The sequence below is a fragment of the Perognathus longimembris genome, chromosome 18 (assembly GCF_023159225.1).
Source record: "Perognathus longimembris pacificus isolate PPM17 chromosome 18, ASM2315922v1, whole genome shotgun sequence".
Lineage (NCBI taxonomy): Eukaryota > Metazoa > Chordata > Mammalia > Rodentia > Heteromyidae > Perognathus > Perognathus longimembris.
Window position 1 is genome coordinate 25,523,579 of NC_063178.1, and position 72,089 is coordinate 25,595,667.

The window sequence follows — 72,089 nt, forward strand, 5'->3', positions numbered from 1 at the left end:
TTTTTCACAAGATATTCTCTATAACACCTCCAACTTCCTGCTCATAAGAATTGACTAGTTGTGTTGTGCCAACTCGCGAAACCACCACCAAGAAGACCAACGAGACTCAGACATTCCCAAATGCAATAGCAAGGCAAGACTTTATTCAAGTGGGGCTGTGGCCCAGGCCTTGTCCACTGACACAGTGGAGGTTAGGAGCCAGCCTCAAGCTGCGATTACACAGAGCTTATAAAGGCAAAAACAAAGTTACAGCAATCAGGTGTTTAAGCAAGCAAGATTACGAGGACAAATCTGATTGGCTCAGGGCTCGAGGCATTCTAGGGGTGGTTAGAGTTAAGCATTCCCAGTCATTAGAGTTCTCCACCCGCTGGGCCCTAATAAGCTTGTCCTGGGTCTGCTCACAGGGCCTGCTTATCTCAGGTTTATGTGGTAAAGTGGGGTTCGCGTGGTAAAGTGGGGCCTGACTTCAAAGTCTGGCTCTTCATTCCCCTCCCCCTTCCTTCCCCCCTTCTGATAGGTAACTTGAGAACCAATCGTGGTTCTCCTTGCTTAGTTTGATTCTGACTGAGAATCGGTAGGGATAGATTGGTATTGTGCCCACAATACCATAAAAACTCATAACAAATGCAACAGATAAACATAGTTTTACACCGAAGCCCCAATTCTGACCCTATTTATATTATAGCCAATTTGATTACATACCAACTTTACCATTTGTTACATGCTCACTTTAGGGATTGTCTTTCTCACTTTTAACATGCCAAAACCTTTTAATCTAAAGGAAACATTTTTGTTTTCTCTCGAGTCTTTCTTTATATAGTTTTATAATCTGTGTCTTATAAAATTTAACATATCCCCACTCACACCCTCTTTTACTTCCTCACACTATCAGTGACTTACTGGAACATTCTGTGACAATTTACTTTTTAAATCCCTTTCTTATCCAGAGGAAACCCTTTATCCCTTTCTCCTAGGCTTTCTATACTAACCTTCCTCTTTACATTTCCTGGGGCTTCTTTGCTGCTAGAGTTTTAAACTGTCTACATTTTCCGGTTTATCTCAACTACATCAAGGCAATTTACTGTGACTCCACGCACAGGCTGCTCCTAAGAAGCCAGACCAGGGTCAACTATCATAAGCCAACTATTCTATATCTATATTTTATATTCTATATCTATATTCTATATCATGAGCCAACTATTCTAGAGTGGAATTCTCCAGTTTCCAGTTCCTCCAAGTGCCTAAGGTTGGCCAGTGGCATCTGCAAGATCCACCCCCAGGAGGGCTCCATGAAGATGCCCCCAGCTAGTTTAAATCTCTGTCCAGTTACCTTGGTACCTGGCACTCCTGGTGGCAGTTACCTCCCTCTCTTCTGAGGTCACACCCTAATCCATCTGGACACAATTAATACTCTTGGACACACCTCCCACCCCAGGTATTGCCTGGAAGTGACTCTCCAGCCTGTCATACATGCTTTGAATTTAGCAGCAGGCCAGTCTGCTTGAAAATTTCTTAGAGCTAGTTAGCAGATCCAAAGCACTTTCCAGCAGAAACCAGCTGCGTATGATAAGAGTCTGATCTGAAGATGTAGATTCTTCCAGATGACTGTTAGACTCTCTCCTTGATCCTCACTCAAATGCAATGGGCAGGGGCCATGGTGTCAGGCAGCAGTGGCTCCCAATGGTTCCAGTAGAATGTCACACCTTCTGGGTTACCTGCAACTTTCTCCATAGACTGGTTAGAGAAGCTTAACCTAAGTTAACCTAAAGCCTTACTTTAGTCAAATTTCCTAGTATTTTCCTGATTCCTTCTTAAGCACACTAGCTTTTGCAGGCTGGCACATTACTGAAAGTCAAGACAGCTTTAGGCAATCAATGGCCCTTGGGTCATTTTGCCGGGGCAATAAGTTTAAATCAGATATTTCCAATAAGGGTAGGATTTTTTTTTTCTTTAATCAACATAGGTGGCTTGGCCTGTAACCATTTCTCACAGGTGCAGTCTATACTGTTACCTCTGTTTTCCATGCCTCTAGTTTATCCTGCCTCATCTTCCCAAAAACAACTCTGGTCCCTTGGTCCTAAAAGGGGAGGCGAAGATCAACCATCCTTCTATAACTTCTTCAGGCTGACACAGGGGCGCTGACCTTACCTAGCCAGGAACCTATAACCTTAGCCGACTTTACCAAGGGGCTGCAGGATCAGATGTCCATTAGGAGCTTTACTCCAAACTGGAAATTACATTCAACATTTTAACTTTCAACTATACAGACTTCTTTTTGGGCTACTTCAGTGTAGCCTTTTAACATTCTAGTTTGTAAAAGCTTTTTCCTGACTGGCTGGGGAACTGATCTCTGATGACTTAACAGTTCTCAGTAAGAACACAATCTCAGGTCTCTTTCCTGAATAGATGTATCAGCTTAAAATTCTCACTGCCAGTCACGGCTTTGAGTAGATGCGGGGGGTTGGGATTTTAAACTCTCCTCTCATTTGACAAACTTACCCTTACTACCCACTATCACAGATGACTGGCAAGTTCCTGTGTTGTGCCAAGTTGCAAGACCACCCCCAAGAAGACCACCGAGATTCAGACACTCCGAAATGCAAAAGCAAGGCAAGGCTTTATTTAACGAGCTGCCAACTCGGGCCTCGTCCTACCCACCAACACAGCGGAGGTTAGGAGGAAGCCCCGAGCTGCGACCACACAGGGCCCATAAAGGCAAAGAACAAGGTTACAACAATCAGCTGTGCAAGCAAGATTAGAACACAGGTACAAATCTGATTGGCCCAGGGTTCGATTCCAAAATGGGGTTCATGTGGTGGGGCCTGACTTCAAAGTCTGGCACCTCATTTCCCCCCTTTTCCTTTTGGTACCTTGGGAGCCAATCATGGCTCCATTCTGTCCATTTCAATGGCTTGCATGTCCAGGGGATGATATAGAGGTAAGGCATGGGCCAGTAGGGCCAAAAGTAGTATCCGAAAATAACTCTGGTCCCTCGGTTTTAAAGGGGGGCTGATGGGTGAAGATCATCTATCTTCTGTAATTTCTTCAGGCTGACTCAGGGGCGTTGACCTTACCTAGCCAGGAACCTATAACCCTAGTCTACTTTACCAAGGGACTGCAGGATTCACCTCACTTTGGAGTGAGCTGCCAAAATAACATTAACACTAGCCAGGGTAGTAAGGAAAGAAGGCAAAAAGAAAATTATAACAATATTCAGTCTAACTTTCTTTTCTTGAGGCGAAGGCGAAGCGGCTGAGTTGGGTGCTTGGAGACCTCCCATGTTCCACCACGGTAGTTGTCATCCAGGGCAAAGGAGACAGCTGGCCTGGCATGGAAGCAATGAACCCAAGTGGCTATGCCGTCTAGGGTCCCTTCCACCATGGTTCTAAGGATTTCAGTCCCCTGGTCTGAATAAATGGGGGGTAGGGACAGAAGCAGAATCATATAATGCCTTAAGTTGGGGTCACATTCTTGTACACGAGCTGCAAATAATCAAGTTTACACAAAAATTCAGCATCATCCAAATCAGCAAGCAATTCAGTCTGAAGGCTAGGGATAATGGGCGGGGGGCACCCGTACATTATTTCAAAAGGAGTAAAGCCAAGCTGATAGGGAGAATTTCTTACTCTAAGCAGAGCAAAAGGAAGGAGTGACACCCAGTCTGCGCCAGTCTCTAAGGCCAATTTAGTTAAGGTCTCTTTTAGAGTCTGATTCATTCTCTCTACCTGTCCTGAACTCTGGGGTCTATAAGCACAATGCAATTTCCAATCCGTCCCCAGTGCAGCGGCTATTCCCTGACTTACTTTTGAGACGAAAGCCTGTCCGTTGTCTGACCCAATGGTGCATGGGAAGCCATACCTGGGTGGGATTTCTTTCAGGATCTTCTTAGCCACTACATTCGCAGTCTCATGCTTTGTTGGATAGGCTTCAACCCATCCTGAAAAGGTGTCTACAAAAACTAGCAAGTATTTGTAATTTCTGTGAAATCTACTTCCCAATACATGCCTGGCCTATTCCCACAGAGGCGAGCTCCTTTAGTAATCTGTTGACTGGGGGGCATTGGCAAGCTGACAGGTCTTGCAATTTTTACAAAAACCTTTAACAAATTATTTTAGCATTCTCCAACCTCATTTTCCAGGGCTTGATAGTTTTAGTAAAACATTTTTATTCTTAGTAAAACATTTTAGCGCACCAAACAATTTTCTGCTTAAGAAGGCTGGGTGGGGGTCCCCCTAGAGTTCTTTTTTGCGGACATTCTCACTGATTGACTGATTGTGGGCTGTCACCTGTACATCTTTCCAGTGAGCTAAAGTCAAGCCCAGGGGAGTGGAAGGAACGTCCCCCCCCATCCGTTTGTCTGTCAGGCACAGTGCAAGAAAGAAACACACAAAAATAATCACAGGCACAAAGACCAGACAACACTTACAGACAGACTTAGGGAGCCGCGGCTTACAGGTTTGATTGTGTCTCTCCTGCCCCTGTGAGGAGGCAGACCACACAATCTCACTGTGCCTCTCCTGCCCCTGTGAGGGGGCAGATCACACAGTCTCAATGTGTCTCTCCTGCCCCTGTGAGGGGGCAGACCACACAGTCTTGAGGCTCTCTCTCTCCCGTTCCTGTGTAGGAGCGGACCAGACAACCCCAAATATAGAGTGGACTAGACGGACATTAGAAGGGCCTCTCGGTCCAGTCCCTCAGGTTCAGGGTGGTAGTGGGAAGCCTGAGCCCCCTGTGGAGGGCTTGAGGTGTCCCCCAAGTCCCCCCAGGACTGCCCACACTAGCATGTCCACTCCGGCTCGTCCTCCACTACCTACAGGTTCAGATTCAAGCGGCTGGCCTAAACAGAAAACAAAACTACAGACACAGACACACAGAATGAACTGCCCTATTTTCTTACCTTCAGAGTCTGGGGTCTCGGGGGTCTCTGGGGCCATCCCGGACGAGCCCCCAAATGTTGTGCCAAGTTGCAAGACCACCCCCAAGAAGACCACCGAGATTCAGACACTCCGAAATGCAAAAGCAAGGCAAGGCTTTATTTAACGAGCTGCCAACTCGGGCCTCGTCCTACCCACCAACACAGCGGAGGTTAGGAGGAAGCCCCGAGCTGCGACCACACAGGGCCCATAAAGGCAAAGAACAAGGTTACAACAATCAGCTGTGCAAGCAAGATTAGAACACAGGTACAAATCTGATTGGCCCAGGGTTCGATTCCAAAATGGGGTTCACGTGGTGGGGCCTGACTTCAAAGTCTGGCACCTCACCTGCTCAGTAGACAGACATGGGCATTGGAAAGGCATGCTTACGAACTATTCTTCTAGGACTTCCCGGCTTTGATTAACTTTTGAAAGGCCAAACAGGAGTGACTCTAGGATCTGACACCATCTCTGCCATCCAAGCAGTGGCTTACTGCCTCTGGATGCTCCATCATTTTTGTCTCAGGAGGAGTGACTTTTCACTGGACTTGGACTCAGGGCCTGAGCGCTGTCCCTCAGCTCTCCAGCTCAAGACTAGCACCCTACCACTTTGAGCTCCACACAACTCCGTTCCCAGCACTCTGCTGGTTGATTAGAGACAAGTCTCTCGCAGGGACCTTTCTCTGCCCGGACTGGCTTCAAACCGCAGATTTCAGATCAGTGAGTCTTACAAGAAGCCACTTTATTCCAATTAAAGCAACAAGGTGGTCCACACAGAAATAGTTTTAAGCATGCTCTTACCTGGAACTTATTAAGGGTCAGTATTAGATCTTGACAAACTTGTAGGAATTACCTGTGCTTCTCTATGGGCCTGCTGGAAACTGTTACAAAAAAAAAAAAAAAAAACTATAAAGAAGCTGGAATGGCAATTAAACATTTTGGTAGCCATAATTCTCCTTTTCTCACTTTGCAATAATTATTTAGGACAATTTTACTTCCAAATTTCTTATCTAGAAATGTATTCCTGATTTCCAAAGCCTTTTTAACACTAACACAACACTTTAGCTTTTATCTACATTGGAAAAACTGAAGCTCACAAGCATTCTGAAACCAGGTGCCGTCCTTTGCCTATGGCTGCTTGTTTCAAAAGAGCCTCTTTTTTTTTTCCTTCATTCCCAGTTATTGCATGGCATGAAGACCTTTGAACTCAAATGACAATTTTTCCTTAATGCAAGAATTACAATTAGAACTACTTATCCATTCATCTTTCCAATATATTAGTGAGAAACATTGGCCCATTTTGCCATTTCTTCCTACATACATAGTTAATGAGAGTTTACTTCTATCCCCATTAGTTTAATATATATATCCTTTTTAAGTCCAAATTCCTTACACTTAGCTCTGATTAAGCATTTTTTTAAACTATAGTTCCTCTTTAAAACAATGCAATCATCCTTTAAAGCATTTGGTAACGCCCAAACTTGATGACCATTTGAATTTAAACTTAAACTTAGTTTTGCATCATACTGCAGTCTTGAACATTTTCACACTCTGGTTTTGAGCTATCTCCTTAACCTCCCTCTAGTGAGCTAGGATCAAGTCTAGAGGGCTAGATGGAAGTTCCCATGATGGAACGTTACCCATAGCTCTGATCAGATGTTCAGTCCAAAAGGTTACAGAAAACAAAACAACTATAACAATATAAAAGGAGGAAAACACAGGCAAGAACAAGAACAAGAAAAAGAAAAACTGGAGATTTCCCAAATTGGCCCGCACAACCTCCTGCAAGGGTGCAGAAGGAGTGGACTCCAGTTGATAGCGGGGCTCCAGAGGTCCCCCTTCAAGAACAAGAACAAGAACAAGAAAAACTGGAGATTTCCCAAATTGGCCCACACAACCTCCTGCAAGGGTGCAGAAGGAGTGGACTCAAGTTGAAAGCAGGGCTCCAGAGGTCCCCCTTCAAGGGTGGGGAGTCTGGGGCATCCCCCAGTCTCCCCAGGATTGCCGAGTAAGCGTGTCTGCTTCGACAACCCCTTCAAGAAATAAGCAAAAGCAAACCAGACAAACAGATGCATTAACGTGGTAAAGTGGTGTTCGCGTGGTAAAGTGGGGCCTGCCTTCAAAGTCTGGCTCTTCATTTCCCCCCTTCAGTTGAAGAATAGTGTGTTTATCTAAAAAGAAATGAATAAGAGGGAAGTAAGCCAGGCACAGGCCTATAATACTAGCTACTCAGGAGGCTGAGTTCTGGTTATCACAGTTCAAAGCCAACTCAGGCCAAGCCTGAGACTTATATCTCCAATTAAACACAGGAAAGCCAGAAGTGAACTGTGGCTCAAATGACAGAAAGCAGACTTATAACTCCAATTAAACACCAAAAAGCCAGAAGTGGAGCTGTGGCTCAAATGACAGAAAGCAGCCTGAGTGAGAAAGCTAAAGGACAGTGTCCAGGCTCTGAGTTCAAGTCCCAGTACCTGTACAAATTTAAAATAACAAAAAGTAAGGCAAGTAAGCCAGTCATGGGTGAGTATGCTTGTAACGCTAGCTACTCAGAGGACTGCAATTAAGACACACACACACACACACACACACACACACACACACACACACACACACACAAAGAGTCAATGAAGTAGATAGAATACTATGTCAAAGGAAAAAATCCTATAGCTCTAATCCAAGATAATCAAAACTTGGATTCAAATTTCTCAATCCCCTCCCCTACAAAACACCTATTCTTTTATTTGGGGTTTTTTGTTTGCTTAGTTTTTGGGTTGTTTTTGCAGTTCTGAGAATTGATTTCTTGACTCCTTGCCTGCTAACCACCTACTTTACCACTGAGCTACATCCTTGCCTCATTAAAAAATAAAAAGCTTCTATTCTAAATATAATTTTGAATATATACATATATGCATATATACATATATGTATAATTGAGGCAACTTTGCATAGGTACTGACCAAATGAAAATATAAGAAAATGTCAAAATGGAGAATAGTCAAATTCAGTGTCTTCAAAGGGACTTAAAATTTTCAAACTGAAGAAAGAAAAAAACCAACTGATATAAAGTATCCTAGTGCAAAAATATTAAGAAAATATCTGTACAAATAAGGACAAGGTCTATTAATAAGTAAGTATATACCATTCTAAAAAGCAATGCCTGTCTAAAAAGCATTACTAAAAACAATCATAAATCACAGCAAACATAAAACTGAAATCTATAAGCTGTTTAATGTAAAACTCAGGAAATGTCACCCCAAAATAATACTTTGAGTTGAAGATACTTGGGAAGAGAAGATGTCAGCACAGGCATTTTCTAAACTCCCAGTATCTATCTAGAAATGGATTCTGCAGAAGGGACTCAATGTCATGAATTCCTCCACCTGGGACTCTTAACTACAGAGAGATAACCCAGATTGGATCATGTAGAGAGTAAACTAGAGGTTGTTACTATATTCAGACAACCATCTATTCCAAGGGCTCCCCTACAAATGCACAGATACTAGTATTGTGATTCTAAAGGTAATAACTGTAGAAACAACTATTTTCTGAATAAGAACATTTACTACACTCCATGCTTAAGATATATAAATTGCAGCCAGGTGCCAGTGACTCATTGCAGTAATCCTAGCTACTCAAGAAATGGAGAAGCCAGGCGCTGGTTGGCTCACATCTGTAATCGTAGCTACTCAGAAGACTGAGATCTGAGGATTGCAGTTCAAAGCTAGCCCAGGAAGGAAAGTCCATGAGACTCTTATCTCCAATTAATCAGCAGAAAACAGGAAGTGGCACTGTGCCTCAAGTGGTAGAGCACTAGTGTTGAGCTGAAGACCTCAGGGACAGTGTCTACACCAAGAGTTCAAAGCCACATGACCAACAAAAAAGGAAAAAGAAGAAGAAGCTGGGCCCTGGAGGTTTGAGGCCAGAAAAGTCAGAAAGATTTCACCTCCAAAATAATTAGCAAAAATCTAGAGTTGAGGCATAGTTCAAGTGGTAGAGTACCCTCCAAGCAAACAGGCAGAGTGAGCATGAGGCCCTCCATTCAAACCCTAGTACAGGAAAAAAATCCCAGACACTGTTGTTTATAATTCAATTCTTACACATCCTCTGAAGTAGATAAAATAACTATTTCCATGACACAAATAATAAAGAAGGAGTAAAAGGGTTAAAGAGGTTAACTAGGATCATACTTATGATCTGTACATTAGCCACAATTAGAACCACAGGCAAATTGATTCCAAAGAACTCCTCCATGAGCAAAAGAATTTATGAACAAGACAGTCTAATTAAGAAATACCTATTACCACATAGCCTATGGGCTCACATAGTACTTACTGCAGTACTTGCTTGTCTGTAAATAGTGTTTTTAAATAAATCTTTACATTAGATATCCAAAAAGTATTATTCTAAATTATTCAACATATCAGAGTACCTTCTCACCTAGTAGGTTCATCAACTTTTAGTGATTGAGATAAAAATACCTGAGAAAGTCAAGTAAAAGAGGAAAGCTAGCCAGGCACTAGTAGGTCATGCTTGTAATGCTAGCTATTCAGAATGCTATTCAGAATGCTAGCTATTCAGACAAATAAGAATAGAGGCTCAAAGCCAGCCCAAGCAGGAAAGCCAATGACTTTTTTTTTTGGCCAGTCCTGTGGCTTGGACTCAGGGCCTGAGCACTGTCCCTGGCTTCTTTTTGCTCAAGGCTAGCACTCTGCCACTTGAGCCACAGCGCCACTTCTGGCCGTTTTCTGTATATGTGGTGCTGGGGAATTGAACCCAGGGCCTCATGTATACGAGGCAGGCACTCTTGCCACTACACCATATTCCCAGCCCCATGACTCTTATCTACAATGACTACCAAAAAGCCAGAAATGGAACTGTGGTTCAAGTGGTAGAGCACTGGTCCTGAGCTAGACAGCTAAGACACAGTGTGGTCCTGAGTTCAAGTTCTGTTAGGGCTGACCTGAAAACTGGAATAACTAAATATGTTTTAGTGTTAAAATTATAACAGCTTCTAAACCCTGGTGATGACTCCATGCTAGAGGGCTGCACCCCCATCCGTGAGACTAGTTTCTTGTAGTCTGACATTTAAAAATGTAGGGAGCACTTGTTCCCCTCTGTACCTGGGTGGCAACCATGGTAACAAACAGTAAAAGTGATCATAGTCAATGACTATAGAAATAACCATAACAGTAGTAGAAATGCCATAGTAACTGTCAGGTTGGTTTACTTATGATTGAGTACTGGATTGTTTTAGCCCGCTCAGGCTTGCTTAGTGGTAATAGGGAAACATGGTCACCATTGTTAAAATAAAGTTGGTACTAGGTCAGCCTGACCGCAATATGCTGCTTCTGTAAACGGCTTGCTTAACCCATTTGTGACTTGCTCTACCCCCTGCACTAACCCCCTGTGTCAGTGCTATGTGACCACCTGTTGTCAATTCCTGATATCGAGGCCAGTTCCCAATATCAAAGCCAAAATAGATTGTGGGAGAATTAATTTCTTTTTTTTCTTTTTTTGGCCAGTCCTGGGCCTTGGACTCAGGGCCTGAGCACTGTCCCTGGCTTCTTCTTGCTCAAGGCTAGCACTCTGCCACCTGAGCCACAGCGCCACTTGGGGCCATTTTCCGTATATGTGGTGCTGGGGAATCGAACCCAGGGCCTCATGTATATGAGGCAAGCACTCTTGCCACTAGGCCATATCCCCAGCCCGAGAATTAATTTCTTTGACCAAGTGGAAGACTTAGCTTCTGCACAGTTACTTGGATGCCTTATTAGCATACTAATAGGCCCTTGGGAACATATTCCCAGTAAGGAGTTTCTTTGTGTCTGGGGGCCAAAGGATGCCACACCTTGTCCAGAGAATCTCCCCTTTCCCCATACAAAGTCTCCTAGAGGAGACTAGTTTGACCAGCTGCCTTCACGTGGTAGATTCTCAATATGAATAGGACAGCCTCTCCTTAGTAATTAGCAAAGTTTCCTCCCTAGTAATACGGGCAGTCTTTTCATAGTAAACAGGGAAGTATCTTCTAGATGAATGGAATCCTGGTCAAAGTCCTGAGCAAATAATAGCTAGGAAATAGCTCAGCCTTAGATATGTAAACTCTCTTTGAAGCAGCAAACTTTTTTTTTTTTTTTTTGGCCAATCCTGGGGCGTGGACTCAGGGCCTGAGCACTGTCCCTGGCTTCTTTTTGCTCAAGGCTAGCACTCTGCCACTTGAGCCACAGCGCCACTTCTGGCCATTTTCTGTATATGTGGTGCTGGGGAATTGAACCCAGGGCCTCATGTATACGAGGCAAGCACTCTTGCCACTAGGCCATATCCCCAGCCCCGAAGCAGCAAACTTTTGTAGTGGATAAACTTCTGTATTAGCCTCTTTCCTCACAGTAATGGCATTCCTCAATTTTTATAATCATTATGGATCACATGCTATGTTAACCCTTTACCCTTGAAATTGTAAGTTGATTTCTAACCCTACTTAAACCCTGGCCCTCTTGAAATAAAATATGCATTGGTTCACTCGCCTTGCATCCCCCGTGTCCTGATTAGCACTGCAGTTACCCAGGCCCAACAATAGATAACTGAAAGGGTAGATAGCCAATAGAAATAGGACAAGACTTGCTTGCTAAATGCATCCAATCAAGTATCTGCCAAGTTGGAAATACCCTGCCCCTATTGTAATCACAATAAAAACCCTGCCTATCTGAGGGTGGGGACCCTCAATCCAGATCCGCTGTGTGGGTGACTGTTGGGGGTTCTCCTGCGTTTGCATCAGTATCGGATTCTTGGTGGTCTTTGGGGACTGGAAATCTAGGCATAACAGTTCTAGAATAGGCATTAGGAAAAAAAAAGAGGAAGGCTTATTTTGGCCTACAGTTTCAGAGGTTTCAGTCCTTGGCTGGTTGGCTCCATTGTTTTGGGGCTCTGGTCAGAAGTGAGGTGCCAGACTTTGAAGTCAGGCCCCACCACGTGAACCCCATTTTAGAATCGAACCCTGAGCCAATCAGATTTGTACCTGTGTGCTAATCTTGCTTGCACAGCTGATTGTTGTAACCTTGTTCTTTGCCTTTATAAGCCCTGTGTAATCACAGCTCGGGGCTCCCTCCTAACCTCCGCTGTGTCGGTGGGTAGGACGAGGCCCGAGTTGGCAACTCGTTCAATAAACCCTTGCCTTGCTTTTGCATTTCGGAGTGTCTGAATCTCGGTGGTCTTCTTGGGGGTGGTCTTGCAACTTGGCACAACATTTGGGGTTTCGTCCGGGATAGCCCCAGAAACCCTGAGATCCCAGACTCCGAAGGTAAGAAAACAGCGCTGTTCATTTGTCTTGTCCTGTAATTTGTCTGTCTGTTTTGCTTTTGCTTATACTTGTAGGGCGCAAGTCAGTTTGGTTTTTGGCCAGAACTGACCAGGAGGGCCTCCTAAACGAGACTCAACCCGCCCACCTTGTACTTGGGTCTGCTCCTTCTGCTTATCTGGCAGGAGGTTGTGGGCCAACTTGGGTCCACTCCTCCCGTACCCTGGCAGGAGGTTGTGGGCCAACTTGGGAGATCTCCAACTCATAACTCGGGTCCACTCCTTCTGCACCCTTGCAGGAGGTTGTGGGCCAACTCGGGTCCACTCCTTCTGCACCCTTGCAGGAGGTTGTGGGCCAACTCGGGTCCACTCCTTCTTACAGGAGGTTGTGGGCCAACTCGGGTCCATTCCTTCTGCACCCTTGTAGGAGGTTGTGGCCCAGCTTGGGAGATCTCCAACTCGTAGCTTTTCTTAGGCCTGTGTGTTTTCCTCCTTTTGTATTAATTGTTTGTTTCTTGTAGCCTTTTGGACTGAACATCTGATCAGAGCTATAGATAACGTTCTGAGGACCTCCATCTAGCCCCCTAGACTTGATCCTAGCTCACTGGAGGGAGGTTAAGGAGATCATTTTTGTGTGTTTTTTTCTTGCACTGTGCCTGACTGACAAACGGATGATGGGGAACGTTCCTTCCACTCCCCTGGACTTGACTTTAGCTCACTGGAAAGATGTACAGGTGACAGCCCACAATCAGTCAATCAGTGAGAATGTCCGCAAAAAAAGAACTCTAGGGGACCCCCACCCAGCCTTCTTAAGCAGAAAATTGTTTGGTGCACTAAAATGTTTTACTAAGACTAAAAATGTTTTACTAAAACTATCAAGCCCTGGAAAATGAGGCTGGAGAATGCTAAAATCATTTGTTAAAGGTTTTTGTCTTAAAATGTACGGCCGATGCTTATTCAGCGTGCTTTAAGATCTTTTGAAAATGTATGTGTGTGCATGTGTGAGTGTGAACATGTTCAAGACTGCAGTATGATGCAAAACTAAGTTTAAATTCAAAGGTCTTCATGCCATGCAGTAACGGACTGAAGAAAAAAAAAAAAAAAAAAAAGGCTCTTTTGAAACAAGCAGCCCGTAAGCAAAGGGCGGCACCTGGTTTCAGATTGCCTGTGAGCTTCAGTTTTTCCGATGCAGATAAAAGCTAAAGTGTTGTGTTAGTGTTAAAAAGGCTTTGGAAATCAAGAATACACTTCTAGATAAGAAATTTGGAAGTAAAATTGTCCTAAATAATTATTGCAAAGTGAGAAAAGGAGAATTATGGCTACCAAAATGTTTAATTGCCATTCCAGCTTCTTTGTAGGTTTTTTTTGTAACAGTTTCCAGCAGGCCCACAGAGAAGCACAGGTGATTCCTACAAGTTTGTCAAGATCTAATACTGACCCTTAATAAGTTCCAGGTAAGAGAGCATGCTTAAAAACTACTTCTGTGTGAACCACCTTGTTGCTTATAATTGGAGTAAAGTGGCCCCTTATAAGACTCATTGATCTGAATCTGCGGCTCGAAGCCAGCCCGGGCAAAGAAAGGTCCCTGTGAGAGACTTGTCTCTAATCAGCCAGCAGAGTGCTGGGAACGGAGTGGTGTGGAGCTCAAAAGTGGTAGGGTGCTAGTCTTGAGCTGGAGAGCTGAGGGACAGCACTCAGGCCCTGAGTCCAAGTCGAAAGTCACTCCTCCTGGGACAAAAGTGATGGAGCATCCAGAGGCAGTAAGCCACTGCTTGGATGGCAGAGATGGTGTCAGATCCTAGAGTCACTACTGTTGGCCTTTCAAAAGTTAAAGCCGGGAAGTCCTAAAAGAATAGTTCATAAGCATGCCTTTCCAATGCCCATGTCTGTCTACTGGGCAGGAATTTGCCAGTCATCTGTGATAGTGGTTAGTAAGGGTAAGTTTGTCAAATGAGAGGATAGATTAAAATCTCACCCCCCGCATTTACTCAAAGCCCTGACTGGCAGTGAGAATTTTAAGTTGATACATCTGTTTAGGAAAGAAAGCTGTAGACCTGAGATTGTGTTGTGTCCTTATTGAGATCTGTTAAAGGCCTGTCAGCTTGCCAATGCTCCCAATCAACAGATTAACCATGGTGGAGGGGACCCTGGACGGCATCGCCACTTGGGTTCATTGCTTCCACGCCAGGCCAGCTGACCCCTTTGCCCTGGATGACAACTACTATGATGGAACATGGGAGGTCTCCAAGCACCCAGCTGGGCCGCTTCGCCTTCGCCTCAAGAAAAGAAAGTTAGACTGAATATTGTTATAATTTTCTTTTTGCCTTCTTTCCTTACTACCCTGGCTAGTGTTGATGTCATTTTGGCAGCTCACTCCAAAGTGAGGTGACCCCCTTATTTTAGGTAGTTTTGAGCTTGCTCAGGAATACGGGTATAGCCACCCGACCCTTAGAGCACAGTTGAGAAGTTTATGTATTATTTTGTTGCTTACATTTGGATACTAAACACTATAGAGCTAATGGTAAGTCTGTATAGCTGAAAGTTAATTTTCAGTTTGCAGCAATCCTGCAGTCCCTTGGAAAAGTAGACTAAGGTTATAGGTTCCTGGCTAGGTAAGGTCAACGCCCCTGAGTCAGCCTGAAGAAATTACAGAAGATGGATGATCTTCACCCATCAGCCCCCCTTTAAAATCAAGGGACCAGAGTTGTTTTTGGGAAGATGAGGCAGGATAAACTAGAGACATGCAGAACAGAGGTACAGAGAATATTCTTGTAAGAAATGGTGACAGGCCCTTTGGTTACTACATTGGGTCCTACTGGCCCATGCCTTACCTCTATATCATCCCCTAGACATGCAAGCCATTGAAATGGACAGAATGGAGCCATGATTGGCTCCCAAGGTACCAAAAAGAAAAAGGGGGAAATGAGGTGCCAGACTTTGAAGTCAGGCCCCACCACGTGAACCCCATTTTAGAATCGAACCCTGAGCCAATCAGATTTGTACCTGTGTGCTAATCTTGCTTGCACAGCTGATTGTTGTAACCTTGTTCTTTGCCTTTATAAGCCCTGTGTAATCACAGCTCGGGGCTCCCTCCTAACCTCCGCTGTGTCGGTGGGTAGGACGAGGCCCGAGTTGGCAACTCGTTCAATAAACCCTTGCCTTGCTTTTGCATTTCGGAGTGTCTGAATCTCGGTGGTCTTCTTGGGGGTGGTCTTGCAACTTGGCACAACAAGAAGCACATGGTGGAGCTGTTGTACAGCTGACTCATCGTGATTAGGGAAACATGGTAGGAAATGTTGGGGGGAAATAGCGCTGACTCCATCTTGATTATTAGGTCAACCTGACCCCAAAATTCTGCATCTGTAAATGGTTTGCTTAACTTGTTATTTGCGCCACCCCCTGCATCAACCCCCTACATCTGTGCCACGCTTGCTTCACTTGTTGTTTGCTGTACCCAAGTCCCTACATCTGTGCTACACTTTTACCTTTATAAACCCCAATCTGATGACTGCTTGGGGTCATGGTGGCAGCTCCTGAGTCTACCCTGTGTCCCTGGCTGGTCAGCCTGCTTTTCACTGGCGTAGTTTCAGATCCCGAGTCTGTGCTGTGTCTTTGGCCAGTCAGTTCGCCTTTTGCTTCCCCAATAAATCCATCTTTTTGCTTGAGACTGTCTCTGAGTGGTGGACTCTTGGAGGGACAGGGAATCCCCTCCCTCAAACCCCGTAACATTTCTTAACCCCGTAACAGAGAAAAGTTCACCTCAGGAAGATGGGAAGCAAAGAGAGAAAGGAGCCCAGAGTCCGCCCCAATAACTCTTTTTAGGGGCATACTCCAATTAGTTAATTTCCTTCTACCAAGCCATACCTCCTAAAGGTTTTAAACCTCCCAAAGGTATCATGGGCTCACCACCAAGTCTGTGGCATATAATTCTTTGGACGATATTCAAAATCTAAATCATGGTATCTGGATAAAATGAGACATCATAACCAATTCTTTTCTGTAGACTTCATATAGACCACCACACTTCCCACGTGACACTACATTGCTGTATTATAGTATTTAATATTTAGGTTATAATTTTCTTTATATCAACTATGTGTGATTGATTCTTGCTAAAGATATGCTCTCATGACTACACTGAGGCTCCCTTGTCCTCCTCAAGGACTTTAGTAGCCAATTCCTGGGATGGATTTCTTCATCCCTGCCTGCCCTAACCCATTTATGATGATTTTTTATTAACTTTCATTTCACAAGATTAGTCTCATTGAACAATCTCATTTAGCCCTTATATGGAGCTCTTGCTAATAAAGTTCCCCCTAAGGGCTTCCCCTCCCCCACCTTTATTTGAAAGGTAGGATGAAGTAATCCTGTTCCTTTTAAAGACTGGGTAAATTAATAAAATTACTGAATTTATAAATAGTAGTTTTTTAAAAAGCATCTAATTTTAAGCAAAGTAGATGACATAGCACTATTCTGAAAGAATAGTAAGCCAGACAAGGTAAAAGTAGAAAATTAGAAGGATCAGAGGGAGATAGAAAACCATAGTTTTCTAAGGAAGTAAAATATATAGAAGTCTAAAAAGGGGTGAAAGGGTTGTATATATCGTTCTTTCTAAAGAAAACCAAGACTTGCATGGAACACCAGATTTTCAAGATAATTTCCAATATACTGAAGAACAATTCAGAATGGAGAGGAAACAGAAAAATAGCAGCCTTCTCAAAACTGCCTATGTATACATTTAATTTGTGACTAATACATTGTTAGGGAGCTGACAAGGAAACCTGAATTATGACAACAGCTAATTCTATGTTTGTATTTTTGTCATGTAAACAAGTTGTTTTTATTCACTTTATTCTAAGATAGTTCAGGTGTTGTATTTTTCCTCTGTAAAAGTCATTTAACTCTAAAACATTACTAACAAAGATTTGGAAACACTATTCTTCTGCCAGAATCCATTTACCTTTCTTTTTGGGGATACAGTCCAGATAATATTTCCCAGTTAAATGGGGGCCACGTGACATGTTCCTGCCAATGTGAAGAAGAGACGGGCACTGTCTTGGTATATGGACTCCTCTCTTAGCAGCTACAAATTTAGACATGGTAACAGCTTAGTTTAGATCATGCCAATGATATCAGCTCCCAGGGATCAGAACTGCCCCACCAGCCCTGGCTGCTTTCTTTGGACAGCTCCTTGAGATAGAAATAAGGTGGTGTTTTTGTTTTACAACAGCTTAGCCTGACTAATACAACTGGCTGTTTATTCCTGTAGTGTCAGGTGGCCTTCCAAACCAATATAGCCACCATCTCCTGGGAAAATTGTTACAATTTTGATTAGTACCAGTAGCTACTACCAATAAAATAAGCAACAAAAAAAATCTGCCAGAGAAGTACTTTATGATAAAAAGCTATACATCCCCCAAACCACTCTCCTTTTATGCCAAGAATGCTGTGCAAACTCTTGCTGAGGTTTTCTGTTTCAGGCAGGCACTGTTTTATTGAGATATAAGCACTGCTTAGATTTAGAGTGAAAAAAATGTAGTTAATTACTTCCTCTAGAGATCCACTTTCAGCAAGGTGGCAAAGGCAGAGAAGTGACAGGTGATTCAGAATTCCTGACTGTATTCTTCCAATTCAACTGTGGCATTTCTTTTTCCATTCCTGTTACATCAGCATGAACTCAGATTTCACTGCAAGAAACAAAAAGTGTGAATGTTTCCTGTTTGTCATCAGAACCAAAAGCCTAATTTAGGTTCATTTTACAAACTGGCCACATAGGTGTTACATGACACATTGGTATAAACTCCTTTTACAATTACTGACTTTGTACACTATCTTTTCCTACCTTGATAAAAGCCACAGTCGTCTGTCCCTAAAACTATCCAAACAGGGAACTTCTAATCCAATGGAGTATTTGTTTAGATGTAATCATTACTGAAAGCATATACCATTAGGGCCACCTCTTGGCACATCACCAATCTACATGTGCACCTCACTTGGCAGTTAAAAAATCATCCTCATTCAAATAATAAAACACTGTGGTTTTTTTCAGCCAACTGCTTTAAAATATAAAATGTACATGCCTCAAGAAATTAATCCATCCTTCTCTTTTTTTAAGAAAAAATGTCATTGTCTATGTTATATTTATTAGCATATTAATGTAGGGTGTCTACTGAACCTATTGGTCTATTCCAATCAAGCTGTGAAAGTTTTTTCTCATGCACAGGGAAAGGCAGGATGTAGAAAAACTAACTCATGATACATGTAGATGAATACATATACATTAGAGAAGTATTAAGGGGAGAAAACTTAAGAGAGCTGTCATATTTGTGCTGGACACATCTATGCACAATGCAACAGGAAGTCTTCAATAAATAACTGATATTTGAATGAGCTCACAATTATCACAGCTTAGTGGACCAGAAAATTAATCACCAACATACATTAACCAAGGACAACAATGGCAAATTCATACTATGAAAGATTACATCTGTGGAGAGGAAGCAAAATACTAACCTGTCAAAGATAAATGTAACCCAAGTTTATTTGCTATGTAAATCAGTCAATGAACAAATTCAAAGATCCTTTAATTTGAAAAATCTAGGATACCACCAAAGAATGCCCAAAAGAAGATAGAAAAAAAAAAACAACACCACCTCTCTAGCTGACCAACATTAAAGTTCATACACATTAGCAGCCAAGTTCCACATTAGAAACCAGTATCTTATTATTTTAGAGTTATTTCTATGGAGGATGTTTGTTGGTATCTGTTTTTAAACACAGGACATTGTAATGGGAAAGTAGGTCCAGAAGTGACAATGAGAAATGAGAATGTGAGAGAAGAGACAGGAAAGTATAAATCACAACGGTGAAAAATCTCATAAGCTGTGATCCTGCAAGTATACACACTGTCATTCTGCAGTGGTGAACTCCACCTTCAAAGCAATACACCCATTCCATCACAAGAGGCCTGTGGCATTAAGCGAAGATTAGACTATATTCCATTACTTTATGAAGGCAAATAGACTACTTTCAAAAGCAGTTATTTTGTTTTATCTTGTATTTTACACACATCTATTTGATTATGCAGAAAATTCAATGAGAAACAAAGCTAGATAAATTCTACTATGAGAAATCTGTTAAAAGTGAATTATCTTTCTGACCTTTACTCAAAAAACAATTGCCAGTGAGCCAATTTATAACAAAGGAAATACACTGCCTCTCCTGCCCCCAAAATTTACTGTGATCTGATTCATAATAACTGCCCTGGTCCCCTTGGCCAATGGCACAACACACTGTCAGTATTTCTCAACACAACAGCATGAAAGAATGCTTGAAATCTGTCTAGCATGTCATTCTCAACCAGGCTATACAGAGAAACAAAGAAACCCACAATTTCTATATTCTGGTCTAGGGCTGGGAATATATAGCCTCTTTTCTAAAGCAAGCCAGAGCAAGACTCTTGTGGACAAGGCAACACCTTCAAAGTTACTTCAGATTAATGAAGTTCTATATTTCTCCTGGTTCCATTTTTCAAGACATCAAATTTGAAAGACATCAAATATAAATTGGTTTCAGGACTAGAGATATAACTGGTAGAGTATATGCTTAGCATGTTCAAGGTCCTGAGTTGGTTGCAGAGCACCTGAATCCTTCAATGTCTTCTTACAATTGACTATTTTAGTTTAAAATACTTAGGTCTTTCATTAGTGACCATTCCCAGTACTTTTAGAGTCAGATGGCTTTATTTAATTTCATATGCATCTACTAAATACTTTCTAAAGCTCACATTTCCCTTCAATTTGTTCCTTCATTCAACAACTACTGAACATCTGCTCTACTAGGTACTTGGTTAGAACTCACAGATTCAATAGGAATATAATATGGCCTATACCTATTGATTTAAGTACATTTTGAGAATAAAATGAATTAAATGCCATCTGATTAGGAGTACCTCTTTCACATAGTTGCAAACACTCTAGGGACATAGTCTGGATTCCATTTCCTGTAACCAATAACTGCTAAATGAGGACGTACTAGATATACACAACCCTGGTAGCAGGGTTTGAACTCTAGCCTCTTATTTCCCTCGGGCTATATAGCTTTACCACTTAAGCTATATCTCTAGCCCAGCTTTATGCTTGCTACTTTGAAAATGGAGTCTCCTGGACTTTTCTGACTGGGGCTGTCTTCAAACAACAATTCTGTAGAGCTCAGCCTTCTGAGCTCCTAGGGTTTCAGGTATGAGCCTGTGGTACCAGTTTACTCTAGAATTTGGCCAGATTTCATTTATTATAGCTGGATATGACAAGTTTGGTAATATTATAAGGGTTAAAAGTTTACTTAGCTCACAGTTTGGGAACCTGGGAATTATAAGAGCAGAATGCCCAGTCGTCAGTATGGAGAAGGCCTTTCTTCTGCACAGCAGGTCTAGAGGCAGGTGCCCTTCTTTCCTTCCTTCCTTCCTTCCTTCCTTCCTTCCTTCCTTCCTTCCTTCCTTCCTTCCTTCCTTCCTTCCTTCCTTCCTTCCTTCCTTTCTTCCTTCCTTCCTTTCTTCCTTCCTGCCAGTCCTGGGGCTTGGACTCAGGACCTGAGCACTGCCCCTGGCTTCTTTTTGTTCAAGCTTCCAGCTTTTCTGTGTATGTATGTGGTGCTGAGGAATGGAACCCAGGACTTCATGATTCTCAACAAGCAGTCTACTGCTAAGCCACATTCCCAGCCCCCGGGTTCCTTTTCTCTATTAAAGAATTAAAAGACAGGAAAAGCCAGGCACTGGTAGCTCACATCTGCAATCATAGCTAGTCGGGAGGTTGAAATCTGAGGCTCAAAGCCAGCTCAGGCAGAAATATCTGTGAGACTCTTATCTCAATTAAATCAACAAAAAGCTTAAGGTGGAGCTGTGGCTCAAATGGTAGAGTGCTAACCTGGAGCATAAAAGCTCAGAGACAACATCCCGGATGTGTATTGGCACACACACACACACACACACACACACACACACACACACACACACACAGAGGCAAAAAAAAAAGTGTTTAAGCTAAAGAGAGTAAGTTCATTTGAAAATAAAAGAAAAGCCATTAAAGGAAGTAGAGAAAAATCTCTTATCAGAAAAGGTTTAGAGAAGAGTGCAATGGAGGTCTCTCAGAGAGCCAGGTGTTTGTTTTTGGGTTTTTTTGGCCAGTCCTGGGGCTTGGACTCAGGGCCTGAGCACTGTTGCTGGATTTGTTTTTGTTTTTGTTTGTTTTTTTTTGCACCACTTCCGGCTTTTTTCTGTTTATATGGTGCTGAGGAATGGAACCCAGGGCTTCATGCATGCAAGCACTTTACCACTAAGCCATATTCCCAGCCCAAGAGGGCAGTTTTTATAGTATGAGGTTCCTTCCATATCTCATCCCCTATACTTTGCCAAGCTTGCTTGATGGCTTGTGCATGCACACCTCAGCACTTTTAATTGACTGAGCAGCACTTGGGGGGAAGTGTTTGAGTAGGAAAATGCATTTGAGCAGGAGCCCAAGGCATTATGGGAAGAAGAAATGACATCCTAGGACATGTTATCTAATACATATTATGTCCATAGGGCTGGGAATATGGCCTAGTGGTAAAGTGCTCACCTCGAATACATGAAGCCTTAGGTTTGATTCCTCAGCACACATATATAGAAAAAGCCGAAGTGTGCCTTGGCTCAAGTGGTAGAGTGCTAGCCTTGAGCAAAAGGAAGCCAGGGACAGTGCTCAGGCCCTGAGTTCAAGCCCCAGGACTGGCAAAAAAAAAACAAGCAAACAAAAAAATCATGTTATGTCCATATAACAGTTCCTCTTTCTCTTTTAAACGGCAGTGAGCATCACTGGGGAAAGAGAGATCCAAAGGTAGCCTGCTCCCATAACTAAAACACCTCCTGGACAACTCAGCTCTTTAGCCCATGAATAGGTCAATTTCCCTTAAAGGTCCCAACTCCAAATGCTATTAACATATGACCTTGGGGATAAGTTTCCAACACATTCTTGTTGTTAGTTTGTTTTAACATTTTTTATTTGTTTTGTTTTGGTTGCCAGTCCTGGGGCATGGACTCAGGGCCTGAGCACTGTCCTTGGCTTCTTTTTGCTCAAGGTTAGCACTCTGCCACTTGAGCCACAGTGCTACTTCTGGCTTTTTCTATATACATGGTGCTGAGGAATCGAACCCAGGGCTTCACGTATATGAGGCGAGCACTTTACCACTAGACCATATTCCCAGCCCCCAACACAACATTCTATGATACATCAGGACCATGCCACATACAGATGCCATGATTGGAGGAACAAAGGCTTAAACCCTAATTTTTCTTCTCTAATGCCTTTCTTCCTTGATAAGTTGAGTAAATGTAATTTAAAAGGTTTTTTTCGTTGTTGTTGTTTTAATGTATGGAACAAGTTTAAGTAGAACAGTGAGATTCTCTCAAGGTCCTGTTTGTTTTTACTTTTTTTTTCCCAGCACAACTATGAAGAAAAATCATATCAGTGTATGGCACTTACCAAACTAAGGCTGACCAATCTGACATTTATGGGATTCTGAGGCTGTTCCGGTCCTCTATAATAACCTGGCGTCTGAGAAAAGCCTTGTACCTAACGAAAATTCTGCCATATAAAGCCAGTGAACTTCAAGTTCAATGCACCTAAGTGCAAAGACACGCACAGGTGTTTAATATTCCTCAGAAAAAGGGGAACTGTTCGGAAGAAAAGGATAAAAAGCGGTGCACATATTACAGCCACATCATCATGGCGACTCTTGTTCCCTGAGTGCCCGAGAGCTCTCGGTCAAACTCCTTCTTCTTCCCATAATGCTGTGGGCTCCTGCTCAAATGCTTTTTTTCCCCCATAAATGCGCTGGGCCTCTGCTCAATCAATGAGAAAGAACAGGGTATTACCCAATGAGCGCAAAGCTAAGAGGAGGAGCTGTGGAGGAACCCTGTACTATAAAAAGTTGCCTTTCCTGGAGACTCTGTTTTCTTCCTTTTTTCCTCTCCTAAGGTTGGAAATTGGCATTCAACCTGGGTACCTGATGTTTTCAGGCATTGGTGAGCTACCAGCTGAGCCACGCCTCCAAGCCCTCCTTTGGATTTCTTTACAGGCACACTTCTGTATGGATGAAGAGCCCAGCCAGGCTACTGCCATTCTTGGCTCTCCTTTCACTTTCAAATGAACTCACTCTTGTGAACCTTAAACCCCTCTCTGGCCTTTTATTTCCCCTCCCCCTCCACCACCCCACCAACCACCCTGGTCAATGGGGCTTGAATTCAGGGCCTAGGCCCTGTCCCTGAGCTTCTTTTGCTCAAGGCCAGCACTCTACCACTTGAGCCACAGCGCCACTTCCAGCTTTTTCTGTTTATGTGATACTGAGGAATTGAACACAGGGCTTCAAGAATGCTAGACAAGCACTGTACCACTAAGAGCCTCATTCCCTACTTCCGGCTTTTTTGGTGGTTAATTGGAAATAAGGTCATGAACTGCCAGGGCTGGCTTCAAACGGTGATCCTGAGATCTCAGCCTCCTAAGTAATGAGGATTACAACTAAAGCCATCTAATTCTATAATGGGCAGAAAAGTGAGTCTGTTCCCCTGGATGGCATCACTCCACACAACTTAATATACTAAAATGGCTCAATTCTGATATAAAACATCTGAGTAGAAAATCAGTAAATATTTGAAAAATATTCTATTTTAATAATTAGGTTTCAAATATTACATTTTGCCAGTGTTTATATCACATGACGTTTCAGTTCTTTAAATAATTACAATTTTATCATAGCTTTTAATTTATGTGCCACTTATCACAACTCTCAAGCTAGAAATTTGCTTAACTAATTAATTAGGTTTACTTGCAATTCTTTACACCCCCACCCAACACATTTTATAGGGGATAAATCCTAAAAAAAAGAACTTATATTAGTCATAGTACAATTTCTCACATAGTTTCAAGAGTCTTGGTTGCAAAAGTAAGTAAAAATTTTTTTTAAATGTTTAATGTGTTTGCAAAAAGTAAAGAAGCTGAATGATGGTGGCTCTTGCCTACAATCCTAGATAATCAAGGGGCTGAGAGATGAGGGGGTCACAGTTCAAAGCCAACCTGGGCAGCAAAGTCTATTGAGACTCAAAGCTGGAAGTGTGTAATATAACTGAAGTCATGAGGGCCAAGCTTGCATGGAAAAGCTAAGAGACAGTGCCTAAGCCCCAAGTTCAAGTCCCAGTATCAGCACAGTATCTTTCTTTCTGTGTGGGTCAGGGAGAGACTTACAATGGCCCATGGTTTGAAGCCAGCAGGAGCAAGAAAGTCTGTGAGACTCTTCTCTCAGTTAGCCACCAAAAAGCTGAGAGTGGAGCTGTGGCACAAGTGGCAGAGTGCTAGCTTTGAGGGGAAAAAAATAAGAGCTCAGGGACAGCACCCAGGCCTTGAATTCAAGCCGACCCCCCCCCCCAACACACACACACAAAGGAAGGAATGAAAACTAGCATGCAATAGGAAATACTGTAAAGGAATGAATGCATTTCTTCTGAAAACAAGTAACACAAAAATAGAACAACAAAAAGTAAACCACAAGGGAAAAAAAAAGATGCAAGAAACCTTTCTGGCAAGAAAATTAGAGGAATCTTTCTGCTAGGTGACAAACTTAAAATCCATTATGAAATGGATGAAATACCTCTTCTGAGGCTAAATGAATGCCTTGAGATCCTAAATTTGAAAATGCAACACAAACACAAGGAACTTATTTAAGTCAGCAAAGGCTTGAGTGCTTTTTAGAAAATCAATCCATTGTGTTCACTCTAGTGCAAATACTCAGCATCTCCAAATTTCATAGCTCTAAATATAAAAGATTTTCCCCCCAAAATTAGGTGCATGAAGCCATAAAGCAAAACTTTTCCTAAAAATCTGGAGGTTCATAGTTAGCATTGACATCTTCAGCGAATTCTATGTTGACCAGCCACATTCCTCCAGATGTGGTTAAGCAATGAACTCAAGCTCAGAAAGACAACTAGAAACTGAAAAATCCAAACCAGCTTTCTATCTGCAGTACACTTTTCTAACCTGTTAATGCTGCTGTAACAAAATACTAGAGACTAATTTATTTTTAAATGTTTCTGTATGGTTTTGGAGACTACAAAATCCACAATCAAGGAAACGGCCAGTAAAGGCCTGTTCCTCACAGATGTCTCTATCTACTTATCTGGTATTCCAGAACAACAACAAAAAAGACCAACCTACTTCCACTTCCCCACAGGCCTTTCAGGAGGGTGGAACCTTGTTGAGACAGTCATTTAACTCTACCAGATCACTGGCCTCACATGCAAGTTCAATTCCTGAGCGTTACAAAAGAACAAAGAGCCTGGCAAAAACCAGAATTGGACCCTGCCCCCAACACGTGGGATGAGGGCAGTCTTCTGACTCTCACGTGGGAAGACCTCCACAGTGGGAATCAAGTTTCAATTCTCAATTTTGAAAGGAGCACACTTAAACCCCAACACACACCTTTTAAATAAATCTGGTAACACAAAACAAAGCTAGGGCATTGCTTTGATTATTTAAAATATTACAATGTAGGCTAAGAATGGGACACAAGTATGATAGAGGTGCTCACAAGCCACTAGGTACAGCTATAATTTGATAGCAATTATAAGTAATGAGTTATTCTTGAGTTACTCCACCTTCAAACTACAGTTCATTGAGAGTTATCCTTTGAAATTAGTCTAATGATTAGTCTACTCTTCGTATGGGAATGCAGGAAATCTCTCATAATTTTTAGTTTTTACACATAGAACATATTGTGTATATATATATTTTAAGTTCCTATAAGTTACCATTTAAAAAACCACTCTATGAAAAAAAGGCTTGGTAAAAGCAAAAGTATGCATTTTATTCATTCATTCCATCAGCTGAGAATTGTCCTATGTATGAACACAGTATTGTACAAAAAAATCACAAAACGTTACAAAATAAAAAAGTACAAAACTGCATTACTTAATAAATATGACTAAAAGTAGTTAAAGTGGCAATGAGAAAGACTTTAGGTTGGAAACACTGTTTGACCCAGCAAACCACGCAAGCCCACACAAGCTCTGTTTATAGAGCTTTTTACATAATACAAGATAATCCTATTTTGCCTTTTGGGAGAACTCAAAAAGAACAGAATATTAAGACAGTGTTCTCCTGCTATAAGATAACTGCCAAAGTTGGTTCCAGGTATTCATTTTCAAATCTCTTAGTTGAATCCACAAAGTTATATATAGCAGGAGGGTTATCATGTCACAAGATCTTCAATCACGTAAAAGTTCTTTCCTAACAAAATGACATAGTAAATAAAAACAATTGAGAGCACCAGACAATCTATTCTAAATATCAGCCAGAGTAGAGAATCCTGGGTCTGCCATCAGCAAGTATCACCCTCTCCTTCAAGTAAAACCTGGCACTATCCTTTAAAGAAAAAAAAATTCCAGCCACCTCCCATAAATATTTCTCTCTAAACACTGCCATTCTCTTTACACATTTCTAGAAGAACAACAATTCTGCCTGTTTCATTAAAATGGAATGGGCCAATCATCTGGAAATATGGATGCGATAATCTCCATTTGGAATAATTATCTAATAATTATGAAATTCAAATTTTAACAAATAACTACTAAATCACAAATTGCTCAAAACAATAAGATTCATAGAAAGCACTTCTCTGAATGTACTCTGAAAGCTGTCAAACTGGAACACACCATAGATGAAAGTTACACCGATTTTTTAAAATGTTGTGCAAAAATACATTTTTTATAGAAAATAGACTACAAGGAATGAACAGTTTCATACTGTGAGAAATCAGCTTGCAAATTAAGTAGTGTTCACTGTATACAGCAAATTATAAATAGCAGTAGGATCACCCAAAGCTATCATGAAACATCATTAGGTGCCCAGCAACCTTCAGCTCTGAGAAAACACTTAAAAAAAGAAGAAAAAAAAAAGATTAAGGCTTCACCCCTACTTAAATCTACTAGGAAGTTTAAAGGTGCTATTACCCTGATTAGAGTTCAGGTGATTTCTCCAAACACAACTTATGTACGCAATTCCTGAGGACGTAAGGTTTTCAGACATTTCAAGAGCATGCATTTTGTTCGATATACATTTTGGATAGGGATACAGCCATGGACTTGGCAAGTTCCTCGTCGCGTTTCCTTTGCACTTGAGTCTGTTTGCACCAAGTGTCATACTCTGGGTTAGGATAGCAGTGATCAAAAACCGCATCGTAGTGTCCATTGCTGAGCCAACTGAGCCAAATACTGGGCCTCAGCGAATCCTCGGGGCCCAGATAGTGAATCATGGTGGACACCGTGGGGCTCTCCAACCTCCCTCCCGTTGTTAAGTGAATATTGACGTTCAGCATCTGCCCCATGGCCAACAACTCGGGGTAGCCGGCCCACGCGCCGTCCTGGGCGGCGGCGATGATGAACTCCCCCACGTCGCCCTCGATCAAGGGGCTGAAGTGGTCGAGGTGGTCGGCGATGTGGTGCACTGTCTGCTCCCTCAACTCCCGGTGCAGGCTCTGATCCCCGTACACAGCCTTGCTGACAGCTCGGTACAGGCAGTTGCCGTCGGGGATGATGTGGAACCGGTACTTGCTCCTCTCTCGCAGGTATTTGTCCTGCTTTTCCACCTCGGCCAGGTACAGGGCGAGCTTCTCATCTCTGGGATCGGATCTGGCCACGACCACAGTCTCGGCGGTGCTGCCCGGGGCGGTCTCGCTGCTCCGCACCGGGGGCGCCTGAGTCTCCGGGTCGGGTCGCTGGGCAGGGTCCGCGCTGGAAGGCCGATCGCTGCGATCGCAGCCCGGTTCCCAACCCCGGAGGATCCTCTCTGCCCGGTGCTCTTCGCCCCACGGTGCGGCTCCGGGACGGGGTTCCGGAATCCCCGGGGCCGCCGCGGGGCCTCGGTGCCGGGCGGCGGCCAGGGCCTGGCGGTGCTCGCTCAGTCGGAAGTTTCGGTCGGGCCCCTCCCGGGTGGCGTCCTGGCCGGCGGGCTCGGGACCGTCGGGCCTCAGCAGCTCCTCCAGGAGCCAGGAGGAGGAACTCCGCCGCGGCGGCACCGGGGCCCGGGGGGCCGGAGGCCAGCAGGAGGCAGCGGCTGCGCGGGGCGGCGCCGGCCGCGGCTCCGGAGGTAGGGTCGGGGCCGGGCAGCAGGAGCCGGTCGGTGCCCAGGGCCCGCACGGTGATCTGCGCCGTGGACGTGTAGTGCGGCGGCAGCGGCGGCTTGCAGGACGCGCCGGCCGGGCCGGGGGCGGCGGCCGGGCCGGGGGCGGCGGCCCCGGACACCACCTCGAAGCAGGAGGAGAAGGCGGGCATCTTGGCGGCGGGGGCGGCTTCGCGGGGCTCGGCGACCGCGGCGGGCGGACACTCACCGGTCTCGGGCTCCGGGGCTCCACCGGAGGGTGCCGGAGGCTGTAGGGAGACTTTGAAGGGCGCGGCGGCCGGGGGCGCAGGGGCGGCGGCCGTGGGACCCGGTGCCCCCGCTGGGTAGTGGGTGCAGACGCTGCTGAAGAGCTGCATGTCCCCGCCCGCCGCGCGGCCCCTTATAGGCGCGGCGAGCCCGGGGACCGGGACACACCCTCCGGGCCGGGAGGAGGGGGCCGGCCGAGCCCGGTGATCCCGAGTCCCGGGAATAGAAATGACCCCAAGGCCGCCGGCCGCCGCGCGTCAGGAGCCGCAAATAGCGCCCGGGTCCCGGCCAAATTCCTGCTGCGCCACAGCGCGCGGCGGGGGCGGGGACGGGAGCCGCGCTCGACCCCGGCCGGCGTGATCGGCCCGCAGGCCCGGGGCACCGCGCCCGCGGCGGCGGAGCTGGCCGCGGCGACCGCTGGGGACCGCTGGAGAGAGGCGCTCGCGCTGCTGGAGGGCGTCCCGCCGGGGAGCAGGAGTGGCAGGGCGCGCAGCGGGCCGGGAGGCGGGGCCGCCGTTGTTTACCTCAGCCCGCGCGGCTGCGTCACGTGGGCTCTTCGGAATGTGAGGCTCGTCGCGGCGCTCCATTCACCAGCGCGGGGCCGCCCCGCCCCCTCCGGTCAGAGCCACGCCCCCTCCGCCGGAGCCACGCCCCCAAGCCTCGCTCCGCCCAGTGTGGTGGACGTCCTGGGCGTGTTTCCCCCTCCCCCACCTCGGGTGAACGCGCGGGCGGGGCTGGGCGGTGGCCGGGAGTGGAGATGGGCTAAGGAGCATGCGCAGTGCTGAGCTTGGCGAGCCGGGTGATTCCTGAGTGACAGGGTTGGGAGCGGTCCGTAGTTTCCCGGAGCTGGGGTGAGACCCGCGCGGCTTGTAAGTGGGCATGTGTGCAAAACCCGCGCGTGGAAGAAAGCTCCCGAGCTTCGATCTCTCTGCCTTTGCATGGTCGCGGGCCACCATACCTGCTTGCATTCACCACTTGCCTCCTTTCTTTTTCAGATACTTTATTGTCGTTATCACGGTCATGTACAGAAGGTTTACAGTTACATAAGGCCGATAAAGAGTACGTTTCTTTTGGACAATGTCACCCCTTCCCTTGCTCTTTGCTAGTGTTTCCCTCCCATCCCCACCCACAAGCAGTATAGTTCATTTTCAACAGTGTCTGCTGAGGTCACTGCTGCATTTGTTCGCAAATCCTTCCATTTCTTTGCCCCCCTCCCAAAGGACAGATAAATGAACAAACAAGACAGAACGAAAAGAAAGCAAAAGCAGCAACAAAGTAAAAACCTCTTATTTCCATTTCCTGTTTCAGTGAATTTATTTTATATGATCAGACACTCATCTCCTTTTGACCAGTTCTTTGGGATCACATTTTTAGGTCATGCCTGCTCCAGAGTCTTGCTGAAGCAGAAGCCAACATTCCTGAACCCCTAACTCAGGTTACCTGGACAATGCACTAATGAAAGGAAGGAAGCCTTTCAGATAGCTCTCCTCAATACCAAACGGAGTTCAGGCCTTTGAAAATCAGTGCTGCTGCTAAACATCCAAGAGATTCAGGAAAGAAGGAAGAAGAGGGAAATGGCCTGCATCCTGGGGCAGGGCAGAAAATGGAAAAATATTGCTCAACTTTCGCAGTATTATCATCCTTTGTAAAGGAGACACAAAATAGTCATTCAATTAACCCTGTGTGGACTTAGACTGTCAAGTGATTTTGCTGCCTTTTGAACTGTACTCAAATGCTAAATTACAGGTTAGGCTGTAGTATAACTTCCATGCTTGCAAAGACTGTGTTGGTCTTCATTGCAGTTTTATCTCCTAGCACAGTGTCTGGCAATGTAGAAGCTAATAAATATTTATTAAATGAGTGAATGCACAGAAAACTATTTCCCAAGGTTTTTCTGTGGGTTTCCCCTAGCTTGGGCTCTTAATATACCTGGCAAAATTACAGTTGCAGCTGTATGCCCTGGTCACTAGACCCTTGCTAGGTAAATTAATTCCATAGGTAAAGAACTACCTGGCTAACTATCTCTCCGGTGTAGCTTGTAACTCCGGGGGCTAACTAGAAAAGAGGAATGATTTAGGTGTTGATCTGAATGGGCTGGGTTTCCTATTCTCTGCACACTATACACTGACACTAAAGTTAGAATTCCTGTAACTGGGGTTCTGAATCAACAAAATACTATTCACAGTTAGATAATCCTGAAATAATATTTACTGAGTATCTATTTACTAGGTACTATGTGCCTTGCAGGACGAAATAGAATAACAAGAACTGGGGAGAGAGATAAGGACAATACAAACATTTCAATCTTAAAACAAGAATGTGATTTCACAGGTAGAAGAAAGCATGGGAAAACAGAATCACCAGAAGGGCTAAATTAGAATCAAAGATGTGAAGATTTAAAACCTAAACATACATGAGGTGAGGACCTTTTTTTCATTTAGTTTGTGCGGAACTTCAGGACCAGGAATGTAGCTCACGTGGTAAATCATCTGCCTACCAAGCACCAGGCCTGAGTTCACACCTCACTACTAGTGAAGGAAGGGGAAAGGAAGGGGACAGACACTCTGTGGGAAGTGACGTCCACTCTGCATCTCAATGACAATCACAAAGGTCTTCCTGGAGAAGATGGTACTGTTAATATACACAGGTAGGTACACATGAGCACGAACCCTAGCTGGTCCACACCCTGGGCCAATAATAATGACTTTCTAAGCTCCTCCTGTGTCACCAATTCCATATTCAGGTCAGACATTCAGCTTGAGAGCCCAGTGACTGACCGCTGACCTTCCAGTAGCAGGCAAATGAGGATCAAGTGTGTCTCACCACATCCAGGAAGCTACTGTGCAGGTCCTTACCATTCCATTTGGAGAGGAGCTACAAGAGGGGCTCAGTCCCCTAGTAACCCCACCCTATGGAATAGAACCACAAGCCTCAAGTGAAGCTGTAGGTCTTTATCCAGGCCCCTGCCTCAGTCCGGGAGGTCTAATCCCACTGTTCTGTACATTGCTCCACCGTCTGTTGTTTGGGGCTGGTACCAGGGTTTGAACTCAGGGCCTCACATTTGCTAGACTTGCTTGCTCACAGCTGGCACTCTCATTTGAGCCTTGCCTTTAACTCTGCTTTTTGCCAGCTATTTTGGAGATAAACTCGCATAGACTTTTTGTTTAGGTTGGTTTTGAACTGCAATTCTGCAGACAGCCTCCTGAGTAGCTAGGATGATAGGCATGAGCCACTGACAACCCATGTCTAAATCACTATTCTTTCACTCTTCCTGGTTCTGTCCTTGTACCTGACTGAAGGAGTGTCCTAAGGACCAAAAACCAACTAGAGCCCCTCCCACCAGTAATAGGTTTTCAGATTAATCAAAGCTGTGGTTTACCAAACTTGCAGGAGGCCTTGGATTTGGTCCCAGATACACACACACACACACACACACACACACACACACACACACACACACACAGTGTTCCTTTGTAACTCATCTGAACATTGCAAGGTAGTCACTAAAGTTTTACTAGGGTATTGGGAATCTGCAGGATTAAAGTTATTTCCAAATAAGTGGCTTTATCTAAGCATGGATACTTAAGCAATGATTAAAAAAATAATAATGCCAAACATAAGTTAGAGAATCCAGTTGAGCTTCCTCAAGCAGCTTCTGTAATAGAAGAAAAACAAGATCAAGAACTGGGATTGTAGGTGGGGTGGAAAGAAGGAATTTACATAATCACCTCTAACAATCCAGTTAAAGTTAATATACATGATAAACTGCTACAACTGCTGCACAACTGGAAAGGAGATCTTTTGAAGTTCCACAGCAGGGAGTGGAAGTTGAATTCAAGGTCGTTTGCATTTCTATTATTCTCCACTCAACTGCTGGTTATCCAGGAGAAGTAATGCAAAACCTAGCACAGAATAACTTGAAGGTTTTGTGATAAACTACCCATTAAAAATAGGGGTTGGGTGGTAGTTCAGTGGTAGACTTTTCTGCTTGAGCTGGCCTAGAATCTCAGGCCTCTCAATCTCAGCCTCCCCTAGGTACTCTAGAAGATCATGGTTTGAGGCCAACTGGGTTCAGAAAAGTTCTTTTGACTTTTTCAACTCATAGCTTGGTTTGGCAGTGCATACCTGTCACCCTAAACTAAGTGAGAGGGTGAGATTAGGAGGATTTGAGATTCTAGGCCAGGCCAGTCCGAAAAGTCTTCCAGATACAATCTCAATGAAAAGATGCTGGGTGTGTTGGCATGAGTTGGACGCCAGTTCATGACAGATGACATCACAATGGCAGTAGAGGGAGGAGGGGAGCAAGTCATCACTAGGCAGAACTGGTATGAGATAAGAGCAACAGCAATGAGCTCTCAGTAGGTCCCTCCTCTTGAGGGTCCCACACCTCAGAACACCACAGAGATACACGCCCCCAGTACATAAACCTCAGGACACACACTCAGATCCAACCCAACCCATAACAGTTACACACTATTACTAACTGTATCACTGAGCAATCCACTTCTAGGTATATAATCAAGGGCAATAAAAACATGTCCCCCTTAAAACTTAGTGTTCACATTCTAAGTAGTCCTCAGCTGATGACAGATGAACCAAATGTAGAACATACATAAAAGAGAATATTTTCAGACATAAATAAAATGAAGCACTCATATATTCTACAGTAGAAATGAATCCTGGAGACCTGCTAAGTAAAATCAGAGGCAAAAGGCTACATATTACTTAATACCATTTAAGTGGAATATCCAGAATAGGAAACAACAACAACAAAATCCTATGGAGGTAAAGTCCTTAAACCATGTTAAAGGCCCTTGGTTCCATTCCAGCACTGTGGGGGAAAATAATAAAGGAAATGCTGTTGGCTAGGTAGAGCTACAGGAAGGAGTCAATTGCTGTGACTACCAGTACATATCGGGTTTTAAATTTTGAAATCAGATGATGATGATGGTTGTACAACTCTATGAAAAATGTGTGTGTGTGTGCGCACACACGTGTGTGTATGCGCAAATGCACGCACCAGTCCTGGGGCTTAAACACTGTCCCTGAGCTTCTTTTGCTCAAGCTAGCACTCTACCACATGAGCCACACTTCTATTTCTGGCTATTTCGGTACTTCATTGGAGAGGAGGGTCTCACGGACGTTTCTGTCTGGGCTGGCCTTGAACTGCCATCTTCAGCTCTCAGCCTCCTGAATTGCTAGGATTACAAGCATGTGCCACTGGCTCACAGCAGTGCCACTTTTCACCCAATGAATTCAACTGACTATTGAGAGGACTCAGGGCTGTTAGTCACAGGAGGCTTCAATGACATCACTGGAATAAGAATACTCATTTCCTATGCCCAGCTTTGAATCAGTGCAGCATGAAGAGGAAGAATCCCCAAACTTCAGGCCTTGCCTGTATTCCAGACATTCTTTGGAGAAGGAGTAGACACCATATGGGCTTCATTGCCTACAACTGCTTCAGTTGACTGGTATACCAACAAGTCTTCCTGCAGTAGTGAGGTCTGCTAGTAACCGGGGGCAAATATAAACAGAGCTATATACCCCCAGGAATTCCCCTCCTCTATATACACAAAATTAATTATTCTTCATGAAAAAGAAAAGGTTGCAAGCATTCAGGTAAGAATTGTGTTCAAAATTCAAATTAAAGCCTGAGAAAAAGAAGGGGGCTTTCAGTCTTGTGAAAATATTTTTGGACCAAATGTCCCTTTAAAAATGTACTGATTTGGGGGCTGGGGATATAGCCTAGTGGCAAGAGTGCCTGCCTCGGATACACGAGGCCCTAGGTTCGATTCCCCAGCACCACATATACAGAAAATGGCCAGAAGCGGCGCTGTGGCTCAAGCGGCAGAGTGCTAGCCTTGAGCGGGAAGAAGCCAGGGACAGTGCTCAGGCCCTGAGTCCAAGGCCCAGGACTGGCAAAAAAAAAAAAAAAAAATGTACTGATTTGGGTGCGTGAATGCACGGTCTAGGCACTGTGCCTTAGCTCTTTTCACTTGAAGTTGGTGCTCTACCATTTCTGGCAAACTCCACTTCTAGCTTTGTGCTGGCTAATTGGAGATAAAAGTCTAGACTGGCTTGGAGCCATGGTCTTTTTTTTTTTTTTTTTTTTTTTTAGTGGCCAGTGCTGGGCCTTGGACTCACGGCCTGAGCACTGTCCCTGGCTTCTTCTTGCTCAAGGCTAGCACTCTGCCACTTGAGCCACAGCGCCACTTCTGGCTGTTTTCTGTATATGTGGAGCTGGGGAATCAAACCCAGGGCCTCCTGTATACAAGGCAAGCACTCTTGCCACTAGGCCATATCCCCAGCCCCTGGAGCCATGGTCTTAAGATCTCAGACTCCTGAGTATCTGGGATTATAGGCATGAGCCACTGGTGCCCAGTTTAGGACCAAATGTCCTACTCTCTTCAAAGGAGAAATTTCAATACACTGTATTTCACAAATCAAATAGGCTTGTTGCCTTTAAGTTCTGGTCTGCGTTCCCGCACATATTGTCTAAAGGGACCTAAGGCTTTAGAGCAGATACATTTATCAGCACAATTTATTCTTAGGGAGGAAAAATGGTGTAAGGAAGCAGAAATGGACTGCTAGGCTGCCATAAAAAATAAAGAAACAGTGCTGGGGATATGGCTTAGTGACAAGAGTGCTTGCCTCCTATACATGAAGCCCTGGGTTCAATTCCGCAGCACCACATATACAGAAAATGGCCAGAAGTGGCGCTGTGGCTCAAGTGGCAGAGTGCTAGCCTTGAGCAAAAAGAAGCCAGGGACAGTGCTCAGGCCCTGAGTCCAAGCACCAGGACTGGCAAAAAAATAAAGAAAGAAAGAAAGAAAGAAAGAAAGAAAGAAAGAAAGAAAGAAAGAAAGAAAGAAAGAAAGAAAGAAAGAAAGAAAGAAAAGAAAGAAAGAGAGAGAGAAAGGAAGGAAGAAAGAAAGAGAGAGAGAAAGAAAGAGAGAAAGAAAGATATTATAAGGAGAAAAGGATTGTCTATCTTTGCTCAGGCTTGGGAAAGAAGAAACCAGGCCTATAGGCATGGTTTCAAGCTAGATTGAAAAGGCAGAACTGCCAGGAATTCAGAGTGTGGAACAAAAAAGAATTATTAAGTGAAAAGAAAAATCCACAGACTAGGAGAAAATATATGTTCAATAAGGAGAAAGTATATCCAGAACATGTAAAGATCTTTTATAATTCAACAAGAAAAGAACTCCAATAATATTAACAAACATTTCGCCAAAAGAAATACAGGTGTACCCAGTAAGCCCATAAAATGATCATCTATTTGTCTTCAGGAAAATGAAAATCCAAACCACAATTAGGTAATGTTATACAGGAATTAAATCACGAGATACAGAAAAGCCACCATTTTTTAAATTCTTTTTTTGTAATTTATTTATTAATTAAACAAAAATTTTTTGACAAGGTGTTGTGCAAAAAGGGTACAGTTACATAGTAGGGCAGTGTGTACATTTCTTGTGATATCTTACACCCTGTTTTTCTTTCCCTTCCCTAGGTCAGATAGACATATATACAATACACAATGTACCAAGAACATATATAGTAGCCACGTGGCCAAGCCCAGGAAAGTTCGCTTAGGGCTTTAAATGTAATGTCGATATTAGACAATATAAGACAGTAGTCTTATATGAACGTACATACATAGCTTTTGAGCTATGGTATTCCACTGAGAGGTCGATTTTTGACCTTTATGTGTTGAGTAGTTGTTTGGTTTTAGTTACATACTGTTGGGTCGCTGCCCCAATCCTGTGGGGAATACTATTTGACAAGCAGTTTTTGTTTTCACCTGGTCTCTACTGTCTCTCCGTCTCCCTTTCTTAACAGTCATATATCAGGGAGATCATGCCCCTTTGTTTTCTGTGTTCTAGGCTTGTCTCGCTCAACATTATTTGTTCGAGTTCTGACCATTTCCCTGCGAATAACAATATTTCACCATTCCTAATTGCTATGTAGTATTCCATTGTGTAAAGGTACCATATTTTTTGGATCCATTCGTCTGTGGAGGGGCATCTGGGTTGTTTCCATATATTGGCTATTGTGAATTGTGCCGTGATAAACATGGAAGTACAAATGTCTTTTTGATATCTTGGGACTTGCTGTTTAGGATAGATGCCTAGAAGTGGTATGGCTGGGTCATAGGGTAGGTCTATATTGAGCTTTTTGAGAAACCTCCATACTGTTCTCCAAAGTGGTTGTACGAATTTGCACTCCCACCAACAATGGAGAAGGGTTCCTCTTTCCCGGCACCCCTTCCAGCATTTGTTGTTGCCTGAGTTCAGAGTATAGGCCATTCTAACTGGGGTGAGGTGGTATCTCAGGGTTGTTTTTATTTGCATTTCCTTTACTACCAGGGATGTTGAACATTTCCTCATATGTTTCTTTGCCATTTTTATTTCTTCTCTTGTGAAGTCTCTCTTTAGCTCCTTTGCCCATTTCCTAATTGGTTTATTGGGCTTGGAGGGGCTTAGTTTTTTGAGTTCTCTGTAGATGACAGATATTAGGCCTTTGTCTGTTGCTGTGCTGGTAAAGATCCTTTCCCATATGGTTGGCTGTCTTTCTATTTTGGTGCCTATGTCCTTAGCTATGCAGAAACTTTTTATTTTGTAGTAGTCCCATTTGTCGAGTCTCTCCCCTTATTTGTTGTGCCCCTGGGACTCTATTCAGGAAGTTCCTTCCTGTGCCTATAAGTTCTAGCGTCTTTCCTACTCTGTCCTTCAGTAGTTTCAAGGATTCAGGTCTGATATTGAGGTCCTTGATCCATTTTGAGTTGATCTTGGTGCATGGTGATAGGCTTGGGTCTACTCTGAGTTTTCTGCATATGGCTGCCCAGTTCTCCCAGCACCAGTAGTTGAAGAGGCTATGTTTATTCCATTGTATGTCTTTAGCTCCTTTGTCGAATATCAGCTGACTCTAAGAGTACGGTTTTATTTCTGGATCTTCAATTCGAATCCATTGGTCTTCTGGTCTGTTTTTATGCCAATACCAGGCTGTTTTTGTTATGATGGCTCTATAGTAGAGCTTGAAGTCTGGTATTGTGATACCTCCTGCACTGCTTTTTTTGCCTAGAATTGCTTTGGCTAGTCTAGGTCTTTTGCAGTTCCATATGAATTTATGGATTGCTTTCTCTATTTCAGTGAAGAATGTAATTGGGATTTTGATAGGGATTGCATTGAATTTGTATAACAATTTGGGCAATATGGCCATTTTCACTATATTGATTCTGCCTACCCATGAGCATGGGAGGTCTTTCCATCTCCTTGTGTCTTCTTTGATTTCCCTTATTAGATTTTTATAGTTCTCATTAAGTAGGTTGTCACGTCCTTGGTTAGGTTGATCCCTGGGTACTTTATTCTTTTTTTTGGCTACTGTAAATGGAATTGTTTCCATAATTTCCTTTTCTGTTTGTATATTGCTGGTGTACAGAAAAGCTGCTTACTTTTGTGGATTGATTTTGTATCCTGCTACTTTGCCAAAATGGTTTATTAGTTGTAGGAGTTTGGGGACTGAGTTTTTTGGGTCCTTCAGATATAAGATCATCGTCTGCGAATAGGGATAGCTTGATTTCTTCCTTGCTTATGTGGATCCGTTTGATGTCCTCCTCTTGCCTTATTGCTATGGCTAGGGATTCCAGCACTATGTTGAAAAGAAGTGGGGAGAGTGGGCATCCTTGTCTTGTTCCTGAGTTTAGGGGGAATTATATAAATTTCTCTCCATTTAATATGATATTAGCAGTTGGTCTGTTGTATATGGCTTTTATTGTTTTGAGGAATGTTCCATCTATTCCTGTTCTCTCCAGAGCTTTTAATAAGTATGGATGTTGTATTTTGTCAAAGGTTTTTTGGGCATCGACTGAAATTAATGTGATTCTTGATTTTAGTTCTGTTTATGTGGTGAATTACATTGATTGATTTACGGATGTTGAACCATCCTTGTGACTGTGGGATGAAGCCTACTTGGTCATGATGTATAATTTTCTTGATCAGTTTCTGGATCCTGTTAGCTAATATTTTATTGAGGAGCTTTGCATCTGTGTTCATTAGTGATATTGGTCTGTAGTTCTCTTTTTTTGTGGTGTTTCAGCCACCTTTTGAGTGGTCGAATTGGAAGTCTTTACTGGAAAGCCAGCCACTGCAGGCAGACACATGTCCTCAGAACACTTGCAGGCTCAAATAGACTTAATAAGGTTAGAAAACTGAGCCACGAGGGAAGTAAAGCAAAGAAAGATCAGAAAAACAATCCCAACAAACCAGATCAACTGCAATGGAGAGCCGAAGTGGGATGCCATGGTGACTTGAGGAGAATCAGGAGAGACTGGGCCTCGCAGCAGACAGTGCCTGAGCTCCTCCAGGGCTAAATAAGGTCATGGCCAGGGAGCAGGGTCACAGGGAACTCCCGAGTTTATGACACAGGAGGACTAACAGGTCCAGTAATGTATTGTACAAGTCCCGCCCCTACATCTAGGAATTCAGGTATCCCCATCACCTGGGGGTGGGATTTCATGTAAAAAAAAAATAGGAAACATATGTGTACACCAAAACTGTGCTGACTATTCATAGTAGAATTATTCCGTGTGTGTGTGTGTGTGTGTGTGTGTGTGTGTGTGTGTGTGTTGGTCCCTGGGCTTTCATGCTCAAGGCCAGTGCTCTTCCACCTAAGCCACAGCTCGACTTACAGCTTTTTCTGGTTAATTGGTGATAAGAGTCTAGTAATCTTCCTTGCTCAGGATAGCTTTGAACTATGATCCTGACATCTCAGCCTCCCAAGTAGCATAAATTGCAGACATGGCCACCAATGTATGGCCATTTGTTTAGTAAGAGGAACTAACTCAAGCATCCTTTAAGTGATGAATGGATAAAATGTGAGATCTGGATGCAGTGGAATCTCCCATGTATTATAGGCTGTGTTTTACAGCATAGATGAACCTAAAAAATATTAGCCTAATGAAAACTGTCAGTCAAGAGTAAGTGCATTTGTAGGATCACATTTGTGTAAATGGTCAGAACAGGCAAATGTCTAGAGACAGAAAATGGATTTGTGGTTGCTCAAGTCTGGAGGGAGAACAGAGAAGTGGAAACTGATGGATACAAGGTTTCTTTGGAGGATGATGAAAATGGTCTAAAAGTTGTGATAGTTGCAAAACTCTAAATACATTATAAAATATTGAGTTGTACACCTTAAAGTGATAAGCTTCATCATACATGAGTTATACTTCAATAAAGCTATTTAATAAGCATAAATTAAGCATATTATCCATGGTCATTGGGTTGACTGTGACCACAGGACTCTGTTCTCCCATCCTCGACCTCTCTGTGTCTATTTTTTTCTGTCAGCTTTTGATTCCATGACATAAATATTTTTATTTTTCTCTTCTCCAAAAGTCTTTTTCAGTGTGTGTGAGTGTGTGTGTGTGTGTGCGCGTGCACGCATGTGTGCACGCCAATCCTGTTCACAGGCTGTCCAAGAGCAATCTTACTCAAGGCTAAGTGCTCTACCACTTGAGCCACAACTTTACTTCCAGAGGTTTTTGTTTGTTTGTTTTGCTGGTTAATTGGCAATAAGAGTCTCTGGGACTTTCCTGCACTGAATGGCTTTGAACCTCTATCTTTAGATTTCAGCCTCCTGAGTAGTTAGGATTATAAGCATGAGCTACCGGTGCTTGGCAGTTTTTCATTCTTTTACTTCCTACCTCAAAATGTCTGATTCCGGGGCTGGGGATATAGCCTAGTGGCAAGAGTGCCTGCCTCGGATACACGAGGCCCTAGGTTCGATTCCCCAGCACCACATATACAGAAAACGGCAAGAAGCGGCACTGTGGCTCAAGTGGCAGAGTGCTAGCCTTGAGCGGGAAGAAGCCAGGGACAGTGCTCAGGCCCTGAGTCCAAGGCCCAGGACTGGCCAAAAAAAAAAAAAAAAAAAAAAAAAGTCTGATTCCTTTAACTACCAGATTCCTTAAACCACATATATATTGCTTATTATAGGTGAATGAATTAAGGTAAATCTATTTTTCTCATGAAACAACTAATTAGTGCTCGCTTCGTCAGCACATATACTAAAATTAGAATATACAGAGAAGATTAGCATGCCCTGAAGCAAGGATGGCATGCAAATTTGTGAAGCATCTTATATTTTTACCTTTTATCTTGTATGTAAGTTTATCTCTTTGAGGAGGGTATGGGAGAACACGGAAATGATGAGACATAGGGCGAACAAATGCAGCAGTGATACTCACTACACAATGTTGAAATAAACTATACAACTTGTCGGGCAAGAGGGTCGGGAGGGAAAAAACTGGGAGAAAACTGAGGGAAGAGGTGACATTGCTTGAAAGAAATGTACTCATTACCTGACATATGTAACTGTAACCCCTCTGCACATCAACATTACAACACAAATAAATAAATAAGAAAAAAAAACTAAATTTGCATGTTGCTTCTTCCTCTTTCCAAATGTCAGGGAGTATTGCTTCAAAATGTAATGTATGAGGGACAAGGTAACAAACAGTACAAGAAATGTATCCAATGCCTGACGTATGAAACTGTAACCTCTATGTACATCAGTTTTATAATAAAAACTTAAAAAAAAAAGTAATGTAAATGAAATGATCTCTTGAGATCCAGAGAGGTCTGGAGGAATCTTTGGGTGATAATCAGTTATTTTTGTTTTCTTCTTTTTTGTGCCAGTACTGGGGATTGAATTCAGAACCTGGGTGCTATTCCTTAGCTTTTGTTTTTCCTTAGCTGTTTTGCACAAGGCTAGTGCTCTGCCACTTGAGCTATATTTCCACTTGTAGCTTTTTGGTGGTTAATTGTCTCATGGGTCTCATGGAAATGGGGCACTGGTGGCTCATGACTGTAATCCTAGCTATTCTGGAGGCTGAGACCTAAGGATCACGATTTGAAACCAGCCTGGGCAGAAAAGTCCCTGTGAGACTTTTCTGGGTTTTTTGGTCAGCTGTGAGGCTTGAACTCCAGGCCTGGGCTTTGTCCCTGAGTCGCTCTGCGCTCAAGGTTAGTGCTCTATGGATTGAGCCACCCCACTCTGTCCGGTTTTTGAGTGGTTAACTAGAGATAAAGAGTCTCACAGAATGTTTTCTGTCCAGGCTGGCTTCAAACCAAGATCCTCAAGATCTCAGCCTCCTGAATAGGGAGGATTACTGGCGTGAGCCACCAGTGCCTGGCTCCTGCGAGACTACTGTCTACAGTTAACTCAGAAAGTGGAGTTGTGGCTCAAAGTGGTAGACAAAAAAATCTCATGAATTTTCTGCTTCAGCTGGCTTCAAGCAGCAATCCTCAAATCTCAGCCTCCTGAATAGCTAGGACTATAGGCACGAGTCACCAGCACATGGCATTAGTCAGTTACTTTTATATTACCATTCCCTAAAATTTCCTAAGCTATTCTACAGAGAATTTGCTTGTACCGTGCAACTTGTACCATCATTCTGTAAATCTCAACTAAGATAAGAATTTATTTACTCATTAAAAAAGTTCTGGTTAAACATTTTTGGTACTGACTCTTTTTTTAAAATCTGAATGTCATCTCTCCTTTCTCATTTCAGACACTCACAGTCCTCCATAGCTAAGCTTAGAACACAAAAGAACATGAGGAGAGGGCAACTAAGGATCTCAAAATAGGGATTTCTCTGTAGGGTTTTTTTTGTTTGCTTTTGTTTCTTGTTTCTTCTCCTGTGCTTTTCCTTTTTCTTTTTTACATAGAGAGAATTTCCTCTATCTCTGGCTCTTCAAGTGAGGTCAGAGACTTTAAAATATCACACTGTGTCATTTACTTGGACGTTTTCACAGGAGGGGATTAACTCTGGGAAGAGTTTGGGCGGCTGCAAATGACTCAGACGTAAATGATGCGTCAATAAGTCTCCCTAAAACTGTGGTCCCTTCCCAGCAATCTTTGGAATAAAAGACTTCTTTGAAGCTTTGTAAGTGTGAATGTATGTTGATTCATTTAATCGATTCCCACTGAGTATGATAAGACAAAGGCAGCATGTTCTTTCCTATTAAACATTATTTGATACTTGAAAAAAAGCAAAGTTTTAATGACATTAAAACCACTGATGAAACTGAGAACCAGTAGCTCATGCCTGTAATCCTAGCTACTCCCAAGACTGAGCTCTGAAGATCATGGTTCAAAGCCAGCCTGGGCCAGAAGTCCATGAGACTTATATCCAGTAAACTAGTTGGATCTGTGTTTACTCAGTAAGAAATGATGAGTGAGGACATTCATTAAAAAAAAGAAAAATGAAAGCAATTTCTTTTTAATCTACAGAGGAGGACCAACTTTTTTTAAACAACCACTTAGGAAATCATCTGATAAGTATTATTACCTCAGGAAATATCACTTTAACAGAAATATAGGATGACCCATATAATAGTGATAAACATTTCATATATTAAGTCCTTTATATGTTCCAGAAACTGTTCTAGGACCTTTGTGCATATTCATTCAGTTAGGCTTAACAATCATTTTTATGAGGTAGGTACTATTATCCCAGCTGTTTTATAGATGAGGAAACTGAGGCCCAGGATATGTGCATATGCGGGGCAGGAATTTAAGCCTATGGTAGTCCAGTCCAAGGGGAAATTCTCTCTATTGTCAAGATCTTTCTTCAAAGAAAGCAAATCATGCTGAGTCTCATAAATTGAGTTTGGGGGCAAAAATGGATCTAATTAGTGTTGAGTCTGAAGATTGTTCCCTGCTTTTTCTGAATGAAATTTGTAGGATGCACAGAAACCTTGCATTTTGAAAGGCATTATTCTATTAATGTCTTATGTATCTAGTTGAAGCAGATCAATCATTGTTTGGATAACTAGCTGACTGAAACCATGACATTTGTGAAGAACAGAAAGTGGGCTTTTAATACTTAAAGCTCTGAGCATCTTGATTAATGGATCTATGCTGATGACAGTGATAACTGTAGTTTCTTATCCAAGATCATCTTAAGAATTATCCTAAAGTTTTAGCATCCAGAGACTTAGCTTGAAACTTAGAAGGATCACTTCACTTCAGATGTAGGAGCAATGCTACTTAATTCAGAGGTGGTTCTGCAACTTTAAAATGGACCGTTATGGCCAGGTGCAGTGGCTCATGCCTGTAAGCCTTGCTGCAGAAAGGCAGTCATCAGGAAGATTGAGGTTCAAGTCCAGCCTCATAAAAAAAAAAAAATAGTGATTTCCCATCTCAATCAATAACCTACATGTGGTGATGCACCCTTATAATTCCAGCTACATAAGATGTGGAGGTATGAGATCATAAACTGAGTTCGGCCCTGGATAAAACATGAGACCCTGCCTGAAAAATAACTGAAGCAAAAAAAAGGGGTGGGGGTGGGTGGTGTGGTAACTCAAATGCTCAAGGGCCTGAATAAATGCATCCAGAGTTCAAAATCCCAGGATCCCCCCAAAAGATTGCTTGGTGTGTTTTTTTTTCCCTCAGAAATGATAAGTGCTTTCCATATTTAAGATAGGTAAGCCCTAGTAAACTAGAGGCTAAAGATTCTGAATTACGGAGACAGGCATGACACGGGTTAATGCTGAAATCAGAGATACAATCACTGGTTCTCACAAGGATTCCAGAACAGTAGTGGGGATTTAGAGTTCTTGTTAAGTGTATTAAACAAAGATTAAGAAAGTCATAATTTCCTCAGGTTACTTCAACTAGTTAAGGACGAATTTCTTTGCTTTTATTGGACAGTATCAACAGTATGATTATTATACTTCTAATTCACTATGAGCTCCCTAAAAAGGCTCCAGTTCATTCATCTTTCTTGGGTTAATGCTCAGGACAGGCCTGGTACATAACAGGAAGTAAAGAGTTATTTAGATATGCATCAACAGAAGCTCTGATTGGCTGCTGATGACATCATGGAGATTCCAGACATTTATTGGATAGACTGGATGCTTAACAGAGTGCTATGAAATTCTAGAACTTTTACAATCCAAATTTTATCACTTGTGTACAATGGCTTGAATTTTTGTAAGCAATGGAAGCGGTGGGTAGTGTTCAAATGCTGGGCATTCTCCCCAGTGAGTTTCCACTACCAAATTTACTCCTTAGCATCAGAAGTATAGCACTGATATGTGACATTTTATTCTGATAAACTTTTGATGGCTTAAAAGATTAAAAGAGTTTTTTTTTCTAGTGATACTGGAGTTTAAACTCAGGGTCTTATGCTTCCTAGGCAAGTGCTATACCACTTGAGCCATGCCTCCAGCCCTTTTTATTTTCCTTATTCTTCAAATAGAAACTAGAAATTTCATTCAGAAATTCTTCAATGTCTGTATAAATGTTCCCCACATTTACATTCATTCATGAGCAAATATTGAGCATTTTGCACACTGCAAATAAAGCTTAAGTACTTTGAATATAATAGAGAACAGATGGGCAAGATCTCTGGGTTCTAGAAGCTTCCATTCTACTAGAAGATAAGAGGAAAAATAGTGAAACATTTAGAATATGCTCTGAGAGGGTCAATTTTCATCATCTGAAGGTCAGCTGGAGCACATCAGTATTTGAATAAATTGGTTTTGCCCATTATACTCAGGAGGAAACAGCATGGGGGTTGTGCAGTGTAGGAAGAGGAGGTTGAAGCTGTTAGGTGATTTGGGGATGGGCAGGGGTTCTGCTCTAAGCTGGCTGCTGGATGAAGAAGGACATCACTCTGTAAGAGAGGAGAATTTGGTCACACAGTGGCCTTCTTTTTATCTGAATGTACAATGATGTTGTAGCTGGCTTTATATATTGTTTTTCAGTCTCATCAGAGGAAATATGTCTGAGTTTGATAGTTAGGAAGATGGTTTCTAAGAGCAGAACAACATGGCCAGCTTCTGAAAGCCAGTGTTTCCTCTTCCCTAAGCCCTGTCCCACTCTTAGGGGATACAAATAAAATACAAAAACAGACAGCAGGAGAGAAATCTGTAGTCTTATAACTGTTCAGAGGTTGCTGTTATCTCTCCCAGAATCTGCAGCAAGACAGCTAAAAACAAAAACAAAAACACAATAGTCAAGGATGCCATTGAGTGACCCATCCTTATAGAGGGTGTGTGTCAGTGTGTGTGTGCTCACACTGCCCATACTGAGCATAGGGGCAGATTCTGAGGCTTGCACTCAGAGCCTGGGCTCTACCCCAAGGCTAGCACCCTACCACTTGAGCCACAGCTCTACATCTGGCTTTTTGCTGGTTAATTGGAGATAAGACTTTCAAACTGTCCTGGTCCCCAGATCTCAGCCTCTTGAATAGTTAAGATTAGAGAGATGAGGCATTGGCACCCAGCTCGACTAGATGATTTTTAAGTCCACTCACTCATACAATGAGATAACACTTGTGTGCTTAGTGACCCACCAGTCTATTATATATCAGATCAAAAAGTCATTCTAACCATCATCTATTAATAGTTACCAGTAAGATAGACCTCAGATGTTCCAAACAAATAGACACATGACACCTCTGTGTGTCTAGCTGAAAATGGCTATGATATTGCCAGGAGCTGAAATCATATTTTTTTTTCTTGAAAAACAGAAACACAATGACTTGTTCGTACAACTACTTGAAGATATATTTTTTTAAATTATGAAATATATCTTCCTCTTTTTTCAATCCCTCATGCCACCTAAATTCACTGCTCTCTTGGCTTTCTATTTTTATGAGAAAATCTATATTAGGAAGGTGTTTGTGTGCCATGGATGCTGTCTGGGTGTCATGGCAACCACTTGCTCTTCATCAGGCATTTTGTGTCAAGATTATACATTTAGAAAATTTCTTACATGATGCTTGAAATGATGGGTAGATTTCAGAAATAACTTGAGGCATGGATTTTTATTTTTATTTTTTTTAGAGCCAATACTAGGACTTAAACTCAAAGTCTGGGAATTGTCCTTTGGCTTTGCCACTCAAAAATAGTGCTCTAGCACTTGAGCCAGAACTCTTCTTTCGGCTTTTTGGTGGTTAGTTGGGGAAGAGACTCTCACAAATTTTCCTGCCCAGGCTGGCTTTGAACCTTAATCCTCATGTGTCAGCCTACTGAGTAGGTAGGATTACAGGCATGAGCCACTGGTACCTGGCTGAGGAATAGAAATCATGATCAGAGATTCACAATAAGAGGAAGGGAGATAAGGAATAGACTGTGCTACTGGAGGAACACTTCATTTGCTTCTGCAACCTGCAGGCTTTCCTGCCATGCAGGTAACCTTAAATGCAGGCAGACCTGTAGACCGGACAGACTAGAGCCCGTAGGTCCAGTGTCCAAGGCTAGGGCTGAAGGGCAAAGGAATGTAGTGGAGTCAGAAGTCTTGCTTAAAGGCTCAAGAGCTATGGGACTCAGCTCTCCTATCTGGACAATAAATTTGGTCTAGAGCTCTCAGGGGTCCATCCAACATTGTGTTTCCCTTCAAGATGGCACGTTCTAGAGAGTCTTTGTCTTGGATTTCTTTCTACATAGAACAGGATAGTGAAGAGTTCATACTTAGAATTTAAAAAATCTGGAGCAGGGCACCAGTGGCTCATGACTGTAGTTCCAGCTACACAGGAAGCTAGACCTGAGGATCACAGTTCAAATAGCTTAAGAAGAAAAGTCCATGAGACTGCTAGACCCAGTTATCACAACAAGCTGGAAGTGTAGGTGTGGCTCAAATGTAGAATGACAGCCTTGATTGAAAAAGCATGGACCGGGCTGGGGATATGGCCTAGTGGCAAGAGTGCCTGCCTCGGATACACGAGGCCCTAGGTTCGATTCCCCAGCACCACATATACAGAAAACCGCCAGAAGTGGTGCTGTGGCTCAAGCGGCAGAGTGCTAGCCTTGAGCGGGAAGAAGCCAGGGACAGTGCTCAGGCCCTGAGTCCAAGGCCCAGGACTGGCAAAAAAAAAAAAAAAAGAAAAGAAAAAGCATGGACCATACCCATGCCCTAAATTTAAAAATAAAAAAAGGGTCCAAACCAACTCTAGTTCTGCCTAGTCACTTACAACATGTCCCTGGAAAGGTTCCTCATTTGTGAAATGGATCTTATTAATAGCAGCCACCTCAGAGGTTGTTGAGAAGATGGCATGAGTTTAATATTAGCATCTATCTCATATGTCATGTCAATTGTATGAGATAATACACATAAAACTTTACTATAGTACTTAACCCATTCAGAGCAATCGATACCAACACATACCCAAAACAACATTAAAAGGCATTTTTTCTTTGATTTTTTTTGTTTTGTTTTGTTTTGTTTCATTTTTTTTCTTTTTGTCAGTTGTGGGGTTTGAACTCTAGGCCTGGGCACTGTCCTTGAGCTCTTCAGCTCAAGGTTAGCACTATGCCACTTGAGCCACAGAACCACTTTTGATTTCCTAGTGGTTAAATGGAGATAAGGGTCTCATGGACTTTCCTGCCTGGGCTAGCTTTGAACCGCAATCCTCAGGTCTTGGCCTCCTGAGTAGCTAGGATTATAGGCGTGAGCCACCAGTGCCCAGCTTTAAAAGGCAGTTTTCCCCTATAGGATACATTTAAAACAACACACAACCAGCTGGCAATATCAAATTGAAAACAAATTAATACATAAAACCTCCTTGTGGTACAATAAGAGAATCTTGGGACACAAAGTATTTGCAAAGTAACAGTACTTGGTGCATAGTTCTGGAATGGTTTTGATATAATTTAATTCCTATTTCCTAAAACTAATTGATTCATACCACTAACCCTACACCAGTGGGATTATTCAGACCCCTGGTCCAGATTCACAGGTGCTAGTTAGCCTTATCAGATTTTGGGGAAAAATGCCTGAGGCAATCACCTTTTCAGTAAGAAAAGTTCATCTTGGCTCTTGGTTTCAAACAGCACCACAGCCATTTATTCCTGCAAGCGATGTGAAACATCATGGCAGGAGCATGTGAAAGAAAAGCTGGGGACTCTGGTAGACAGGAAGCAGAGACAAAAGGACAGGAAGGGGCTGGGTTTCAATATCCCCCTCAAAGACATGTCCTCAATAGCCTTAACATTCTCTCATTACCTCCTAATTATGCTACAGGTGGGCCTTTCAGTGACATTAATATCTCGTAAAAAAAAAAAAAACCCAAACCAATTTAATCTTGGACACAGCTCAACATATGGTCATTTGTTCATGGTATAAATTACTCTTGTTTTTAGAGTGAATAACAGTTGATTTTATTTTTCCCTTGCATCATCATTTATTGTAACAGTTTATAAACAACTCAGATTTTCCTTTTCCCATAAGTTTTTACTTTATATTTATTTTTTATTATCTTTTAAAAATTGTACAAAGGGGTTGTCACGTAGCAAAGCAGCTAATGAATACAATGCATCTTGATCAGTATCATCCTTTCAACACTGTCACTCACTCCTTTTTTTCCTTAAGAAATAATAAAAGCAAGATTACAGAATAGAGCCATGGTAGAGCAAATTCATAGCATTCAGGAAGACTGGGGTTCAAATTCCAATAATAATAGTAGCAATAAACAAAACTAAGATTAAATACCAAATGTTTAAAATTGATGTAAGGATAATATACTATAGAAATTAGCATGCATCACTAAGTCTTTGGCTCAAAGAACTTTCAAAGACTCAATTTATGTATGTAATTAGCCTCAGATTAAGAAACTGAATATTATCAGTACTGTAGATAAATGCAAATTTATTCATTTATCTAGACATTTGTCTCAATTAAATCAGCAAATTGATCGTTGATGATAATAATGATAAACTCTTTTTTTTATATTTGATGTTGGAAATTATGATGTTGTATTTATTTACTATGCATGCAATCAACTACTGAACTATAGCCTTAGTCATAATGTAAATCTTCTGTGAATATATATAATCTGTATTTGAATATACCATTGTGTTCATTATTTCACAGTAATTCATTCTGTATGTACAGTTTCTCAGTTTCATAGCAGGTATTTCATTTATTTATTTTTATGCTGACTGGGGCTTGAATTCTGGGCCTGGGAGCTATCCCTTAGCTCTTTCACATAAGATTGGCACTCTACTACTTGAGCCACACATCCACTTCTAGCTTCTGGAGATAAGAGTCTATCTGGAGATAAGAGTCTAGGGACTTTCCTGCTCAGGCTGGCTTCAAACTGTAATCTCCCTCCTGAGTAGCTAGAATTACAAACTGGCTTTATAACAGGTACTTTAAAGACAGCTCAGTAAGGATAAAGAGAAGGACCCTCACGTCACAGATAGCTAAAATAAATTGACGGATTAGCCAGGACATTCTTTGAGGTTTTCTCATAGTGGTAACAGCCAGCCATGCAGGTCATAGAAGCAGCTGAGGACTCTGTAGCAGCCAGTGACGAAGATGATTCAAGCCCATGGACTATTATTAGAGTAAACATGTGCTAAGTGTGTAAGCAGCCTATTAAATAATCCCTGGAATGAGGAGGAGAAAAGGAACAGTGTATGTGAGATGGTGACACTTAAGACTCTCCAAACTGTACTCTCATAGTCTAAATCCAGATACTCTTTGCTCTGGGTCTTGGACTCCCGGTGTCAGCTGCGTGGATAGTATGAAGCTGCAGGTGGCTGTGTATGTGAGTGACTCAATTCCAAGTTCTTACAATGCTCCTTGAGGAAGAAGCTGGCAACATCCCTGATTACAAGGAAAATTGCAGAGCCTTTGACGAGCATATGTACCTCTTGTTCTTAGATACTTTGTGAGATTTTATTTTTATTTCACATGTGCTTGTGCTGTGTTATTAGGTATTTGTTGTTGTTGTTGTTGTTCTTGTTAAGTGTCAAGTAGTTTGTGGTTTTGTTTGGGTGATAATTAACATCTTGCCAGTGAAGACTGGCAAGATAAACATCTGTCAGCAGTATAAATGCAAGCAGCAAGCAGCTCAATTCTCCACAGAAAGTGAAATCAAGCACATAACAGAACAAATAGGCTGTGGTACAGTTTGAAATAGGATCAGGCTTTTCCCAGTTCCCAGAACAGAGCTCTTAAATCCCTTGTCTCGTCACTTCCTGGGTGAAAGGGTGACAGAAGAAGCATTTATTTTTGTGCCAGAAATGGGAGGCTTGAACTCGGGGCCTCACACTCTTGCTTTACTTTTTCACTGCAGGCTGCTGCTCTACCCCTTGAGCCACACCTCTACTTTGGGCTTTTTGCTGGTTAATTGGAGATGAGTTTCTTAGATTTACCTGCTCAGGCCAATTTTGAGCTGGGATTCTCAAATCCCAGCCTTCTGAGAAGCTAGGATTACAGTATGAGTCGCCAACACCCAGCAACATCTTTGGTTATATCTGTAGAGTTGCTGAAACCTTGGGAAATTCTGGAATGATGTCAGTGTCTCCCATTCAATCAAATCTGATTTTATGCTTAAAAAGGTGACTTAAAGTGGGACCTCTAGAGAGCCTCATGATGAGGTCACCAGAAAGACCAAGTTCCTGAAGCATTCAAGGGTCAAACTGCTCAGTGTCCTTTACCAACCTCCAGGAAAGAAAAGGACTGACACTAGAGACTAAGCTATAAAAATGCTTGGACTTCGAGTTGAACCCAAGGAGGTGCACAGAAGGTGATGCTCTCAGAATCATGGACTCTGCATCCTGGAGTCATCTGCATAGCTGACCCTACCCACCTCTTCATCAGGCTATTCAACTCTATCCTTTGGAATATCCCTTATAGTAAGTCAATAAACACAAATTAAATGCTTTCCTGAGCTCTGTGAGCCAGCCTAGCAAACTCTTCGAATTCAAGGAGGTATGTGTGGGACTCCCACCTTGTACGTGGTCAGAAGTCGAGATGGACCAGCCGGCAATGGTGTGGGATGGAATTCTGGTGTGGGATGCAGTGCTTAACCTATGAGCTCGTTTCCAAGGTAAATAGCAGCAGAATTGACTCCCTGGCTACTCAGTTGGTATCTGCTAAAGAATTGCTCAGTATGGAAGAAACTTCCACACCTCTGATCACAAAACTGGTGCATTGAGTGTGTGAGTAGAAAGGAAAAAAAAAATCAGCTTGTTTTTCTGTGCATGCACGTACAAACAAACCCATTTTTGAAAAGCAAATAATTATGAATTTGACTTTTACTTGGCAGACTTGAACATTCGAAATCCCAGTAAATAAGAGAAACTGTCTGAGATAGAATGAAATGAAATAGAAGTTTGAAGTATAACACTTCTGATAATCAACTCTTTATGTGTCAAGAATTTTTGCATGATCCTTTCCTTTTATTCATATGATCCGATAAAATGAATTGCCATTATGATTTAATGACTAGGAACACCAAGTTAAGGGAAAGGCTTTCAGTTCCAAACTAGGTGAAAAATAAGTTTATTGGCCATCGAAGGTTGTGCACCTAAGTGACATGTTCTACATGACTTTTTGGCATGAAGTATAATTGAGAAAACTGATCAGAGTCAAAAGTTTCTAGCTACTCAGGGCTGAGATCTGAGGATTGCAGTTCAAAGCCAACCTAAGCAGGAAAATCTGTGAGAAATAGAGGTGTGGCTCAAATGATAGAGCCCTAATCTTGAGCACAAAAGCTCAGGAACAATGCTCAAGCCCTGAGTTCAAGTCTCAGGACCAACACACACACACACACACACACACACACACACACGCTGGGGATTTTCATGGGGCACCAATGGCTCATGCCTGTAATACTAGCTACTCAGTAAGCTAAGATCTGAAGCCCAGACAAAAAAACCCATGAGGCTTTTCTCCCATTAACCAGGGAAAAGCTGGAAGTGGAGGTACTGTATAGCTCAAGTGGCAGAGCACCAACCTTGAGCAAAACAATCTAAGCTAGCACGTGAAACCCTGCGTTCAAGCTCTATGGCTGACAAGCCCTTTCTGGGATCAGACATCATGACAAATGTGCCTTGTGGATTCTTCCATAGAATCATGTAGAAACCTTTTCCCAGATGAAGCGTAGCAAGGTTCAGGAGTTTGCCCAAAGTCTAGCAGGTAAGAGGTGTAGAAGTAAAGCTTGAACTCTGTCCATCTGACTCCAGATTATATAATTCTCCAGGTGGGTTTTCCTGCAGAAATACCTCAAAAAAGTAATGCTGTAGCTGACCTAGCCTGCTTGTTGTTGCTGTAATAGTCTGGGTAATTTATGAAGAATAAGGGTTTATTAATCTCCTGGTTCCAGAAACTAAAGACTTGTATGTAGTAGGTCCTTCTTGCTGGTAGGGGGATTCTGCATCCTAAGGTGGTACAGGGCATAAAGTAGCAGAGCTCAGCAGGTGTGCTGATCTGTATCTCCCTTCTCTTTTTTTGTCTTTTTTGTTATTTTGAAACTCTCATTATATAGTCCAAACTGGGCCTGAACTGGATTTCTCTTTTTCTGTTCTCTCTTCTCTCCTACCTCCCCTCCCCCTTTCTCTCCCTCCCTCTCTTTCTCTCTCTCTTTTCTCTCTCTCTCTCTCTCATTCTCTATCTCTCTAACTCTGTCTTTCTCTCTCCCTCTCTCTTTCTCCCCATCTTGGGAGTAGGAACTTCTAGGCTTTGAACGTGGGGGCCTCAGGACCACACTGTATTTGCTAAGCAGGCATTCTAGCACCAGAGACACACTCCCAGTTCTAGCCTTAAACTCTCCATCTTCCTCCTTGGCTTCAGCTCCCAGAGTGCTGGGATTATGGGGTTACAGGATTTTCCTCTTCTTATAAAGCCACAAGTGCTCTATTAGAGGCTGCACTCTCATGACCTCAAGTAATCCTAATTGCCTCCCCCAAGGCCCCACTTCCAAATAACATTAGCATAGGACTTGAGGGATTGTTTCATCTGGAGTTTTGGTGGAATTTTGAGGATGTCTTGCTAGATTTGGGGCCTGTGTTTCAAGTAAAATCTTTATGAATCCTCGATCTATTCAGTCAAATGAATGTCTGTTCATTATGTATGGGCCCAGGGCCAGACTACAAATGAGGCCCCCATACCATATGACTAAATATTTAAATAAAAAGCAGGCTAACATATTGCTACAGAGATGATATTGGATCTTTCTACCTGGACCATCCAATCTTTATGAAGACTGGAGAACCCGGTTTCAATTTCTAATTATCTATCTCCAAGCCACCAGTGACTGCAGGCCCAGCTTTGCCTCTCCTAATACCATGGAAGTGCTTGAGCTGTGTCCAGCCTATCATAGCTCTAAACTGTGCCTTGTTTAGCAGGGCCCTGCTCTGTAGAAGAGAGCCCCAAAGAAGCAGAAGCAGGCTCTAAAAATCAACCTGAAGCCGTTGGAAAATCTGGGGACCAAGGGAAATTTGGACAATGGTCTAGAAAGGGGAGATGTGGGTATTGGGTGAGCTCATTTCAAGGCCCAATCTCCCCACCCAGAGGTTATAGCTGGAGGAAGATCAGAGAAAAGACCCTTGGATGTGAGATTTCTCCTGCTGGGCCTGTGGGCAAGAGAGCCTATGTATGATCCCGAAGCCAAATTCTAAGAAGTGTCCTTCAAATAGCCAAGACTGGCTTTTAAATTGAAGTCTAATCTTTTAACTTTGACTGGGGCTTAGCATATAAACATTTTATTTTTGAGCTGGACATGGTGATTCATGCCTGTAATCCCAGTACTCCAGAGATTTAGCAATGAGGATGTGCAGTTCAAGACCAGCCAGGGCTACATAGAAAAACAGATTCTGTCTTTAAATCTGTCAATATATATTAACACTCAAACCTGGGGCTTGAATTCATGGCTTGGGCACTGTCCCTTAGCTTTTTGCTCAAGACTAGTATTGTACCATTTGAGCTGCAGTTACATTTCTGGCTTTTTGATGATTAATTGGAGATAAGAGTCTCATGGATTTTCCTGCCCTGGCTGGCTTTGAACTTCAATCCTAACATCTCAGCCTCCTGAGTACCTAGGATGACAGATGTGAGCCACGAATGCAGGGGAGGCAATTATTCCTTAGCCTCATTAGCCACACAGGGCATTATAAAAAACAGACTCTTCTCCTCCTCATCACTCATCCGTAGTATTGCCCTTCTCTCCTTTTCCCTTCCTCTTTCTTCCTCCTCCAATCCTCCCCTTTGTTTCCTTCTTCTTTCTTGAAGTTTTATATTGAATTCTTTAAGAAAAAAAAAATCCTTCCTCCTCTTCCCGCTCAGATTCTGTTCATCTTTGACTTTGTGTTACAGATATTTTTAAACAAGGAAAAGAGGAACTAGCTGTGGGTGGGGGCGGGGAGAATGTTAAAAGAAACCAAGTGTATGATGCATGTTTTTCTGGGGTAGGAGCTTGGGTGGGAGGTTGGATGGGGTAGAGTGTTAATATGGGAGAAAATACCAATTTCCTTTCTGGAAACAAAAAAGAAATCCAACAACAAAGACTGCTGGAGCCTATAAATAAGTTGAGTATATTTTCCTCTGCTTTGGGAACTTTTACACTGAAAACCTAGCTTACAGAGTTAAAGTTCAGAGAGATCATTTAAAATATATACATACACATATGACATTAAGAAATATGGAAATTTATCTGTTTTTTACTGGTCAATTTCCTTTCTTGCCCAGTATGTCTTTATGTGTATTTGTTTTATTTATTCATTTTTCTGCCGGTCCTGCTGGGACTTGAACTCAGGATCTGGGGAGAGGGGAGGAGTGCTAATCCCTGAACTTTCCTCCTCACATTTAGTGCTCTACCACTTGAGCCACAACCCCATTCATTTCTGGCTTTTCTGGTGTTTAACTGTAGATAAGAGTCTCATGGACTTTCTTGCCCAGGATGGCTTTGAAACACAATCTTCAGATCTCAGCCTCCCAAGTAGTTAGGATTGTATTTTTTAATTGAAACCTTGCTGTAAGGAGAGACATCTGGTTCCAGTAAGAGGCAGGCAAAGGCACATTTTTTCCAATGGTTTTATGTGTAAAGCGCTTTAGCTTCATCAGGATAGCTGTTGTGCGTTTTGTGGTTATTTCTTGAGTAAACCGTAGTGGAAATTTGCATCAGCTATTTGGGTCCTGTAATTTTACAATAAATGCATGGTGGTTCACATGAAAAGCATCCTGGCACATCTAGAATTGGTTTTTGCAATGTTGACTTCTTTCTCTACATCACATGGGTTGGGAAGTGTTGAGGTCTTTAGTCCCACTGAAGTGACCCACAGTCAAAAACGTTTTAGAAATGACTATATAACATTCAAGACTTGTGATCTTCATTATTATTTGGAAAACTTGATATGTTCTAAAAAGAATCAACAAAGCTTACAACATAGAGTGTAATAACTGTGCAGTAATTGTCCCTTAAATTTGGTACTAATCATATCCTTTGGAATACTATATTTAATTCTGGGCTTGGAAAGAGTTTAAAGGAAAGTCATAAAACCGATGAAAGGGTTGGGATGGAAGCCCCAGGAGGAAAGCTCAAGGAAGGTTTGTTTATTCTGTCTGTGGTAGAGAACTTGAGCTCAAACTTGATGAGTTTTCAGCTGACGGATAACTGTCTTTGTTATCTTGCAGAAAGAATTTAAGTTAAATATAAAACATCCTGACAAAGCAATGACTTATCCAAAAGACTACAGGAAAGCCTTTGGCAAAGGACCATTAGAAATCGAATAGCTTTTCAAAACAGATCTACCATTACTAGCTATATAGTCAAAGGAATTGAAACCCACCTATCAGAGATTACCACACATACATGTTTACAAGTACTATTCACAGTAGTTAAAATATGGAATCAACCTAGGTGCCCATTGACAGATGAATGGATAAAAGAAATATAGTACATGTACATAATGGAGTATTAGTCAACCAGAAAGAATCAATGTCTGTTATTGGAATATAACTGAAGATCATCAGGTTAAGTGAAATAAGCCAGACATAGAGAGACAAGTCCTATTTTCACATGTGAGTGCTAAAAGAAGTTCATCTGAAAGTAGGATAGTGATTGGTAGGGATTGGAAAGGTAAATTAGAAGGACAGGGGAGGAGGTTGGCAATAAAGAGAAGTTAAATTTGATCAGGCTTTCTATATTTATATATAGAACTATCACATTCAATCCCACAAAAAGGTTCAATTAATACACATTGAACGGGGGAAATGAAGAGCCAGACTTTGAAGTCAGGCCCCACTTTACCACGCAAACACCACTTTACCACGTAAACCTGAGATAAGCAGGCCCTGTGAGCAAACCCAGGACAAGCTTATTAGGGCCCAACCGGTCAAGAACTCTAACGACTGGGAATGCTTAACTCTGACTGCTACCAGAATGCCTCGAGCCCTGAGCCAATCAGATTTGTCCTCGTAATCTTGCTTGTTTAAACACTTGATTGCTGTAACTTTGTCTTTTGCCTTTATAACCTCTGTGTAATCGCAGCTGCGGGCTGCCTCCTAACCTCCGCTGTCTCAGTGGGTAGGACAAGGCCCTGAGCCGCAGCTCGCTTGAATAAAGTCTTGCCTTGCTATTGCATTTTGGAATGTCTGAGTCTCGGTGGTCTTCTTGGTGGTGGTCTCGCGACTTGGCATAACATATGGGGGCTCATCCGGGATAGCCCCAGAGACCCCCCGAGACCCCCCAAGACCCCAGACTCCAAAGGTAAGAAAACAGCGCTGTTCATTTGTCTTGTAATATGTCTGTTTGTCTGGTTTGCTTTTGCTTATTTCTTGAAGGGGTGGTCGAAGCAGATGCACTTACTCAGCAATCCTGGGGAGACTGGGGGATGCCCCAGACCCCCCACCCTTAAAGGGGGACCTCTGGAGTCCCGATTTCAATTTGAGTCCACTCCTTCTGCACCCTTGCAGGAAGGTTGTGTGGGCCAATTTGGGAGATCTGCAGTTTTTCTTGTTCTTGTTCTTGAAGGGGGACCTCTGGAGCCCCGCTTTCAACTTCAGTCCATTCCTTCTGCACCCTTGCAGGAGGTTGTGTGGGCCAATTTGGGAGATCTCCAGTTTTTCTTGTTCTTGTTCTTGTTCTTGCTTGTATTTTCCTCCTTTTATATTGTTATAGTTGTTTTGTTTTCTGTAGCCTTTTGGACTGAACATCTGATCAGAGCTATGGGTAACGTTCTATCATGGGAACCTCCATCTATCCCTCTAGACTTGATCCTAGCTCACTAGAGGGAGGTTAAGGAGATAGCTCAGAACCAGAGTGTGAACATGTTCAAGACTGCAGTATGATGCAAAACTAAGTTTAAGTTTAAATTCAAATGGTCATCAAGTTTGGGCGTTACCAAATGCTTTAAAGGATGATTTCATTGTTTTAAAGTGGAACTATAGTTAAAAAAATGTTTAATTAAAAAATCAGAGCTAAGTGTCAGAAATTTGGATTTAAAAGGAAAAGAAGTCTGTATAGTTGAAAGTTAAAATGTTGAATGTAATTTCCAGTTTGGAGTAAAGCTCCTAATGGACATCTGATCCTGCAGCCCCTTGGTAAAGTAGACTAAGGTTATAGGTTCCTGGCTAGGTAAGGTCAACATCCCTGAGTCAACCTGAAGAAGTTATAGAAGATGGATGATCTTTGCCCATCAGCCTCCCCTTTTAGGACCAAGGGACCAGAGTTGTTTTTGGGAAGATGAGGCAGGATAAACTAGAGGCATGGAAAACAGAGGTAACAGTATAGACTGCACCTGTGAGAAATGGTTACAGGCCAAGCCTCCTATGTTGGCTTAAAAAAAAAATCCTAGCCTTATTGGAAATATCTGATTTAAACTTATTGCCCCGGCAAAATGACCCAAGGGCCATTGATCGCCTAAAGCTGTCTTGACTTTCAGTAATGTGCCAGCCTGCAAAAGCCAGTGTGCTTAAGAAGGAATCAGGAAAATACTAGGAAATTTGACTAAAGTTAGGCTTTAGGTTAACTTAGGTTAAGCTTCTCTAACCAGTCTATGGAGAAAGTTGCAGGTAACCCAGAAGGTGTGACATTCTACTGGAACCACTGGGAGCCACTGCTGCCTGACACCATGGCCCCTGCCCATTGCATTTGAGTGAGGATCAAGGAGAGTCAACAGTCATCTGGAAGAATCTACATCTTCAGATGAAACTCTTATCACACACAACTGATTTCTGCTGGAAAGTGTTTTGGATCTTCTAAAACTTATTGTAAGAAATTTTCAAGCAGACTGGCCTTCTGCTAAATTCAAAGCATGTATGACAGGCTGGAGAGTCACTTCCAGGCAATGCCTGGGGTGGAGGTATGTCCAAGAGTATTAAAATGTGTCCAGATGGATTAGGGTGTGACCTCAGAGAAGAGAGGGAGGTAACTGCCATCAGGTATGCCAGGTACCAAGGTAACTGGACAGAGATTTAAACTAGCTGGGGGCATCTTCATGGGGCCCTCCTGGGGGTGGATCTTGCAGATGCCACTGGCCAACCTTAGGCACTTGGAGGAACTGGAAACTGGAGAAATCTACTCTAGAATAGTTAGCTCATGATATAGAATATAGATATAGAATATAAAATATAGATATAGAATAGTTGGCTTATGATAGTTGACCCTGGTCTGGCTTCTTAGGAGCAGCCTGTGCGTGGAGTCACAGTAAATTGCCTTGATGTAGTTGAGATAAACCGGAAAATGTAGAAAGTTTAAAACTCTAGCAGCAAAGAAGCCCCAGGAAATGTAAAGAGGAAGGTTAGTATAGAAAGCCTTGGAGAAAGGGATAGAGAAAGGGTTTCCTCTGGATAAGAAAGGGATTTAAAAAGTAAATTGTCACAGAATGTTCCAGTAAGTAAAAGATGGTGTGAGTGGGGATATGTTAAATTTTATAAGACACAGATTATAAAACTATATAAGGAAAGACTCTAGAGAGAAAACAAAAATGTTTCCTTTAGATTAAAAGGTTTTGGCATGTTAAAAGTGAGAAAGACAATCCCTAAAGTGAGTATGTAACAAATGGCAAAGTTGGTATGTAATCAAATTGGCTATAATATAAATAGAATCAGAATTGGGGCTTCCATGTAAAACTGTTTATCTGTCGCATTTGTTATGAGTTTTTATGGTATTGCGGGCACAATACCAATCTATCCCTACCGATTCTCAGTCAGAATCAAACTAAGCAAGGAGAACCATGATTGGTTCTAGAGTTACCTATCAGAAGGGGGGAATGAAGGGGGGAAATGAAGAGCCAGACTTTGAAGTCAGGCCCCACTTTACCACGCAAACCCCACTTTACCACGTAAACCTGAGATAAGCAGGCCCTGTGAGCAGACCCAGGACAAGCTTATTAGGGCCCAGCCGGTCAAGAACTCTAATGACTGGGAATGCTTAACTCTGACTGCTCCCAGAATGCCTCGAGCCCTGAGCCAATCAGATTTGTCCTCGTAATCTTGCTTGTTTAAACACTTGATTGCTGTAACTTTGTCTTTTGCCTTTATAAGCTCTGTGTAATCGCAGCTAGGGGCTGCCTCCTAACCTCCGCTGTGTCGGTGGGTAGGACAAGGCCCGGGCCGCGGCCCCGCTTGAATAAAGTCTTGCCTTGCTATTGCATTTCGGAATGTCTGAGTCTCGGTGGTCTTCTTGGTGGTGGTCTCGCGACTTGGCCCAACAACATAAAATAAAAAGTAAGAAAGAGATCTCTGCATATAGTGACACATGTCTAATTTCAGCTACTTGATGCAAAAGTAGGAGGGTAATGGTCCAAGACTTCTCAGACAGAAGTTTGAGATCCTATCTGAATAATAGCAAGGAATGTAAAAAAAAAAAAAAAAAAAAGGAGTGGGCACATGACTTGTGTGGTGGAGTACTTACAAGGCTCTGAGTTCAAACTTCAGTACCACCAAAAAGAAAGAAAGGGATAGGATAGGCTTTTTAATTGCTATGGAGGAGAGACCTTTGGCCTACCTAATGGTAAGAGAATACAATCAAAGTCCTCTTGAAATTTCTTTTGGTCTCAGAATCCTAGGTCATTCCATTCATATAAGTGAGGAGCTAATTTTTCAAAGCTCTCCTTCAAACACTGGTATTGTATATCAGAAAGAACTGATAACAACTCAGTAAATGTGATTCAATAATTATGTCAATGGTGATAAAGGATACAATTCTATCAATGTGTAGACCAAATAATTATTAGAAAACATAGTTTATCCAGTCTCGACCTCACTTCACCGGTAACTACATCAGAAAAAATAAGACAGAGTTAAGTCTACTAGTCAGGTTGAATTGTTGCCCTACAGGGTGTTTATGTCCCCCTCCTCCAATTATATTTGTTGAGATTCATGGTGATAGAATTAGGAGGCAATGCCCTTGGAAGCTGATTATGAATAGGATTAGTGAGTGTGGTATATATGAGATATATTTGGTCTTGAATATCCTAAGAATACCCTGAGTGGTAGGATTGTCTTTTACTTTCCATAATAAACTACTTTGATCGTGCCTGAGCTAAGCCAATGAAATGACTTTGACTATAATGTGGCTCTTGAGAAGACTATTCTCCAAGAAGACCAAGGGAGTAGAGGACAATATGAGTATAGGCATCTGGGTGGCATGAGTATGAATGAAGAGATGTCCTGAGACACTCGATGTCTCCCACCATGGGCCATTGATGAAGAAAGTATCCTTATGTCTTCCTCATGGGGCATGTACCCCATAGCAAAGTCAAGCATGTGGACTTAGAGAAAGTGATGGCTCTATGACCTCTCACTGGCAGTGATAACCCAGAAGAGCAAAGATCAAATGAGAAGGGCAAAGAGACTCGAATGCACATATATTGTCTTCCCCTTCCCAGGCAGCCCCTGCACCACCCTCATATTATTTGGGGAGGAGCTTCAAGGGGGAGGATTTCAGTTTCACATCACCTAAGTAACCTCACCCTATGGGATAAAACCCAAGCCTCAACAGCTTCTAAGCAGTTGGCCCTTATCCAACTTCCCACCTCACTGCTTGGCTAGTAAACCACTCTCTATTGCCTTTCTGTTTTTCAGGGTGCTTTCTCTCAACTTGGGGTGCGGAGCAGGTGGTGGTTGTACACAAGAATTGAGGGATCCCTGGGAAACACCCACACACACCAGTTACAAAAAGAGGCTCAGAATTTTCAGTTCTTTATGTCAACCTCCAGGAAAGAAATGGACACAGGAAGCCAGTGGGGAATAAATCTTCTGACTACAGCCAGACAGTGGGACTTGATCTCCCAAGTTGCTAAACACAAGGAAGTGCTATGAAGGTAGAGAACCCAGAAAGGGCATGAAAGCTTGGCACCTCTTTCCCTGTACCATACCCTAGGCAGCACCTCTTTATTTGGCTGTTCTTTTGTATCTTTCTTTCTATTTGATTTTTTTTTGGAGGGTCGGGGAATCTGAGATCAGAACTTGGACTCTGCCCCTACCACTTTTCCTTATAGCCTAGCAGTCTACCAACTGAGCTATGCCTCCAGCGCCTCCTTAAAGAATCTTTTATAAGTTCTGGCCAATCAACTCCAACAAGTCATCAAAAAAAATATACTCTATGATCAAACCAGATTCATTCCAGGGATGCAAAGCTGGTTTAATATACACAAGTCAATTAATGTAATCGACCACATCAATAGGAGCAAGGACAAGAACCACATGATTATTTCTTTAGACGAGGAAAAAGCACTTGACAAAAATCCAACACCTATTTATGATGAAAGCTTTGGAGAAACTAGGAATCCAGGGAATATTCCTGAATATAATAAAGGCTGTGTATGACACACCTACAGCTAGTGTTATACTTAATGGTGAAAAGTTAAAGCCATTTCCTTTAAAATAAGGAGCAAGACAAGGATGTCAGCTCTCTCCACTCCTCTTTAACATAGTACTAGAATTCCTAGTCAGAGCAATAAGGCAAAAGGCAAATATAAAAGGGATCCAAATAGGAAAAGATGAAGTAAAACTTTCTCTCTTTGCAGATGACAGGATCCTGTATTTAAAGAACCCCATAGACTCTTCTCCCAAGTTACTTGAGCTGATCCAAAACTTTGGCCAAGTAGCAGGGTATAAAATAAGTCCTCAAAAATCAATGGCTTTTCTTTATTCCAACAAGGCAAAGAAAAATCAGGAAAGCAGCTCCTTTTGCAAGAGCCTCAAAAACATAAAATACTTAGGAATAACCTTAACCAAAGAAGTGAAAGACCTCTATGATGAGAACTTTGAAAACCTGAAAAAGGAAATTAAAGCAAAACTAAGGAAATGGGAAAACCTTCCATGCTCCTGGATTTGGAGGATTAACATAGTGAAAATGGCAATACTGCCAAAGACAATCTACAAATTCAATGCAATACTTATCAGTATCCCAACACCATTTTTTTTTTTTACTGAAAATAGAGGACACAATCCAAAAATTCATATGGAACAATAAAAGACCCCAACTAGGAAAAACAATCTTAAGCAGGAAGAACAGTGCTGGAAGAATATCAATACCAAACTTCAAACTCTATTGCAAAGCTATAGTAATAAAAACAGCTTGGTATTGGCACAAGAACAGGCCTGAAGACCAACGAGATAGCACTGAAGACCCAGAAATGAAACTGCAGACCTAAGGCCACTTAATCTTTGATAAAGGAGCTAAAAACAGGATGGAAGAAAGACAGCCTCTTCAACAAATGGTGCTGGCAAAATTGCTTCAACACTGTAACAAACTGAATTATATATCACCCTGCACCAGAATCAATTCCAAATGGATCAAAGACCTCGAGTTAAAAGAAGATACCCTGAAAAGCTTGCAGGAAGGAACAGGAGAAACATTTGGGCTTCTTGGCACAGATGGAAACTTTCTTAATCAAGGCCTAGAAACACAACAAATCAAAGAAAGGTTGGTCAAATGGAATTGCATGAAACTGCAGAGTTTCTGCATGGCAAAGGACATAGCAAGCAAGATAAACTGTAACCTCTCTGTACATCACCTTGACAGTTAATTACTTTTTTTAAAAAAGAATCCTTTATAACAAACTAGGAAACATGAGCCAAGTGCATCCCTGAGTTCACTGAGAAAATTAATCAGACTTGCAGTGAAGTCCTGGGACCCTCTGACTAATAGCCTGTCTGTTAGGAACACAGTGGCAGAGCTTGTGATTAGCAGCTGAAGAGAGCTCAGGCTGTAGGACTCAGATACTACACCTGATTATCTCCAGATACTGTCAGAACTGAACTGCATTGGAGGATACCCGGTTGGTGTCTGCTGGAAAAAAAATTCCACACATTTAGTTAGAGAAATGTACCATGTTGGGTGGGAAAGGAGAGAGAAAACAGTTTTTTTCCCCCTTTTTAGTGACCAAAAAGTGGCTTTCTTCTCCCTTTTACCATGTGAGGACAGAGTGAGACCATGCAATGAATAAGTCAAGATGATCCTCATCAGTCACTGAGAGCCACGCCTTCTCAGACTCCAACACTGTAGGAAATAGCTTTCTGTTATTTACAAGGCCAGCACTCTTGCCACTAGGCCATATTCCCAGCCCCCATGCTTTCTGTTATTTATAAGCCAGTCAGTCTAAGACATTTTGTTATAGCAACCCAAATAGACTAAGACAATGATCAAGTATACCTACTCAGAAACACTGTTAAGTTAGGACAACTTTAATAAAAATAAGAAACTCGTGCAGGTAGCTAATCAGGAGGCTGAAGATCCAAGGATCATGGTTCAAAGCCAGCCTGGGTAAAAAAGTCCATGAGACTTCTTTAAAAATTTTTTTTCTTATTTATTGTCAAAGTGATGTACAGAGAGGTTATAGTTTCATCCATTTGGCCTTGGGTACATTTCTTATACTGTTTGTTACCTCCTCCTTCATTCCCCCCTCCCCTTTTCCCTCTCCCCCCATGAGTTGTTCAGTTGGTTTATACCAAATGGTTTTGCAAGTATTGCTTTTGTAGTCGTTTGTCTTTTTATCCTTTGTCTCTTGATTTTGATATTCCCTTTCACTTCCCTAGTTCTAATACCAGTATATACAGTTTCCAGTGTACTCAGATAAGATACAGTGATAGTGCGGGTACAACCACAAGAAGGGGATACAAGAGGATCATCAATAATAGAAGCTATGGTTTCACATGGCATGTTGAAAGTAATTACAACAGTGATATAACAGTCGTTTTTATAACATGGAGTTCATTTCACTTAGCATCATCTTATGCATTCATAAGGGCTAGGCTCTTTTGATCCTCTGCTGTGACTAGCCTAAACCTGTGCTAATTATTCCTTATGAGGGAGACCAAGACCCAGAAATGAACCCACAGAACTATGCCTACTTAATCTTTGATAAAGGAGTTAAAAAAATAGAATGGAAGAAAGATAGCCTCTTTAACAAATGGTGCTGGCGAAATTGGTTCAACACATGTAACAAACTAAAACTAGATCCTTTTATATTACCCTGCACCAGAATCAATTCTAAATGGATCAAAGACCTCGAAATTAAAACAGATACCCTGAAAACACTAAAAGAAGGAGTAGGAGAAACACTTGGGTTCCTTGGCACAGGACGGAACTTCCTTAACAAAGACCCAGAAATGCTACAAATCAAAGAAAGGATGGACAAATGGGACTGCATCAAACCACAGAGCTTCTGCAGGACAAAGGACATAGCACACAAGATAAACAGAAAGCCCACAGATTGGGAAAAGATCTTTACCGGCCATACAACGGACAAAGGCCTCATATCTAAAATATATGCAGAACTAAAAAAATTAAATTCCTCCAAAACAAAGCCTCAAAGAGCCAACAGCCCCCTCAACAAGTGGGCTAAAGACTTAAAAAGAGACTTCTCTGATGAGGAAATGAGAATGGCCAAGAAACATATATGAAAAAGTGCTCTACATCACTGGCCATAATAGAAATGCAAATCAAAACAACATTGAGATTCCATCTCACCCCAGTAAGAATGTCGTTTATCAAGAAAACTAACAATAACAATTGTTGGAGGGGATGTGGCCAAAAGGGAACCCTACTTCATTGTTGGTGGGAATGTAAACTGGTTCAGCCACTCTAGAAAACGGTATGGAGATTCCTCAGAAGGCTAAACATAAAGCTCCCCTATGACCCAGCAGCCCCACTTTTGGGCATCTACCCAAAAGACCACAAACAAGAACACACTAAAGCCACCAGCACAACAATGTTCATTGTAGCACAAGTTGTCATAGCTAAAATATGGAACCAACCCAGATGCCCCTCAGTAGACGAATGGATCAGGAAAATGTGGTACATATACACAATGGAATTTTATGCCTCTATCAGAAAGAATGACATTGCCCCATTCGTAAAGAAATGGAAGGACTTGGAAAAAAATATACTAAGTGAAGTGAGCCAGACCCAAAGAAACATGGACTCTATGGTCTCCATGAGACTTTTATTTCCAACTAGCAAGCAATATGCTGGAAGTGGTGCTGTGGCTGGCTCAAGTGACAGAGTGCTAGGCTTGAGTGAAAATGCGAAGAGAGAGTGCCCTGGTCCTGAGTGGGAGTCCAGTAGCAGAAAAAAAATTTCACTCAATACAAAAAAATAAGCCCCAAATTAGGAATTGAAGTAATATGCAACTAAAAATGAAGAAATATCAGTTGAACATTCTTATTCCTGAACTCTGAAATCCCTTAAACTCTGAAACTCTTTGAGCATTAACATGATGGCACAAGTGGAAAATTGTACACCTGGCCTCATGTTCATGGATGAAACATAGCACATTAAAAATCTTGTATGAAATTTCCTCCAGGCAACATGTCTAAGTTGGGGGTGAAACAGAAAGACTTTCATGTTTAGACTTGGCTGCCATCTCTGAGAGATCTCATTAGATGTATATGCAAATCTCCCAAAATCTGAAAAGAAAAGTTGAAATTCAGAGCACATCTAGTTTCAAATTTCAGATAATGGATCTTTCAGCTGATAGTACAGAAATTAAAGTGGATAGCTGTTGTCTTTAACCCCCAGTTTTTAAAGCTTTCCTTATGTTTGCTTGTGTGATCATACCTAAAAGTGAAAAGTGACTGAAGTTAGAGGCATAATTATCAAAGCCTTAGCTTCCCATTCTTTTCTTAATTTTTCAATAGTGCACAAAATTTATTTTAGCCTATTACTCACTTAATATATCCATTAACACAAATTGTCACAAATTAAAAAATATTTCTTAGTGTTCTATTTTCATCAAGTGAAAGAATTAATGAAATTTGCCTGGTACTGGTGGCTCACATCTGTTATTCTCTCAAGTCAGGAGCCTGAGATCTGGAGGACTGAGGTTTGTAGTTAGCCCAGGCAGAAAAGCTCCTGACAGTCAATCTCCAATTAACTAGCAAAATGTTGAACTGGAGGCATGGTTCAAGTGTAGATTACCAACCCAACAAGCAAGCAAACAAGCAGAGCAAGTGATCAATGCTCTGAGTTCAAATCATTATATATTCTCTCTCTCTCTCTCTCTCTCTCACACACACACACACACACCCCATGAAATCAATTGTGCTTTGCCAGCATTTGTCTTTTCATTGGTCTATTGCAACCCTCCCAGGTTCATTTGTAACTTGCCAGATCAGTTGTGACTTGCATGTTTTATATTTTATATTCAGCTGAGAGAATCCTTCTGGAATGCTTCAAACTTGTTTGGCTTTGCTGATTAAATTCTTTGTTGGATGTTTTGCAAAAGGAATTCAGCTGGCTCCCAAGGAGCTACATCCAGTAAATACCTCAGAATCAGAAGTTGAACAGAGCATTTTGTTTCTGCGCAGGAGTTGCCTGCTTGAGTCACCAGATGACTTGTTGGGTCTTGAGAGCCTGCTTGAATAGAACAGCCTGCAGTTGTCACAGCAACAGTGTGTGGCATGTTAATTTCAAATGAAGCTCTCAATACATATTTGATGGCCTTTTCTTCCTTGTAGTCATCCTGTTATAAAATGTCTTGGAAACATACCTTAATAAAACAATTTTCAAATTCTTTTTCTTTGTTATATGAACAGTTGAGGAGAGTTGGCACCATTAAAATAGTTCAGGGAACATGCAATGCATTCTTGCAACAAGAAGCAAAGCTTCATCCAATGGCAGGGGAGTGGTCCTCTGTGTTTGGTGAAGGCCAAGTATAAAGGTTCTCTGAATATGCCAGAAGTGATATCTAGTAATGATGGTGGGGGTCCTTCTGGGAGTAAAAACAAGAAGCATTGCACCCTGGATGCATTTGAAACTAAATGTTTATTAGGCAATATTAGCTAACTGGGGTCTTACACAGATGTGTTCAGAAGGCCTCATTTATGTATTGTTGAAAGGTTGTGAGGAATTGGTTCACAAACCATTCATGGAACATCTCTTTCACACAGATCATTTGAGTTTAATGTAAAGCCAGATGTTGGTGGTGCATGCCTATAATTCTAGCTACTCAGGAGGTTGAGACCTGAGAATCAATATTCAAAGCCAGTCAAGCTAAACAAATCCATGAGACTCTTATCTCCAATTAACCAGCCAAAAGTAAAGGTGTGGCTTAAGTGGTAGAGTGCCTGCCTTGAGTACAAAAGCCAAATGAGAGCAAAAGGTCTTGAGAATGAGGGACGAGGTAACAAACAGTACAAGAAATGTATCCAATGCCTAACATATGAAGCTGTAACCTCTCTGTACATCAGTTTGATAATAAAAATTTGAAAAACAAAACAAAACAAAAAAAGGTCTTGAATTTAAGCCCCAGTGAAGACACGAAAAGACAAGAAGGAAAAAAATAACACGACACTGATGATTTTATTAAATATTTGTCAAATTTCCCTTCAAGATCAGATATTCATTGAAATCAGGGGCACTTTTTTTTTTTAAGATGTTGGTCTCCTGGTAGCTCAAGATGGCCTAAAACTCACAATCCTACCTTAACCTCCCAAAGGCTTGGAAAGGCATGAATCACCATAGCCGGCTAGGGACAGTGTCTTATTTTATATTGTCTTCTTGTATGCTAGCTTGGAGATAGAAAGAGATCTCTATTGATGTTTATTGGATTATGAGTTGATTGGGTGGGGAAAGATATGAGAAAGTAAAGAACAATTAAACTCTAAGCAAAATGTATCTCTGGACATCTGGGAAAAGATGAAGCGGGATAAATGCATGCTGATGTCATGTAGAGCAGCTTTAATTTCATTTAGGCAGTTTATGAGCAAACGGATAGGACCTTTCTTGCCCTTTGACCCTTCCCTCTCTTGTTCCCTTCACCTGAGCCTCATATTCTTTGGAAGCCATTGGCTAATAGATTTCCAAAACTACCAGAAATGCTCACATGAAAGTTCATCTGGGAACCAAGTGGGTTCTGGCCTATGGAACAAACACTTTTATCTACAATTTAAGAATAAGTTATTTTCTACTTAATCATTCTGTCATCCTTCTGTCATAATGATGCTTCAGAAGAGTCTGGGTAGATTTGTAAGAGAATAGCCTGCTGACAGGATTGCAGCAAGCTAGAGTCTCCGGGGCCCTAAGGGGGTTCCTTGTGTCCACCCTGGCTCCCTCCTTTCAGTATGGAAATGACGGATGTTGTGTGAAAAAGATGCACACGAGCAGAGCGTGGAGCCTCTCCCCTCTCCTCTCATCTACCCTTGTATACCTCATGTGGATTTACAGGTCTGGATCCCCCAAGGAGTCTCTGACAACCATCGCAAGGAAGCCCAAGCAATCCCCTAACATCTAACACATTTTTTGTACTAGTACTGGGGCTTGAACTCAGGGTCTCACACTTGTGCTAGGATTTTTGCTCAAATTTAGCTCTCTATCACTGAAGCCACAGTTCCATCTCTTACTTCTTGGTGGTTAATTGGAGATAAGAGTCTCATTGATTTTTTTCCTTCCTGGGGTGGCTTCAAACCATCAGATCTGAGCCTCTTGAGTAGCTAGGATTACAGGGGTAAGCCACCACCAACACCTGGCAAATGGTTATTATTTTGTTAAAAATAATACTTGCCACTTGGACTAACAAGCTAATATTTTAAGCATAAAAGCAATTATCATGTTCCCAGAAAGACTCCAGATAATTATTAATTAGAACAACATTTCTTTTACCTTATTGCTAAACCTATGTACTCTATTATTGAGCTATATCCCAGTATATGGTTTTTGTTGTTGTTGTTTTGCAAGTTCTGAGACTTGCACTTGGCCTGGGCACTGTCTGTGGGCTCATTTTGCTTAAGGCTAGCACTCTACCATTTGAGCCACAGCATTACTTACGACTTTTTCTGTGAGATAATTGGAGATAAGAGTCTCATAGCCTTTCCTGTCCAGGCTGGCTTTGAACTACGATCCTCAGATCTCAGCCTCTTAAGTAGCTAGGATCACATGTGTGAGCTACCAGCACTTGACCCTTGTTTTGTTGTTATTTTGGGGTTTGTTTTTCCTTTTCTTTATCTTTGAGATGAAGTCTTTCTATGTAGTTTAAACTGGCCTCAAACTCACAACAATTCTGCTTCTGCTTCCAGAATACTGGGATGACATGTATGAACTACCGAACCCCACAAGCATTCCATTAAAAAACATTCATCACTTCGAAGTTTCCTCCTTACATTGGTTTAGTAGATGCTGTGCTGTCCTGCTTAAGACCCTTTCTGGACTGAGAGATTCATTCCATCAGTTAGTAGAGATGTAGGAATGGGCAATTTCCTTAAGAGAGCTGGAGACTCACAGTGTCCTGGACCAAAAGTCACATCACCTCCCAAGGTCACTGTTCTGTCCCTCACCCCAGGGCACCTTGTCTTCAGCGACTGGAGATATCCAGGACAAGACCTCTACCCAATTCTGAACGACACTGAAGGGCCTATCAGTATGTGAAAGTAGCCCAATCTGGGTAACATAACCTGTTTCTCATCCTAGTAAATGTCAACATGTCAATCAATCAGCCCATAGAATCACTTTGCAAATTTTGTCTTCCAGGGGCAAACACAACAAAAATTGGGGCAAATGCAAAATCAAAAAGAAAAACCAGAAGAAGAAGAAGAAAGAAGAAGAAGAAGAAGAAGAAGAAGAAGAAGAAGAAGAAGAAGAAGAAGAAGAAGAAGAAGAAGGAGAAGGAGAAGAAGAAGAAGAAAACAAGGACAGAGAAAAACAAACACACACACACACAAAGAAAAGCTTAGATGTTTTCAAAGAAGCTCAGATTTTTTTGAATGTCTTCAATAAATTATTGTATTTTATGCCCAAAATAAGATACAGCTATTCATGATTTTATAATAACGCAAAAATTTTCAAAGCATATAGTTAACCTAAATAAGTCTGCAATGCTATGTATATTCAATCCCAATTCCAGTTGTGGGGGGAAAAAGGAGTAAGAATGTATGATTGCCTAGGAGAGAAAAATTTTTGGAAATATATAGCAAAAGTTGTCAGTGGACTAGCCATGGGCACACTCCTATAGTTCTTGCACTTGGCAGGCAGGAGGACCATGCCTGAACCAGGACCTCATACAGCAGGCTAGTGCTCTACCACTGAGTCCCTGGATTTCTAGTTTTCAAAGACTATGAACAATATTTATAGAAACATTCAATTTGGTATATATATGTACATATATATAATGATTTTCAAATGCATGTATTATCATGTGCTGGATATGTACTATGTTTAATGTTTCACTAAATGATAATGTTTAATACTTCTCAGTTATATTTGATAGTTCAGCTTGGCAGTTTATTGTCCTGAGATGGATTTTTTGCCTAATTGCATCACTTGATCCTTCTCCTAATTAAGCTTCTGCATCACTTTTGGGGTGTGGGGGTTGGGGGGTGCACACATGCTTGTCCTGAGGTTTGAACTCAGGGCCTAGTTGCTGTCCCTGAGCTTCTGAGCTCAAGGCTAGTGCTCTAGCACTTGAGCCACAATGCCACTTTCAGGTTTTTTCTAGGTAATTGGAAATAAGAGGCTCACAGACTTTCCTGCCTAGGCTACTTTGAACATCTACCCTCAGATCTCAGCCTCCTGGGTAGCTAGAATTACAGGTGTGAGCCACCAGTTTCCAGTTTTTATGTCACTTCCTGCCCACAGGTGAGCCCTGGAACTTTGCTCTCTTTATGGACTTGCTAACCTGCTCTGTGTGCTATGTGCACACACTTAAGAGCTCATACTATTCCTGCTCTTTCAAACCAATGAATGTTTCCTAGGTCACAAATTAAAGCTGTTCTCTGCAGCCCTTTAAAAATATTCAACAAAATACTTCTGTGATAAAACCCTACAATAAAGCATTAGAGCTGAAGAGATCTTTATAGATCATATCAAAAGCTCTTTAGGAGGTGGAAAGGATTCCAAGAAGAATGATTCATTGTCAACATTTACTTTCTCAAAGAGCCATTTTAAATTAGTAGGACCTCTTGATTTCCTTTTCCTCTTCCCTTACAAGAGTCAAATGTCAAATGCCTCTTGCCCCTTTTTGAGGCTTCTCTGAGGAAGTGACTTGTGAAGGGTTTGTGTGGGTGTGATATGTGTGTGTGTGTGAAAGGGAAAATGTCTATATGTGTTCAATGTAATAAGCTGCACAAAACTTCAATCCTTCTTAATAAATGGGAAATTCTGTGTGTGTGTGTGTCTTCTATGTCTTGAACTCAGCACTTTGGCTCTGTCCCTTAGCTATTTTTACTCAAGGCTAGCACTCCACCACTTGAGCCATAGCTC

General features: G+C 42.2%; 1 protein-coding gene and 1 non-coding gene across 2 annotated transcripts; one reads left to right on the top strand and one right to left on the bottom strand.

Annotated features, from left to right (window-relative positions):
* Positions 1–26,065: 26,065 nt before the first annotated feature.
* Positions 26,066–29,222, bottom strand: Otud1 (OTU deubiquitinase 1). The gene is given in 2 exon segments (XM_048367806.1): positions 26,066–28,313; positions 28,315–29,222. Coding segments are annotated over 2 exon segments (1,446 nt in total). The 5' UTR covers positions 28,756–29,222; the 3' UTR covers positions 26,066–27,308.
* Positions 29,223–40,688: 11,466 nt separating this feature from the next.
* On the top strand, positions 40,689–40,793 carry LOC125367365. Its single transcript, XR_007214062.1, has one exon. It is a non-coding gene; the product is annotated as a U6 spliceosomal RNA (small nuclear RNA).
* The last annotated feature ends 31,296 nt before the right edge of the window (positions 40,794–72,089 follow it).